A 72089-nucleotide genomic window follows, 5' to 3' on the forward strand; every position below is an offset into this window, starting at 1 on the left:
AAATAAAGCTAAACATTTTATTTTTTTAAAAGGTCACTTTCCACCTACATCAAACAAAAAACACTTGGTGGTACTGTTATTTTTATAAAAACTAATAATTTGTATACGAACTTTCAGGTGACTACAAGTCTACAACATTTGCTTTTTATCCAGTAGCATTTGTGATCTCAAGTAAGAAAAATATCCACCTGTATTCATAAACTTCATCATAGTACTTATCGGAATAATATATCTGACTCGTAGACATTCTTGCTTTAAAATACGGTGCAGAAGCAACAATAGAACTGCTGCAGAATGGACACTATCCAAAATAAACTTCTCTAAAATATCTAGTATCTGTAAGTAAAACATATTTTATTAATCTGTCAAACCAACTTTCCGCACTACTTGAAATTTGAGATAGTAAAATTAATGATCGCTCAACACACCAATCATGAATGTGAATTTGTGGCATTCCAAAAAAATTCAACTGATGAAAACTGCATTTGGTAGGAAATAATGTGCGAAAATATAAATTGATAACAGACACATCACATTACCTCTACTCAATGCCATATTAATAAGATTTATTTCTGGAGGGTTTGCAAAAATGACTTTTGGGCCTGTACACTGTTTCATTCTGTAATAGAAGTTCCGTAAGTGGGAGGAATAATATAGGTATTGATGATTTATTTACAGAAAAGCAATCAGTATTAGTATAATGAAAACCATAAACTGGGGTACTGCGTTGTGGTAGTAAGAAGATTAATAGCAGATCTGCTTCATGAACAAAAGAGTAACTCATCCGAGTGAGAAAGTAAGTCCACTACAAAAAATGGGATAACATACTGTATATGGGTAGAAAGTTTTTCTTTGATGAAACAAGGAAAAAAATCGTTCAAACCAGGATTGCAAATTGAATAAAAGTGCATTATGCTTAAACTCTTAATAGGATGTAGCCTCTTTTCCCAATTTCGTGATTTTTACCACTTATTTTCAATGTAGCAAGCAGCGTCACCTGAGGTGCCAAAAATCCTTTCATACGTTTCTGAATGCAAGTCATCTCACTAATCTCAACGCAAACAGGTTGTTCTAGTGGTCTCAATAACCAATTTATACTGAAAGATAAAGAGTGTTTTATTATTGATCATTCCAACCAACATTAGCCCCTTACCTTTCCAAGAAATCTCAACCAAATTCCTGCAATAACAATTACGGTAGTTTAGCATAAAAACCGAAAACATGTACGTACATTATGACATCATTTTAGTATTGGAGCCCAATACTGTTAAATTGTTCTATGTTTTGACTCGATGGTTTTGACATTGCAACAATGGACTCTCATGCCCGGGGAAGTAAACGTAACTCCCTGAATAATGCCAAACAAAAAAGTGATGTGAAAATACAGCCAAAATTATTATGTTTTTTAAAATAAAATGAATGAAATTCTTGCCAGATGTGTTTGGTTAAAATAAAGCCTATTCAATTTTCAGCTAGGCATACATGTTCCATGCCAAATAGCAGCACAGAGTACCAGTAGCTAGCGTTCCACACAAGCATTTATAAAAAAAAAATAACACAAATCTTGTTAAACAAGGCTTGGGCCAGAAATGAACACACACAAAATATGTGTATGTATTACACTTTCAGGTTGTTGTACTTCAAAAATACGCTGGCCAATAAAAACTAATTCAATCTGATACAAAGACAACGGGTGTAGGTGTATGTGATATGGTGACGAGAAGCCATGAAAAGCCATGAAAAACTACATTGTTTTATGAATACTGGAATATATGGTACCAAAGTGATTGTTCGAATTCCCATTTATATCTCATGTAGACTTTGCAGAATCTGCCGTTAGTTGAATTTCTATTCCATATTCAATTCAATTCTCTTATTCATACAGTTCGGCACACTATACAGATTGAGTGACATTGTCTCGTTTCAGAGAAACCCATTTTACAGATGATTAGACGCCCCTCTTTTGGGGGACATCTGGATATGGTTGTCCTCAATATTGGTAAAAAAAGAAGTTGAGCGCAATCTAAAACTCTATATCATTGAATTTCGCGGGATAAAATAATCCGATTTACCATAGGAAAAAATTTTCTACAGTGGCATTCGAGAGTTTTGAACAAAAAACGGCAATTTTGGTCATGTGACGGCTGCGATTAATTTAGATTATTAGACAAGCATAGCGTGATATGACGAATCTGCCGTTGTGCCAGACGACCCTCGTTTGTGAGACACATTGAGTGTTTGTTTTATTGAACCAAATGACGGGACATTCTTGGAATTTGAATAGTGTGCCTCACTGCAGTACAGCACACTATCCCGATTCCGGATTTGTGGCCGTATTTGAAACACAAAAAAATACACGCACGTCTCTGAAATGAGGGCTGTCGAGTCGGCGAGAGGTGACGTCAGATGTCTGGGTATACGTCACAGAAAGTCACACACAGATCAGCACGGCTCTCGAATTTTGCTAATTCAATTTTCGTTTTCTCACCGATGTATACTGCCCCCAGACTGGATTCTAAGGCAGGCGCATGCCCGAGGGCGCTAGCGCTCTACAAAATGCATGCGAGCGAATTCAATTTTGCACGCTGAAATTTTGCAATTGCTCGCCAATGTAAATCGGTTTAAATGTTTTTTAAATCAATAATTCAGTAATATGAAGATGCCAAAAAATTATAACTCCACAATTGTCGACTAATACATGCTTGCAAGATTTGGCCTGATCGAAAAATGCGAAGTAAAAAAAACCATATCGTGTTAAATGATAGGAATCCTGTGAGAACAGTTATGGGCAAAAAGATCGCCTCCTCACCGACGTTGGCCAGTTATGGCCTGATTCAACGTATTTTTTGTACATTAATTTTACACGGATGTACTGAACAGTACCGGTATTTAAAGTCGCACAAACACTCTCAAAATTAGTGACAAACTGTGGAAATAATGTTTGGGAGTCAAAGGACAAATGTCCATTTTTGCTATGATTCAACATATTTTTTATCCAAACCGGTAATTTTACGCGGATGAATTAAGAGGTATCTAATGTCGAAGTCAGTTGCACGCGGGCGCAGTTGTTTTGCACGCCGTAGGCTATAATTGCATGCCAGTAATTCTTATTTGCACTCGGGAATTTCTGATTGCACGCCCGATATCTCGTTCGAAAAGGCCATGATATCCAGACTGGTACTGCCCTATGTGCTGTGTGATTACATATACGATGTATTTCTGAACCATTTTATTCAGTTCAATGTTGGTAGTGCCTATTAAAATAATGGCGCGTAAATGCAAAAGTCTGTAAATAATATAATTACTTTTAAATAAGATCAGGGGATTACAAAATTAGGCGTTTCCATTAATACGAGTCCAACTGATTTTTTTTATAAGTTTTCGTGAATCCATCGTTTGAATTGCCGTACAACGAAGTCAAAACGATGCACGATATCGAAGTTTTTTTTTTCAATAGTTAAATTAATATCGATAGTGAAACTTTGTATTCCGTCTATACCTTTATTAATTACAACAATTTAACATAGCATCTTCGGTTATTTAGAACTGAAACTTAGCTTCGAGATTTTTATTTAAATTTGAGCGTCAACAATCCATAGTAAAATAAAAGCCTCAATGCTTCATTGGATTAAATTATTTTGCCAAGTTGATTCTAGTTTTTCATCTGTGGCATATGATTGCCCCGATGTGGCATTGAATTAAATAAATCCCATATACCGTAAATTTCTGAGACAGAAAAAAGTTTGACTTTAAAATGATTCAAATCATTTTTCTCGTCATGCCCATGCCTCTATTTGTGGCATATGAATGTATCGATGCGACATTATATAAATTTGAATCTTGTTTTTGACCGATCTATACTAGTATAAATTACGCAAATTAAACATTTGCGACATATGAATACGTCGATGCGGCATGATATTAAATTATTTTGCTAATTTGATTCTTGTTTTTCGCCGATCCATTATTGAATCATTTGCGGCATATGAATTAAATTATTTTCGTATGAATTAACATTTGGGCAATGAATTAAATTATTCTCATATACCGTAAATTTTCAAGTTAAACATTTGCAGCATGTGAATGTATCGATGCGGCATTATATTAATTTGAATCTTGTTTTTGACCGATCTATACTAGTATATATTACGCAAATTGAACATTTTCGACATATGAATACGCCATCCTATCTACAATGAAAATGAGGGAAACACGCCAAGGTTTGCGTCGAGAGACGGCTGATGCGTGCCTGCGTGCGTCGATTGAAATTCAGTGACGTCAAAAGCGGCCGATCATTTTTTGCTCATTTCTCTCAAATGCTTCGATAAAATTTTTTTCCTTCAGTAGATCTGATTATTTTTCCCTGAGGAATCCAATGGTGATGGTCATGGCTTGCGCTTTTTTTCAGTTCAATGCACAACTTTGTTTTACTGTATTTTTACCGATATTGAGGAACATCAGCCACCAGATATCCCTCGAATAAGGGGCTTCAATTCTTATTTGAAATAGGATTCTCTGAAACAGGACAAAGTCTCTCGATCTGTATAGTGTGCCGTACTGTACTGTCATAGTCCTGATCCAATATATTTTGATTCTGTTATGCTGCGTAAATGCCCTTCTCATCTTTGAATACCGGCCAGACTGGATTCCATGGCAGATGCACGCCCGAGGGCGCTAGCGCTCCACAAAAATGCACGCGAGCGTATTCATTTTTGCATGCCGAAAATTTGCAATTGCTCATTAATGTAAATCGGTTTAAATAGTTTGTAAATCAATTATCTAGTAATATAAAGATGCCAAAAAATTATAACTTCACAATTGTCGACTAATACTAGATTGCAAGTTTGGCCTGATCGAAAAATGCGAAGCAAAAAACACCATATCGTGTTGAATGACAGGATTCCCGTGAGAAAGATCGCCTCCTCGCCGACGCTGGCCAGTTATGGCTTTGATTCAGCGTATTTTTCATACAATAATTTTACAAGGATGTACTGAACAGTACCGGTAACCAAAGTCGCACAACCACTCTCAAAATGAGCAACAAACTGTAGAAATAATGTTTAGGGGTCAAAGGTCAAACGTCCATTTTTGCTATGATTCAACATATTTTTTATCCAATTCCGGTAATTTTACGCGGATGTATTGAGAGGTATCTTAGATCGAAGTCAGTTTCACGCGGGCGCAATTGTTTTGCACGCCATGAGCTATAATTGCACGCCAGAAATTCTTATTTGCATGCGGGAATTTCTGATTGCCCGCCCGATTTCTCGTTCAAAAAGGCCATGAAATCCAGACTGGCATACCGGTAGTCTGTTTGGGTATCTGTAGGCTCCTTGTTGGTACCGGTACCGTAACCGGTATTTCTCTTGTTACATAATTCACTACTCAATTTTGCAACAACGCCTGGTCATGGTTGACAGTACTGCAGTACAGTACGGCACACTATACAAATCGGGTGACATTGTCCCGTTTCAGAGAAACCCATTTTACAGATGATCAGACTAGGGATGGGCAATGTAGAATAATTTACTATTCTAGAATATTCTAGAATAGTTAAATCGAATCCAGAATACCGAATCCTATTCTATTTTCATACTTATTCAAATAGTGGGAATTTCTACATTGCTGGATTTAGATGGTAAAAAATTGCAAATGTATTACTTACTATAAATGTATTATCTATTTGGAAATGTCCTGAACATTGGATTTCATTTGATACTAAACAGGCAGTTCCCAGGACAATAAAATTTAGGAATATTACAATATTTTTTGCCTTCAATTGTTCCAAATGTATGTAATCCCTAAATACTAATAAATACTGATATGCTAAATTAAGACACGCTTTACACACTTTAATAGTAAGCGGTTAAATACAAAATAGACATGAAACGGCGTTAAATCATTATTAATGTAAGTCTGCCGAGTATACTAAAACATACCCGCTGAGAATTAATTAGATGCTGAACCAGCATGTGGCCACTGCAAGCAACCTATGCGCCGTTGTAAAATATTAAATTTAACCACTATTAATTAAAATCAACCTTTTATTCTGTGAGAGCAAGACACGTAAAACCAAGTTCCCGTAAAGTTAAACGCGATTTCGTACTTAGTTATAACATCTGAAGACGAACTCCTTTTCTATGATTATCGTTACATATCATTATCTACCCAGACTTGGCCCTACTCAAATTCAATACGTCACTATCTTCGCCAGATGCAGCAACTTTTTTCAAAATTCATCGGCGACTAAAATACTACAGACTTTCGATCAAACGTGCGTCTATCTTGAACGATAGAAATGTTATTATTAATCATTATCTACCCAGACTTAGCCCTACTCAAATTTAATACGTCACTATCTTCGCCAAATGCGGCAACTTTTTTCAAAATTAACGACGACTAAAATACTACAGACACTCGATCAATCGTGCGTCTATCTTGAACGATAGAAATGTTATCATTAATCATTATCTACCCAGACTTAGCCCTACTCAAATTCAATACGTCACTATCTTCGCCTGATGCGGCAACTTTTTTCAAAATTTATCGGCGACTTAAATACTACAGACACTCGATCAAACGTGCGTCTATCTTGAACGATAGAAACGGACCGAAAAATATGTAATCTTTTGAGAGTGAAATTTAAATGTGACAGTTGTTCGCGTTTTGCGATATAACTTTGTATTTCGGAAAATGGTATAATAAAATTATTCGTAAATAATATTTGATCTAAATTAATGGCGAGTAATGTTATAACATTTAACGCCCGGCTTTTGGTTTACGTGCATCATTTTTTGGGGAAAACTCGTAGAGTCGTAGGTCACGAAAAATCATTTAATTTAAAATGAGGCAAGGCACGTCTGTAAACAATTAAAGATTGTTGCATTCAGATTATCGGAATATCACCAGTAAGTCGGCACAAATGACGCTAGCTAGATAGCAAAGGAGGAAAACACAAAAATGGTGCAATAACGCGTCCTCGCCGTGAGGTTATATTACCGACTTCTTGTCCTGAATATGCCGATTGAAATTACAGTGTTTGATGTTTACCGATCTACGGGTTCTTTGCGAGCAGACGCAAGTTTAATTAAACGAGAGAGATTTCCACGCGAGAAAAACGCTCGTCTATAATTGATAAATTAGAAACCCGAAATACAAAAATTGACGCTTGGCGCCGGAGAGGCGGAAACCGAATCCTGTTATCGGATCCCGTTGGATTCGAATACTTTGGGATTCGAATCCTCCGGATTCGGTATTCTATATTGCCCATCCCTAGATCAGACACCCCTCTTTCGGGAGACTTCTGAACATTGTTGTCCCTCAATATCGGTAATAATACAGTATAATGAAGTTGCGCAAAATACTACAAAAAGGTGCAATCTAGTAACGCCATCATTGAATTCCTTGGGAAAAAAAATCTGATTTACCGAAAGAAAAAAAATTTTACGGAGCATTCGAGAGTTTTTAGCAAAAAACGGCAATTAATTTAGATTATTATTGAGACAAGCATGGCGTGATATGAAGCCCTCGTTTGTGAGACACATGGAGTGTTTGTTTTATTGAGCCAAATGGAGGGAAATTTTTGGAATTTGGATAGTGTGCTGTACTGCAGTACGGTACCGGTACCGTACTTAATAGCTAGCCTACAACCAAATACTGAAATAGGCTACTCCAATCCATTTGCGGTGTGCAGAGATAGCCTAGTTAGGTGGGTACCGTATGTGCAAGAGGATTGCACGACTCCTCGCCGCCGTGGGTGGTTCACATACTTACTGACGTATGGTACCGTACCGGTAGTCCGTCACCGCAACCGCTGGTCGGTTACCGGTACCAGTACGGCTTCCAAGTCCATGCTTATGAAAACAAATAGACTAACTTAACTAGTACCGGTACCTCACCTGACATGGAATGGTGACTGGACAAGCTGACAAAAGGCCATGGTTCGCCCTACTGCTGTAATAGGATAGGATTTACATATTTATCCTGGAGGAGAGGAAAGTCGATAGAACGGCTTAATCATATGGCGAACCACGGCCCCTCGTCCGGTTACCAGTCCAGGTCGGGTACCAGTACTGTATAGTCATCAAAGCTCCATAGCGGCATCAGTTCCTATAATGTATTAATCGCCTCGCCAAGAAATTCGAATCTGGCACGTGATCGTTTTTGTTATTCGTACTCTCTGGCGCTTTCGGCGGGGGCCGATCTTCATTGTTTTGTGCAAAAAAAAACATCACCCACTCCCATCATTGATAGTTGATCGGCGCGGCGATAAATATGTAAATCCTATCCTATCCTTAACAATGAATCAAAATGACCATTGTCTTACCATTGTTATGCTGCAGATAGTGAACGCTTGACTGATCTTCTGTTCCGACGCATTTCTTGTAGGCGAATGCATGGGAATTAATGGGTGAAGAGACAACCATACTTTGTAAAAATCTAATGTTTTGAAGCACGATACGTGGGATGTTTGGTAGGATAGGATAGGATTTACATATTTATCCCGGGGGAGAGGAAAGCCGATAAGACGGCTTATCCATATGGCGAACCACGGCCTCTCGTCCGGTTACCATTCCAAGTCGGGTATGGGATTAGTTTTTACTGTATTGTTTGTTTTTCGGAAGCATGGACTTGGTGGTGGAGGAAGCCGTAACCGACCAGCGGTTACGTGAACCACCCAACGACGGCGAGGAGTCCAGCAATCCTCTCGCACATAACCATCCCTGCATGGGATTCGAACCTGCGAACCCACGCAGAGTAATTAGAGGTGCGGTGGCGAGCGTATTCCTAACGCTTAGCCCGTTGAGCCACACCGCCGCGCCTGTGCGGTAGTAATAGAACGTTTGTAACTTCAGCTCAATGATTTTGCCAATGAGGATCTTGATAAATATAGGTGATCGTAAAAATCGATTGATTCTTAGAGGATGGATTCCCCTATAATTTCCGTGTATGGAGGCTTGCGAAATACTTATCTTAAGCATGATTAACCTAACTTTTGCATATTATCCCGGCACAAAATGTCATAAAAATGGGTCGATTAGTCTCATGTTACAATACACACTTTCAGTGGCACAGCCAAGATTTTCAAAGCGGTCTGGAGATCAGGATTCGGAAATTTACATGAATGGGTCCTAAAACATTCGCCGAATTACGCCACTCGTAAAAATAGTCGGATCTTTTCAGATTTTCAACATACAGAAGACCGAAAACTTACATACCGCGTGTAGAGTTATTTGAGATTGATTTAATGCAGTGCTTGAATAAGGGATGTTCAATTCGAATATCGCGACCTTCGAATATCGAAGGCAGCCGTGTACGCACGGCAATAAATTACAGCCACCTGAAAAGATTTCAATTAGCGCTGACTTGAATTGCTTATAATACGTCGAGGATGTTTTTGATTGAAAATGTTTTACGAATAATATATATTCGAAATTATTATCGTATATTTAAATTTAGTCGAGATAGTTTGTGCGGCCTCAACAATAATTCTAAAAGCAAATTATGTCGGGTTAACTCATTTGAATCATTGAATGGTTTAGTCACTAAACTTTAGTGTGAGCAAAATGAAATAATAAAAAAACTCCGAACGCCGCCCTCTCACTCTCCACGGTCTACGTTCGTAGTTTTTATTAGTTATTTCTCTATTCTTTCTATGTGTACATTTTCTATTTATTATGTGGTAATTTAATTCTAACATGTAATTGTTACGGGTTTACCCAGTATCATAATTTATACAAAAGTTATGTCCGAGTTTTGTGTAGACTTAGAACGAATTAGGGCATTTATGTGTAAACTGCGCCCTTACTTTCAGAATTTTCTACCTACAAAGGTGATTCCTAAACGAATTAATTCATCAATGCTTCCATAACTTTCGCTCCTGCCAGCAACGATTCACTGATCAGTGGGACAGGGCTGCCATATTCACTTTTCACCGCTAAATTTAACATTTTGTTTTTTCAAAATACGTTTGGCATCAGAATTTTCGTTTCGTGTTTGGACTTTTTCCGGCCTTTTTTTTATGTCTGTGGACGTTTCCACGACCCTTCACCCCAGAAAATTCTTCCTATTGAGCAGCGTTTCCCAAACTTTTCCGGCCACGGAAGACCTACACTTTTTATCTTGCCTCGCGGAACACCAAAAAGTGAAAAGATAAAATTGATAGAGAAAAACGCTGTCATGTAGCGGTTCCCAATGGGTTCGCCGTGACGAGTTAACAAATGCGCCGCGAAAACTAACAGATTTGTGTTAAACCGTAAATATATACTACTACGTTTTAATAAACATATCTGAAAAATGATAAAATATTTTACATATTTCATTTATTATAAATGTTTTATTGTTTCTTAATTTAAATGCTGTGTATATGAATCAATAATCACCAAATTCATTTTTTTTACCTTTCTATGTCGTTTACTATGTCCATCACGTAGTGTTTGCCTCCAATGTAGATAGAAGTACTTGCTGCAATTTCGGGAGCTGCAGACCTGCAGTTTATTTATCTGCTGAATCGAATTTAGCGAACATTAGTAATATTTTCAGCATTTCATAGTAAAACCAGGCAAAAATGGAGGAAGAGGAGTTGACTTTTTGCCTTTATTCTTTAGACCTACTTGTAGCAAAACCAAAATGATTGCTGTAAACTTGATAATGAACTTAACAGCCAAAAAGCTACGCCGACGGTTATCGAAATTTCCACTACTTTACCTTAGTTATAAGTATAAGTTTTTTCCGACTCCATAATCAGCAGCGGACGATAAAATAATAGATAAAGACAAAAAATAACTGATTATAGAATCGGTAGAGCAAACAAAACCTCAAGTAAGGTTTGAAGCGTACAGAATTTAGATAGAAAGGTATTGATAACAAAAAAGTAGTACGTGTTCGCTCACCCAATAGTATAAAAACGAATTAAAGCACGCACACACACACTCATACAATCATTGAGACATGAACAGGGTGGAAGTGAAAAAAGCGAGACTTAAAATCAATTAAATTACTCAGTAAAAAAAAATAATATAAAAAACAAATAAAAACAATGAATAAATTCTTTTGCCACACCAAATAAATAATTTTATGAGGATAGCTAAATTGGATACCGAATTAGTCAACAAGAGTTATATACTGTGGATAGAAAAATATTCCTCAAAAGATATCGTCAAGCTGATTATAATTGGAGTCACCTAATGCCAAATTGCAATCAGTTAGTCCGCTTTAGGCCGACGATGACGCGATAATGAATGGTCAGTGTCAGTTAGGCGACAACTTCACGATCCCTAGATCGCAATGACGACCAATTTAGACGAATTTTTGATTCCTCCCCCACGGAACACGCTCGGAACGCAGTTTGGGCCACGCTGCATAGAGGACTTGCACGGGTCACGTGACTTTGTTTACTGGACGGCAAAAAAAACGTCCAGCTCGCTCCTGTCAGTTGCAAGTCAGAAACCTGTTTTTGTTCGGCGCATCGTGCACTTGATTACTGTACTCTGCATGCTTTCGTATGTTTGAATCACGTAGGCGATTATCACACGCGAAACGATTGCTGGACTCGTCTTCGCAGTAAGATACGGTCGTTTGCGTATCCCAGTGGTCGGCAAAATACGGCGGCCGAAGTAAAATAATCAGAAAATTTTCCTATACTCTACCATTTTAAAATTTTCGGTGCGTATTTTAAGAGTGATTTTGCGAGTTGTTGCCTGTAAAACGGGGTATTTGTTTTAAACTATCATTCTAAAATCTAATTCATACTATTCAACAATCTGTTTTTTAAAAGTACCAGTAAAGAATTTTAGCCTAGTCTATCAAAGATATTTCTACACCAAATTTTTGCCTACTGAAACTTCTGGGGAGACAAAGTGATCATTGACTTAATTTATTTATATTTAAATTTTCGAAAAACAACTAAAAACTAACGAATATAATTCAAAAACGCCAAAATGAGGTAATTTTCACGACCACGCCTGAAAATCTGTCTGAGTGAGAAATGGGGGCATTGTTACGTTTATTTTTGCATCTTGCTGAATGGCCAATGTCACGAAGTAAACAAGGAAGTCTATGCCCGGGGAAACATCCAACCGGCGGTTTTGGCGATGAATTAGTTTTATTTACAATCTACGCTCGAGGAGTAAATTACATTTCTTTATGTAACAGAATTTATCGTGAGGCACGTTCAGACAAAACAGCTACTCGTTTAACGAGCCTACAATTCAATTATAATTAGACAATAAGAAACACGCAGAAAAGTTGATGCTGAGTGCAGGTGTTCAATAGCGCAGTAAATATTAGAATATATTGCAATGCGATAAAGAATTAAATTCATATTCTATTCGAGGGATTCATCACTGCTTAATTTTTGTAAGAGTGTACCTTCTTAAAGAATATCTTTATCAAAATTTGACAAACCATGCGATAACATTCATTTCGATGTTTGGAAGTATATATGTGTGCGAACAATTATTTTCGAAAATGAACATTACAAAGAACAAGCTAGAACTAGGATTAGTGATGCCCATTTAGAAAATCTTCCAATCTTGGCGTCGTAAAGCTATCAAGCGTGATGCAGCAACAAGACAGTGTCACATTAAATGTCATTGTAATAATTTTTTAATAAGAAGACTGAGTTGAGTTCACGAATTGTCGCGGTTTTTGCCCGCTGTTCCGTTTTTAACTTTCAAAAAATATATGCGACCCGCAAAAAATTAGCAATCCTAAATGTAAAATGGGGTGAATTTAGGGAGTTAAATGCTATAAGGCAAGAGTACACGGCGGTTTTTGAGGAGGTAGAACCCTAGATTCTTTCATTTCCGACCGCTAATATGATGAGGGGTTTTCAGCTGTGCTACTATTGCTATCAAAACAACGAAATCGCATTCCCATCAGTAAACAGGGTAATTTTAGATATTATAAAAATCTCGCTGAAGAACACCAAGCTCATCCATCTCATTAAAAATACTATAAACTATGATTTGTCTCGTTATTCGGTCTGTAATATATTCGTTTCAGACATTTTTTTCGCAGTGTCGGGGGGCGATGAACTTGTATAAACTACTGTAGGGGGGCGATGGTACAAAAAGTTTGGAAACCACTGGCTATAGACAACGAAATAGATCTTCAATTATATTCCACTGATCCGGAAGATCCGGAACGTCGCGCAATGTGGATATCATCTATTGGCAGGACTGCTTGGTGTCCAAGTCGCTCGTGTTCCACTGTTTGTGGACAGCACTTCGTTGATGGTGAGTGATACTGTGCCGTTCTCAATTTCTTTAAATATTCATGAGCTCCATCATTTCAATGGAAAGCAGATGACAAACTACTGTTATTGGTAGGCCCAGTCGTGGGCCTACTTGCGTGTCCCCTTGCAGACTTCACTTGTGTAAGGAATTAATCATCGATTGCCAAAAGGTATTGTTTCCTTAGTTGGCAGGTAATCTATTAGTAAGTGTGAAAAGTTGAATAGATAACTAAAGTTTAACGCCAGTGGTCATGCAAAAAATAACCAGAATTCGAATGAATTCGCCATCTAGGAATACGCTCACAACCGCATCTCTGATCACCCTGGTAGTTTCACAGGTTCCAATCCCATGCGGGGATAGTTATGTGCGAGAGGATTGCAGCTCTCCTCCCACTGAGGGTGGTTCAAACGACCGCTGGTCGGTTACGACATCCCCCATCATCAAGTCCATGCTTCTGAAAACAAATAACTGGCTAACTAATCCCGACATATAATGGTAATCGTACGAGAGACTGTGGTGCAAGTCCAAGGCGCGGTTCACAAGCGCTTTCAATCTTGCTACCATTTTCCACTACCTATTTTTGCGAAATGAGCTTTTTAACATTTTAGTATTCGTGTGTACGATACCACGTAATCTGTACCGCTTTGCTTGGGCACGGAACTTGCGCCGGTAATTCGATCGCTTGGATTACGCGAGTATTCACCCTCGGCTTTTGCTGTTATTTTGCAGAAAGCGCGCCGACACCAGTCCGTAAATGTAGAAACGTCAACCCAAATAAGATATTTAAAATAAAGTTACCAGATTTTAAAGATGTTATTAGCCTCCTTATGCATGACCCGAATAGAAAATCATTATCGGAAATTAAGAGTTACAAAGACGTTTTCGATACATGGTGAAAACGGCAATTTTAGGTCGTCAGAAAATTCGAGTTATATTAATGGTACTCCTGTAATATGCAAACCAGGACGTTGGACACCAGAACGTAGTATGTGTACCAGGTTAGGCCATAATTTTGTTCCAATTTTCCTTATTTTAGTTATATTACGAGTTCGGGGGCTAGCCAGGTGTCTCCTATAGTATTTGGACCTAAGGTTATGGCCTGACCCTAACTTGGTACACATACTACGTTCGTGTCTCCGCCATCTCGGTTCACATACCAATTGAGTACCATATAAATAGATTTGAAAATGGCGAGTCTGAGTTTTGAAAAGCCGGTATAAAAACTTATAACCAGATAAGAAATGACAGGCCATACTTCCTTTTAAAGAAAACATTCTTGGCGAATGCTTTCGCAGTAGTTCGTCTTCGCCGATCCAAGAATTTCACCTCTCACGGCAGAGTACGGACGCCCCCGTCTGTCCCTCTTAATGGACTTTCTAATAGCTCGGCGTGTATTTTTAGTGATCCATTTCACCCTTGACCAAATATTGTTTCAAAAATGTGAACATTATACTCGAATATGGATGGAGTCATCATCGGAATTGATTATATTCGTTGCATTTTGAAGCTTTTCTTGCAGTAATAATTAGGGCGTGGCATCATCAAAATCGTCAAGTGAAGTGTTGAATTTGCAAATTCCGTAAATAAAATTGTGAATTTATCGGTAACGATATTAGCTATGATAATAGTCGGGGTATTGATTTGTTGGAAAATAAATGCTAAACTTGAGGTGATTAATTATAATCAGCGTCTTCCCTTCAACTAGGCACAAAAGCACTTGGGCAAAAAATTATGTACACTTTTTTTGGTATCAGGTCGCGTATGTAAAATATCGTTCAAGAGTCCTGCCTAACGACCACGTAGAAATGCCTTTACTTCAGATTTTAAATCAATATTCATAATTCACGCAATCACAGCTTTGCAGATTTATCTAATCACAGTATCAAATTGATTTATTTCTAAAATAACACTGAGTTTAAGAAAGTCAATTGTCGTCTTAATAAATGTGTGCATCCCGTTGACGATAATGATAATATTATTTGCTTAAAACTGGGACGTTTAATTTGCAAACGGCGATAAGTTAGATCAGAGTCGGCGCAAAAGATAAATATCAGAATACAATTAATTTGGCTTTGAAGTCACTCCTTAATGTCATTAAAATCTGTCGCCGATGTGAACCCATCGTTATACCAATAATATGAAACTTCGATCTCTGCCGACCGACAGAAATTAATAGTTGCGCAAAAGAACAAAGAGCGGGAATATGAAAAAGTTCAGGAGGACAAAATATCAGCAATTATGACGAAATTAACCAGTAAAAATCGCTTTGTTGCCGATTTTCAATGTTTCTATTAATTTCCAAATCGACCTCCGACGTTCTGGACCCTGTTGCGTATAAAAAAATATTCGTTATTGGACTATTCGGTATTTGTTAAGAATATTCGAATTATTTGATTCAAAAAAATATTCGATTTTGCCCATCCTTTTATTTGCCACCACAAGAGAATAAAAAACACGAGAAATTGAGAGCCGTTGAGAAAGAGCTGCGTGTTTGTCTCTCTTGAATTCCAGACAGAATAAAATATTAAAACTCATCGAAACAGGCCCAGTTATCACATTAAAATACCATTTCTGTACCTAGCTCATCATAGTGTGCATAAGCAAACTCGCGAAATGATTTATTTGTACCTTACTTTAGCTCTTGTAGCTCTGAATCGGAATGTGTAACGTCTTTTCTAGCTGAAGTTGACAAGCTATATTATTAATTTCGTTAATTTATTTTATTCCGAAATGATCGATGTCAGTTAATTGCATTATATAGTTTATTTCCAAAAATCTCATTTGGTGTTCCGTCACAATTTTAGAATAAAAAAAGTGTTCTGCGGTACAAAAAAGGTTGAAAATCACTGCTATAGTATATACCAAGAATGGCGAATCACTGACCCGCGGGTAACAAAGTGACCCACCGCGTTATATTCGTGACCCGCCAAGGCACGAATAAAATAAAAATGCTAACATATCAGTTATAAAAATTGATAAAACCGGCCTCAAATTAATCTAACAATAACTAAACTTGGGCAGTCAGAGCTGCGATCGCTCATATTCGAATTGCTAATTTCTGGTCCGGTATGATAATTTTCAAAATCCCTAATGTTGGACGCATGTCTACACCGTTGTGTACCGTTATTCAGCTATTGGCTTTGACATTAGTTATACTTGATTTGAGAGTGTCCTGGAAAGTGGACGTTTGTTAACTGGTTTGCATGTTCAAAACATTTTTATTAAAATACCTGACCACGTCCCGCTTACAGGTACTGATAGCTAATTTCTGCCTAGTCTATCGCAGCCTTTTCGGGTCTAATTTCTGAATATTGCAACTAAACTAAAGCTATTCGGAGGACATACTGGCAACTAAATTATTTGATTTACACAACTGATGTTCAGATAAATAACACGTAAAACCGACAAAACTAGACAATGTCTACAACAGGGGTGGGCAACTTCTCTAGTCGGCGGGCCAGATGTGGGAAAATGAAGTACTCAGCGGGCCGGATGATTACAAAACTTCTTCGGTATCCAATCTTTATTAGATGCTCATGGTGATGCTCTGGAATATTATACTGTCTATCTTGATACATTCTGGTTTAAACAAAGAAATATTCATAACTTTTTATTTGGATTAATCAAGAAAAGCATGCAAAGCGGAAAAAGCACGCATGCTGATTTCCAGGTTTCTGAATCTTGCGAGATTTGACGGAGCGCTTTCGCGATGAATCGGAACCGAAAAAGCAAAAAGTGATTACTCAGCGCCAAGACGTCGCCGGGCCATCCCGCACTTATCAAACACCAATATGACGGCGGAAGAGAAATTGCGTAATAAACCAACGTAACTTCGTCTTTTTAGCATCGGTAAAGCGATTGAGACGGTAGAAAAACAACGAAATGAAATTTTCCGCGGACCGGCAAAAAAGCCTCGCGGACCGGCACCGGTCCACGGACCGACGGTTGGGAAGCACTGATCTAAAGCATATAGAACTTTTATTGTGTAAATGAGTTCTCAATAAAACATGCCCTCCCCCAATAGTTTTCTGAGATTACATCGAATTTTTAAAAGTATTATTTGACAGACCAACTTTTCTAATGGTCATCTTCAGTGTGAAACTTAATCACTTCAGAAAATAGGGGGAGAGTTGACCTCGATGACCTCATGGTCGTATTGCTCCCTCCTGTCAATACCGAAGCAATTTTATTTATTTTTTTTTTCGTATTGATGACTGTTTGTTTTTGGTTGACAAAATATTAAATCTGTTTATGTGGATATGGATTATGTTTATGGAATGTTTACAACGCTTTCTGCTTTGATCTTATATTGTTTATTTAACAAGTGTGCTAACGCAATTGTTTGTTCACTAAGGCAATTGTTTATTTTACCAGCTTGCACTGACAGCGTGGTGAGAGTAGATCGGCAATTCTCAGGAATGATGCGTCGAACCACATTACAGGGTGGGATTGGATACAGTCAGCGGGCCGGTCAAAATCTCGTCGCGGGCCGGATCCGGCCCACGTGCCGTATGTTGCCCACCCCTGGTCTACAACCATGCTCAAATATCTGCGAGAAAAGTGCTGAGCTACGGAACAAATGGGCATCGTTACGTCATCGTTGACTTATTGACTTATTGCCGGCCATTGTTACAGAAATAAACAGGAAAATCGATGCTCGGGGAAATATTCATTCTAGTCTATTGTTAAAATCATATGAATTACAATACTTAGTGTGCAACAATAGCCTATTGTTTATCTACTTAACATTTGGATTTCCCCGAGCATCGATTTCTTTATTTATTTATTTCCTTAACCGTAACCAATCAGAAATTGGTGAACAAATAGGATACGTAACAATTGCTGTCTCTGCAGATATTTGAGGATTGTAAACATTCTCTCGTTTTCATAGTTTTGCGTGTTATATGTCAGTTTTTAGTCGTGTTTCCAAAAATGAGTTGTTTAACACATCAAAACATTCTCAAAATAAGCATGAAAATTACTTTAATAGTAAAGTATAGGGAGAAGTGTTTAAGGTAAATCGTGTGTTTAGGTAGAAACATGTAGGTATATAACATACAAGCGGCACCCTGAGTGTATAAGCCCATATTGAATTATAAATTATTGCTGTCCGCTCAAAATTTCTTTTTATTTGATATTTTGATTTTTATAAACTTTTATATCGATGTATAGTAGCGGATATACATTCTGGTTCATTCAATAATTACTTCTTACTTTAAACTCTTCATTATGCCGAAGTGAAACCACCATATGATAGCAACCGAAAATACAACTTTCAACGGGAAAAGACATTTGTGTGGCTCACTAAATCAACTGATATAGCACTAAATCAGCATATTACAAACTATGCAAATCAACTGTTGTACCAAGGGTTTCAAATCATGGATCTTTTGTACTTCGTAAAATTGTTGGCTTTTTGTGCCTTGAACTGGCTGTTTTGACCAGTGGGATTTGGCAACCATGCTGCAAGGGGGCGCTCGCCCTAGCGCAGTGGTTCTCAGCCTTTTTTCTGTCGTGGCCCATTTTAGTTGACCAATAATTTTATGGCCCGTTAACTTTTCATTGCCAGGATAAAGCTACATGAAAAGTGAATAATTTTTTCCGCAATATAGACACTTTCACTTTAATAATTAGAATGAAAATCACTACTCTGCAGCAAACAACAGCAGCATCATTTATTGCTACTGCAATCAAAATTTAAATACAGTGACACAAATTAAACTAAATTTATCAATAACTCGCATTTTTATAGGTTCATGGTCTAGCAGTGAGCCATGGCCCATGGCCCACTGGTTGAGAACCGGTGCCCTAGCGCGAGTTTCAGAGTTTGTCAGTTCGCGCGGTTGCTATTCGCACCTGCTGACCTGCTTTAAAGATCTTGCTGTGTGTAAACGTTACTTCAACAGTCTTTTAAATATTATAAATTGAATACAGACCAAGCTATGTAATTTCACTGCTAAACATTAAAACTGCTTTGTTGCATTGTGTACTTCCAGCTGGAGAACCGTAACTCGGGCCAGGGTTATTCAGGGTTACCTGAACAGGGAAGTCATGTCTTTTTACAAAAGCTACTTCAAAAAAGATGGTATATAGAGTCTTATAGAGTAGACCATTGGTTCTCAAACTGGGGTTCGCGGTCGCTTAGGGGTTCGCGAAGCAATTCTAGGGGGACCACGAGACAACTTTAACTTCGGCACAGAAGCATTTTGATTTGAAGTAAAATTTTGTTGTCATAATTTTACAGTCAATACAGTGTTTCTCCAACACACGACACGCTCTACCGAAGACGTTATTGCGTAATAAACGTTACTGAACGTGGTAAGTACTGTAAACCAGAGGATATGGAGTATGGACCTTTCCCCGACCTTTGACCTTCATTGTTACTTATCGATCTTAAGATCAGTAAGTAAGTTGATAGGTATTTGTATGTCTGTGTGTTAGATGCACGCGATATCTCTCGAAAGCGAGGTTGAATCTGCTCCAAATTTGTACATTCATCATAGCTCGGATCAGAAGCCTATTTTGGATGGATTATGTCTTATAATTAGTGAGTTATTAATTAATTAGTGATGGGGCACACGGTGTTACTATGGAGTAAGACCACTGTTTTGGGGGATCCCTCAACCTTCGATCGATAAGTGATTTTGGTCGCTCAGACAAACTTTTCAGGCTTGTGTAGGCGATAGAGTGGTACGTTGCTCGTTTTAACGGTCTTCAAATGGTATTTCACAAGTGATGGCGGTATTTTCGTGCTTCTAAAGTTTTAACATATTGTCAAGTGATCTATTATTAATGTTATTCTGCCTTCACATTGCCGTTACCGTAACTAACTTAGTTCCAAAAGCCTATTTAAGATACAAAGATGGAATTATTCAGAAATGACTTTTCTATGCCTTGATTCTCCAAGAACTTTTTTTCCACCAGCTGGAGAAGAATACAAAACCATTCATTAAAAGGTGATATTTAAACTTAACTTATATGGTTGAAGAATGTCAGAGAGTGGTGAAACGACTGGAAGACGTGCGTGACTACCGGTATTCCATGGTTCATAGACTAATAGATAGCGTCCAAGTTAGGACTGAATTGGTGGGTTTAGCATAGAAACAAATGAAGTACAAGGGTAGTTTAAAAAATATTTTAAATAAATTCTGGGAAAGATTTACAAACTACAGCAATCTGTAACTATGAACAGGTGAATATTTTCCTCAGATACGTTCATGATGGTTCAGTCGTCAATCTAGGTTCAACGTTAGAGTTCTAGGCCAGGTGCTATAGATCAGTTCAGGAGTCTTTGCCACCAAATCATCTTCAAATAGTGGTGTCGCTGGATAGTCACCAAGTCTCTGATGCAATTTGTACATGTAAAGCAGGATGAGGGCATTTAAAATTGCAAAACCAATAATGTTATAGGGATAAACATGGTTTACAAATTGTTACATATTTATCAGAACTACTGGTAATCCAACAAATTTGTCATATGTAGTTGTTGCTAAGCCTAAACTTACATCGAGTTCCAATCATACCGGTTCAACCAAAAACAGTCAGGTATCTGATAGGTTTTACAAAATAGTTTATTCATTCAGTGTAGAACGCCGTCAGGGGCGCAGCCAGGGGAGAGGTTACATGGGTCGTCCCCCCCTTGGAATCGTTTTTTTTTTTTTTCAATAGTGTTACGTTTACTTACAATAATTTTATTCTTTGCGTTATCACTTTCGCGCAGCGTCCGACTTAGTCTGGCAGAATCGGGCCTTAACATTGTTTTGGGACATAATTTTTTTTATTGTTTAGATATAATGTATATGACATATATAATGATACCCAGGTGGGTGTGGATTATATAATGTTGAGCAATTTTTTTTTAAGTGGATTTAAAGTATTCGGTCCAAGATGACGCACATCCTGAACTCTAACCTGGTAAACATACAATGTTCAGGTTGTGCGCCATCTTGGTACGAATACTTCAGGAGCGCCTTTTTGTTAAAAACAATTAGTTAATAACTACATGGTTTAGTTTTGCATACATAGTAACATTGAATCTCCTTACAATGTCAGAAATTCAATTTTAGTAGAATAAATGGTAGTTTATTTTTATTTCACTAATACAAGCCAAGATCCATCGACAGCATCTAGTAGCCACTTTATATTGCGCTCTTCAAACTACATTTGCGTTGCCGCGGGCATTTCGTTTTCCTAATTTGAGCTTAGGGACTTGGGAAATATTTTATTAGTTGAATTGGATTGGAATATTTGACCTCGTCTTTCACTCCGAACAAGGCCATGTAAAACCATCCACTGGTATCTAAAGATGTGTAACGTGTTTTCTTTTGGAAGAACCGCAACATTTCAGTGCTGCATTGACTTTGGCAAAAATAATATATCCTTGTGGAGATAGAAGGTATGCGTATGCGAAACCGGGATGTGCACCTGTCATGCCAACATAGTTGAGTCAAACGTTTTGAATACTAGTACATCACACACATATTCCTGCGTGCTCCGGTTGTACGTAGTAATGCGCACATTTTTGCGCACATGCATCAAATTCCACTTGATTATTGAGCTATAGGTTTTTGACGAGCTATTGTGTATGATTTCATTCCATAGAATTTGTATGCTGTTCCAAAAAACTAGTTTCAGCTTTTTCATTCATTCAAACCGTGTGTTGAAAGTAAGTTTCGTAATATTGCGTGTTGGTTTCCAACATCCTGAAATCGGTGATGCCAGTAAATCTTTAATACAAAAAGATCAGTAACATCTGCAATAAAAACAGCAGTACCCACTCAAATGACATCTGGGGATGGATACTCTTAGTATCTGCTCCATCGCGTGCCTCTTACCATCGCGTGCCTCTTACAGTCTTACCAGTTTACATGAGTACCAATTGGTATCTAAGCTCAGCCAGAGACAAAAAGTTTCGGACTGCAGTTGGCGTGACGAAATGTTTTAAATATATATTCTACAATAAGATTATTTGATTGCATACTACTGAAAGTTCCGCCTTATATGTCTTTTCCCATCGCTTGCCTCTTACAGTCTTACCAGTTTACATGAGTACCAATTGGTATCTAAGCTCAGCCAGAGACAAAAAGTTTCGGACTGCAGTTGGCGTGACGAAATGTTTTAAATATATATTCTACAATAAGATTATTTGATTGCATACTACTGAAAGTTCCGCCTTATATGTCTTTTCCCATTGCACTATTCCGTTACTGATATTCGATAATATGACGCTCATCTGACATAGTTCTTAAAGTGTGTAAATGGGTATAATCTTTTCCACGCTGTTCAGATGGGAATGCGCGAATATATATAAGAATTGCTAATATTGATTTGCAATCCGATGAAATCCCATCTTAGCATTTCTGCCTCTCGCAATTGCTGCGTATACTTATCGGGGAAGTTCTGTGGCGTGGTTATCAAATGGAAAAAAAAAAACATGGGGGTATTTTTTCTACTTCTCTACTACTATCAAACCTTGACATTTTGTGAAAACTTTTTTTCATGCAATCTTTTTTTAAAACATCCCCAACAACCACAATTAATTCTGTTATTAAACTTCCGAAACAAACACATAAAATCATCAACAGATGCATATCACCAAGTAGATATTGCTGAATTGAATTTTATTTTACCATTTTTCATGTAATTCTTTTTGGTAAACCTGTTATCTATCGTAAATACAGCACATTTGACAACGTTGTAGTGTGACTTTTTTGGCCTCACATTTTTGATATTTGTAGTTAGAGCTCTTGGGGCTCTGTCAAACAAATATTGGTTGTAAATTGCAAAACATGATCATGTTGTTGGAATAACTTGGCATTTTACCACCCGTATATCATTCATTGTTGAGAATTTAAAAATCCGTTTTTGTGAAATTTTTGTTGTAGCTGAATTCCAGGGACAGCATGACAACAGGCAAGAGAAGCACGGTCGCCTCTTTTAGTTTATGACAGGGTTTCTCCTCCTTGGAGGCCGCTGATCGGTTATCTGGGAGCACGAACAAACAGATGGAAATGCGAATATATAATAACAATGTATTTTTATAGAAAAGAAGAAGCAAAAGTGTTGAGAGTCTTTGGTAGTTTGAAAAGCATTGGCATGGAACATAAGAATGAACTACATTCTTCCCAGGGATATACTATAAGATGTAGCATTTTTCTCATTCTTGTTCTCGTGACATCATTATCTTCCACTGCGTCGTCGTGATCATCCCGCTGCCAAACAATTCTCGCTAACAAATAATTGACTGTTCTCCACCGGGTGTATATCCACTTGAACCACTGGCGACTGCATTAGCAGGCTTGTATTGTTAATTGCAACAAAAACGGGTATTTTGAAATAGTACTCTTTATTTTACGCGTATGTTTCGACAGTATTTCCATATACTGTATATGGGTCGCGACCCAAAGCTGGGCTCAACAAATACCTAAAAGTTATTGATTTTACTTCCTAGTAAATTTGGTGCTTGCGTAGTTTGTGCACCAAGATTGCGCACAACCTGAACATAGTATTGTAACAGGTTATGGTTCAGGTTGTGCGTCATTATGATGCACATGTTTGACGAAAAACACTAATACAAATATCTCAATAAATACCTAAAAGTTATGGATTTTATTTACTAGTAAATTTGGTGCTTGCGTAGTTTGTGCACCAAGATTGCGCTCAACCTGAACATAGTATTGTAACAGGTTATGGTTCAGGTTGTGCGTCATTATGATGCACAGGTTTGATGAAAAACACTAATACAAATATCAAGCCGTAAAAAAATTGCTCAATGCTGCAAACTCCACACCCATGTAGAAATGATGGACAATGACCCTAAGATGAATAATCACAAATAAAAAAAAACTTTATGTCTGAAATCAAACTTGGGCCAAAAAGGTCCCCTTATCTGCCGGACTAACTTTATTAATCATGTTTACGATTCGTTATCGCTGTTACGCGGCAGTGGAGCTAGCTTCAAGAAGCTCACGGAAGTCACAATCCTTAACATTTTTAATTAAATACAATTACTACCTGCCAAGTACTACCTTTCACTTGACACAAATAGCAACGGACGTATCACACTATTGCCGTCAAAACTATTCCACATGCGCCCTCTCGCCTCGCCACATTCAACGATTTCACAAGCGCGCTCTCGCCTCGCCACATTCAACGCATCCATACTTTTAATTACATCTTTATCGTTGGTTATCGCTAATTACGAATTTTAGTTATGTAGTGCATCTTTAAACAAGCGATGGCACCAGGTTCATAAGCAAATAACAGACAAAATGAATTATTGGAAATGTATGGTTCATTAACAAAGGATTGCCAAATGTGGCAGCATCGAAAAAAAAATGTCATAAAATAATATTCAATCTGCGAAAACAAACCATTGCAAAATAATGTTCAATCTTCGAGATTTTTGGGTAGCAAACTCGTCCAAGACTCGTTTGGACTCGTCTATCTGCGAAAAGCAGTTACATGCGTTGTCTTTCAGTTCTTTTTAATAAACTGGTAACACTATGTTAATAAATTACCGCTGAAAGTGAAGAAGCGCTATGCGCAGAATGCAGCTATCACGGGCGCGGGATTTCAAATTCGCGACAATTTCACTTTCAGTAATATAGGTCTACCCTCGACGCATTGCAATGAAAATTAGAATTTATTAACAGTTAATTGCAACAAGCAGGAGTTTTGTTCTCAATCAGTACGATACATGAGCTTGTTTTTAAATGATTGTAATCGTTTTATGAAGTCATAAATACGGGAACATCAAATATATATATATTTATTTTGGAAAGGGATTGATATTTCGTGACGCACTCAAAAATAGTTTATGAACCATTGGCATTTGGCAAATATCATTAATTTATGCTATTTCTTAATGTTTCATGATTGCTAATATTTCATTATATTCTTATTTTACATTTTTTGCGTTATTTCAATTAAAATCATGTGTGGCATTTTATTTAACTGTTGACAATGGGCTAATATTCGGCGATTACTAAAAGGTTGAAATGGAACATGCCAAAACAAAATAAACGAATAGACAGACAAAGTCAAAGAGGGCAGGGTCTGGCGATAAAGAGCCACATGTGTCGGTGTTTCACTATCATCGGCATCACTTTGAAACTCTAAAACGCAAAGACACCCCGCGGAGTGAAGACTTTCGCATAGGGAAATATTTGAATTACGATTGCTGAATAAGCGAAAAAAACAAATGCTTATTTTCTTGCTTGAAACAACGATAAACCAATTTAACCCTGTTGCCAAAAATAATAGCATGCATTATTAACAAACTGGTAATAATATGTTGATGAATCGCCGCTAAAAGTAGAGAAGCGTAATGTGCAAATATCACAGGAATTTAAATTCGCGACGAATTCTCTTTCAGTAATATAGTTAACGGCGCATTGAAATGAAAAGTTGATTATTCTTGACCAAAGAGAATGGTCGGCGATTGCTGAAAGTAGGGGTTCCATTACATTTGAACCCACGTACATTTGAACCCATGGCAATTGCACCTGTATGCTATTGCACCTATGGAATTTTTTTTGTTTTTCGGATAGTTGAACCCACACTAACCCTAACCCATGGGTTTTAGCACCCGCATATAGATTGAACCCGTGGATATACACATGGGTTCAAATGTACGTGGGTTCAAATGTACGGTCACCGAAAGTAGGACATGCAAAGAAAGGCTAATGAGACACAGCGCCGCACATGTTGTTTTGCCATCATCGGAACATCTTTTTGAAGACCTATAAACGGGTTTTTATTTCACCTCATTGTCAGATGTGACTTTGTTGTCCACAAAAAAAATGATATTGCAATCACCAGGGTCACACCGGACATGGCATGCATGCAAAGCATCCTTCATAAAGTAACATCATTATATCACCAATAAATTGAAAAATATTCTGCATGAAGTCCCAAGTCTTCAATATTAATTTTCCTTCTTTATTTATCATTTTTACAGTTAGCAAATATGACATCAATGCTAGAAGAAAAGAGTCTGAGGGTAGATCTGGTTGGATCCCTGACAATCCTTCCTCACTTTCGTCAGATTCGCTCTGTATTAAATGAAGTATCCGGCGACAGATCCTGGAGGATCTTTGACGAGCATGCCTCACTTTCATCACAATCACTTGTTTCTGTGTTAAGCGGCTGTGGAGGGATCTGGCTGGATGTCTTCGCGCAAATGCCTATGCGAACAAATAAGTTTTTGACAAGTGTATAATCAAAAAATTAAATCATGGTATAAATAATACTTACCTCACAATTTGATGGTGCTTTTTTGTTGGGCGGCAAGAATCTGGTATATAACATCGGAGTATCCATCAGTTGGTCTGGCATCGCCTCAATGAAAATTCTGAAATGCATAATGGATTGCATTGCTTGTAAAAAAATTTTATTTCAAATAAGAATTAACATATAGAATATATCATAGGTATCGGAAACAATATATATGTTGGCCTACCTTGGTACACACGTAGGTATTTTTGGTGATTTTTCCCAGATTGAATTGACTGTGAGGCCTGCTGCATGCCTTTATCCACCTCATTGCTTTATGAGGATCGATATGTGGTTTCGGAAAAGACACCAATCCTACTCCATTTGTCCAGCAGGGGTACGGGTACCGATTGTCAGACTGGCAACGTTTAACCATGCAAAATCAACCACTAATAGATTCTGTTTAATGAAAATGCAACATCGTATCGATGGCAAATTCTTCCGTACTGATATACGGTAGGCTACCGATACCTTTGATTTCATCAGCATGACTGTCTACTATTTTTTTGGTTCGAAATAGCAGTTGGTTAACATGTACCTGAAAGGTGCCGGCCTAGGACGAAGCCTTTCAGTATAAATATATATATATATATTACGTGAACGTGATTCGCAACAAGTAACATACAGTATTACAGCTTTCTAATTCTCACAGCACTGTGAAGAAAACAAAAAGTGAAAAAAGGACAAAGATCTGCTTAAACCGCCAGCAACTCATGTGCGAACGCGTAAAAAGTTGTCTGAGCGAACCTTAAGCGGTGAATGTTTGTTTACATCTGCTCGCTTGTGATTGGTTAGGAATACGGATGTTTTGATGCCCGGAAAAGTTTGTTTATGAAAGGCGTGTGCATCTGATTGTTACTTTTCTCGGGGTTATTTAAAGATGCCCCCCTGCCATAAAAATGGATCTAGATGTAACGATTCATATGTGAAATTTCGTTATGCTGTGATAAGTTCTGGAGGAAAAGAAAAACCCCAGTGACACTGTCCTATCCTGGTGTCGCAAAGATGGCACTAAAATGCTCATTCCATTTGCAACAACTTACAGATGTGAGGCAGCTTTTTCTACGTTACTCGCTTAAATAAAATGTTGAAACAGAATGGACGTGAGACACGATATGAGAGCTGCGTCATCCAAATCATAACTCAAGTTAGAAGAACTAGTGAAAGCCAAGCAGGCGCACCCGTCTCATTGAACTGTTTCAATGTCATAAGATGAATGCTTGATATATGTTGCTATTTGCTTTCATTTCTTTAGTGGACCACGTGTCATCAGAAAAATTGAAGAGGTAACGTTATGCATAATTTTTTTAAAAGTTCGAGAAACACTGGTATAGAAGAATTATAGATGCGTCGATAATGCAATTGCTCATGAAAACCCCAATGCGCCATCGGTCTGATACTCGGGTGGGTTCCCGCTGGTTCGAATAGAGAGATAATTGAAGACCTATGAATAATAAACTGCAACAAAAGAAAGAAAATGGTGAGATCATGCTGCAGGAGGTCCGAGAGGAGCTATATGAAACAAGAGAAGGAGCAAAGACAGTCAGCAGCTCACGGAAATTAAATCACTTCTCGGTGGAAATTTAGGTTTGAAAGAAAATATAAAAAAGCTCAAGGAGGGGAGGGAATGTGATAAAGCTAATAATTTGGAAAAAAAATTGAAAGAATCCTGGAGAACAAACGGATGTTTAGTTGGAACACGGTAACAAAAAGTTGTTTCAACTTTCAAGTACTTTTAAATACCAATCATGTCTTTTTTGCGAAGATGGTTACAAGATTAAATTTAGTAAAAAAGAATAGGCTGTTTGCGAATCTGTTATCTGCAGACATGCTCTACATATGGACTCTGCTGGCTGGATGCTCAGGGTTTTGGCCTCAACAATGAGCAGAATTTTTGTAGCCTGGATAGCGTTTGGAGATGCAGTTTTCAACATAGTAGACTTACAGTCTTCACTTGGATATTTAAAAACGGTATGCCTCAATTTTACAAAGAATTGGATTCAGCAATTGAACAATGGCCATGGATGAAACATAATTCAAAACTAAGAAGTTTTTCAATTCATATCTGAACGCAATATTTTTTTCTGATTACAAGCTAAGTCAGACTGCTGGAGCGCTTGTTTGCTTAGCTCCTCGCGACGGCATAACAATTGTTCCAGATTTGTATCCAAGAACACGAAATGACAATAACTCAAATACGACGCCCACTCGGAATAGACCTTATTCATTAAAAACCCATCCTACGCGCAAAAAGAAAAGTGATGTAAACAAAACAATTTTAACATTAGCTCTTATGGGGAATGTGATCACCAGAGCAAAAATTTGCATTTTTTGTAATTTTCTAGATATCTTTCAATGTAGACGTGAGCAGCTTTGAGAATAGAATATTTTTTACATCTTTTTTGATATTTTTATCATGTTAAACATGGTCAAGATTTTTGATAATCGTTCATTAAAATTTTAATGAGCGCGGTATTTCCGATGACGTCATTCTCGCTAGACCATGAGATTCTGCCAACGCGCCGTGCTCTGTGGCATATGCGCTGCAAATGCGGCGCTAATTTTGCTTTGGGTACGGTACCGGTACTGGAAGCGTTTAACATGGACACGTTCTTTTTGCGCGTAGGATGGGTTTTTAATGAATAAGGGGTATTGCTTACTTCATGGCGGAATATTAGATGGCAAAGATTCGTATTGAGTGATTGTGATCATTTATCGGGTTGCATTGATAAAACAATCCAGATGCAGCACTTCTTGGGGGTACACCGTGCGTCAACTTCAACCACAGCGCTTCTTATGATCATATTACTGTAGGACTCGAGTAAATAAACATTTTCACCGCATTGTTGTGGTCCTATGTAACCATCTGAAATATATTGAGAAGAACATACATCACAAACTGGGTACAGTGCAAGTTTGTGGGTTAACTAATAATATTTGTGGTTGTTTCTCATGAAAATGAGAAGTGATGTCTAACGACTTCTAAATTGTTTTAAAACGGTGCCATTTTTAAGAATGAAAGTGTGTGAAGCACTTGCAGTGGTGACAAGATGATATGATTTAGCATTATCAAATAAGACATTTTTCAAGCAGCTGATTCTAAATTTTCCATTAGATATATAATCACCTTTCGACTTTTACAGCTTCGAAATCCTTTTTTGCAACATCTTTCTCCCAGGAATGACCCAGTTGGAAATATGTTTACCGAGGACGCCCATTTCCCAGTATGCTATTTCACCATAGCCCAATCTTTGACTGTAAATGAATTGTAGGTATGATATTACTAATTCAAATATTATAAACCATGCAATGAACAGCATGGCATGCTACATAAATATTTAAAAAGATTAATTGAATTTCACCTTGCTACCAATGTACATATTGAAGTAAAGAGATATATGCATATCTCTTATTTGCGAACTTTCATAATACAATTTATATGTATGTAACTTGTGTTGTTAACTCAGCAGCAATAAAACAGGACATGATAGTTTTTGGTAACTGGTCTGTCTTGTTTGTCTAGCTACCCATAGCGCGCAAACAAAGACAGAAAAAAAGTGAAACTATTTGTGAATACAAAGATTCGTGGACGACCGACTATCTCTTTATCGAAAGTGTTTTATTGAAGTTCGTTGTTATTACAGGTTTTACATAAGTTCGTTCACATAACCCGATGGTTTTTAACCATTGCGCGGGAACCCCTGTGTTTAGTCATAACCAATAATTCGAACGCGGCTTGGGTCACGACGAGAAGATTTTGAAACTTTGACGCTTATCCTTATTTGAGTTATACACCCCTGTTATATGACATAAGTGTAGATCATTTACCTTGATGGGGCAACTTCAGTCTCGTGTTTCTACATGTCTTTTCAGTAGTCGATATATATTTGTTCTTACAACAATGTCCCGCACAATTGTCAACCCATGTAGTAGATCTAAATATAATACCTGATAAATGAATATATTAGCAAATTTTTTTTTGGTATATGTCTTCAGCTTTTCACAATAAGTAAATAAACTCCATCAAGCTAACAAATAGAATGATATGGAATATCGCCAGACAATGTGATCGACCTGAGGTAAAATGCTTAATCAATCAAATCTTTATTGCTTACCGTTATCTTATTTGACTACAGTAATTAAATATGTAATTACGCTGATCAATTTGAACGCAGAGGTGCGAATCGCATTTCTCAACCAGTCACATGGATACGCGATGACGAAAGGTTTGTCTAATTCTCAGAAAGCTGGGCTAATTGATGCTGTCGTTGTTTTCTTTTGACACAACATCAAGGTAATAAATCTGCTATTATTTGTATTTTTTTATACGTGGCAACTTGAGGGGTTAAGTTAGTTAAAATAGTTAGATAAACATACAAAGGTAAACAAACTAATCTGCTGGGGGGATCTGCTACCCGAATAGATGAAGACGCCTTCTAAATTTTGCTGCATTTTTCTTTCATGCAATTAAACTGACATTCAATACATTTTACAAGCGTCCCGATGAGTACTAGAAATCTGCTGCAATTACGATGTACGATTAGTATATATATAGGTTCCTTCTACCTACGTGCACTTGAGACCATCAATGTGTCTAAACGTAGTCTTATTGTTCTCGGTATATCACGTTAATTACCCCATATCATTCTATAACAATTCCATATCATTCTATTTGTTAGAACAAAGGAGTTTATTTAGCTATTGTAAAAAGCTGAAGGCATATACGAAATAAAAAATTGCTAATATATTCATTTATCAGGTATTTACATTTAGATCTACTACATGGTTTGACAATTATGTGGGACATTATTGTAATAACAAATATCGACTAATGAAAATACATGTAGAAACTCGAGACTGAAGTTGCCTCGTTGAAAGTTAGCATAGCGGCTTACAAACGCGCATTTTGGTTTAAAATTTGGAAAGAGGATGGAAGTAAACTAAGCTGCTGAGGTATTTAGTCGTACTGGAATTAAAGCACCGAAAACGTTTTTTCGGGTAACGCCATGAACTCTCTCTGCGAAAAAACTGACAGGCATAAAAACACTGAAGAAGAGTATCTCTCTCAGATTTGTCCACAAATCGCAGCAGTAGTAACGGAGCACCAGGCACAACAGCCCCATTGACATTCACCAATATTATTCTATACCTGTTACTAAATACAGGGTATTTTGTATTTAAATGAATAAAATTTCCTTTATCTGATCTTCTTATTTTTATTAATTTATAGCAAAATGGTTTTATGAGCAGAAAATGTTCATACTATGTGACTAGTGTGCCGCGAATATTTTAAAGAGCTTAATAGGGTGCCTCGATATAAAACTCGATTTGAAACAATTGTTTTAAAACAACTCGTTTTGAATAAATCCCTTCTTGTCCACAATAATTTACTGTTGAGAGTATGACATTTGTGGATTCTAATCTGTATTGGATCTAAATTTATGAAGTTTCAATGTATTGTGATGTCTGTGCGTCGATCTCGTCGGATAATTGTTGCCGCGTTAGGCTGAATGATTTATGACTAATTATAAATATGTCTATATTTCTCAAAAAGCAACTTCAAAGTTGCCCAATGAGACTATCACGATGCCAATTCTGCGTCTGTCATCCACGTTTAGTAGTCATTCTCTTTTGCATACTTCGGCAATATTTCCTATATATATATATCAGCAGTTATAGATACTAAAAAACTGACATTTCTAATTTAAACACACATTTCTAATTTTCCAGACTTATTTTTTGACACACATTTTCAAATTTTGTATACAATTATTTCCTCAATATAGCAATTTACGCTGAAATATCTCAAGTTGGTATGACAAACCTCGACAGTGTTGAGTCGATACCTAATACATAGTGTGATAATAAAAAGCAGATAAATGTCAATATAATTTTGGAAAACTCAAGTGCGAAAGATGGTAATCCCGTCTAATAACAGCTAAAGAAAACTTAATGACTTGAGCCATCAACGCTTTGTCTTGCGTCATTTTAGCCTTCAGACCTTCATAGTTGCAAGGTTCTATAGGCAGTTTTCGCTTTTCGACGCGCAAAACCTATACCGCCAGAAAACAACTACCCTGAAACATTCGTATCGGTGTCTATAAGTTTGCACCACAATTATCATATTTCCAATATTGTATGAAAAACTCTTTGCAATTACGAGCGGTTTCAATTTGTCAAGGAAGAGACTTGGTCGGATTACAATATGCAGTTGTTCTCTTGTTTTGATTTATGTTGTTATAACCAGTAGCGACAATAATTTGAATATAATCCGAATAACTTTAGCTATGTTTAACTATAACACAACAAGGAAGTGTTAGGAAAATGTGAAATAAAACTCGGAGATTGTAATAAAATTCAGTAATCCTCATTCTGTCACGTGAGAATAATCGATGAAAGTCACATTTTCAACATTACCCTTTCAATCCGATATTCCTTATATGCAATTGCAGCATGGGGAGCTCATGGAGAGGAAATCCATTGTACCTCATTAAAAGTGGCTCATTTCCTGGCAATATGGACTCATTTAATTGAAAACTAAATACTGTATTCCTTATTCCGTACTGTATTCCGTACCACAAAAATGACTTTTTTTCGGATTCGCAGTCACAAGAGATTTCAATGAAAGAGCCACAAATCTGTTATGCCTGGTAGGGCTATGTGGGAAAGAGTTCCACAATATTGCCATGGTTCCAACGATACTGAAACATCATTTCGAAAAAAAAATTATCATCAATATTTGATGCGGTTGCGCGAAAGATACCGTGATCAAATAAATATCATAAAATTATCAACAACGATATCTGATAAAATTTAAATAACCAGCTACCATGTCGCTGAAATAATAGAGAAGAAAAAATATTCGCATACTGTTGCAGAGGAGTTAATCCTACCAGAGGAGTTAAACCTGATGTTATGATTACTCACTGCGCTAGTCGAAAAGACGTTTCCTGTAAAATTAGCTTCCGTGATTAATACCTTGTTAAGTATGGTTAGTCCAGATCTGTAAAAAGCCGCATATTCGCATTTTTATGCAAAGAAATGGGTGCAGAATACACAATTTTGTTGGTCATATGGTTGTTTTGAGGAAAGTATTTTATTTTTGTTTTTTGAGGAAAGTATCGCCTTTAGGAATTACGAAATGAAATGAAAGTGTTTTTGACTGATGAAAAGTTTGTTTGAAAAGTTTCCAAGTCATTACTTTGCTGGAGCAAGCAAGAATAAGTTATACAAATTGCACACAACCGCGGGTAAAAGTCAGTTAATTGCATATTATAGTACATTTCCAAAAATCTCAATTGGTGTTCCGCCCCAATTTTAGATGAGAAATCCCACGGTCCGAAAAAGGATAAAAATCACTGTGTTAGCGCATACCGGTATACCAGATTTCGCAGCGACTATATCTTGAGGCAGATTTCTTGCAGTTATGTCTCGTCATTGTGTCTAAAAAAATTAAAAAAAAGTGTGGATGAAGTATTGCATGATAAATAAACATAACAAGGCTAACTTTCAACCCCAGGCTGGACAAGTTCTGCAATCTATATTTGGATGAACCAATGAGCCAAACAAATAACAAGTTGTCGTTTCGACAATATATCAAAAACAAGCTAACCAAATGATATCTGAAAACTACAATATATCAAAAACAAGCCGACTAAATACTATCTTCAAATGTTTAAGGTGCATGGCAGTAAGAACGGATATATTTTGTGACAGTGAGTATGATATTGAATTCTGACTGTCAGCAGATCCTGTTATTTCTAGAAATTCCGCTTGAATATTAAATGAGTATTCAACTATATATGTGTAAATAGTTTGTAGTGTAACTTATGACCATATCAATGCGCAACATTTTTGAACATTCATTTAAGGGCATATTTTTGATTTGTTCTCTCTGTGTGTATACCGGTACTGTTTTAACAATGTTGGCCACGTCAATGTATCAATTAGGCTACAGACCAGCTCACGTGTGATTAGTGTTTTTCCTGATAATTGCTTTTATGAGTGTCCGCACACCGAATTTGCCGCCATGGTTTTGCGTTTGTTTGTATATTAAACCACTTATCACCTTTTCCGCAATGCCCAATCTAGCAATCAGTGTAGTTTTTCGTGATATGATAATCTATGATAATCTCTGAGGGTCAGTCATTTGGGGAAGCAAAAATAATATCTTCTAATCAAATCTGAGCAAATCTAATCTTGTAATGAAGCATAATTATTATTTTTATCATTTAATATTATTAGATCATAATAATAATAGTAACATTTGCCATAATAATAATAATGTAACACACCTGTATATTTAACGTTGTTGCCTTTCGTCTTGTTTCCATAATCAATCTTGAGCTCATGAAACAAGAACATCTGAAAACAATAGAAATCTGGCAGAATGAATATTATTAAATCAACAGCTGCAGTTAAGTACGACGGTAACATTAATTTACTCTAGTAAAGTTGAGACAAACCTCAAGTTTAACTATGATTGGGTTATTTGGAGTGACACAGGCAAAACTACTCAAAATATGATATTCAGACCTCATGATCTTAGTGATAACTTAATTTGAAAATAACTTAAAGTTCATTAACTTCGGCGTTTGGGAAACATATTTCAATCTATTATCACGGAGCTTAGCAACGATGAGTCTGATAATTTTTTCTTAGCCCTAATTCTGCTTCATAATGAAACATGAAATATATATATATATATATATATATATATATATATCTAATACGGTAGTTAAGTAGACATACCGTGCTAAAAAAGCGACAGTTATGTAGACGGAAAAATTGGGTAGACATTTTCCTGTCCGCTTAATTATTCCACGTTCCATAATTAAAACGTTTTGCGATATTTTGCTGAAATCTCTTTTTCTCTGATAAAACAGTATCAAAAATAATATGTTCTTTCAATATTTTTTAAATAATTGCACATTTTCGCCAACTTTAATGGGACAGTAGTTCTGCTGGTTTATAATCAACGGGTTTAATTTTCGTACATAAAGTGGACATTTTATTTATGCAAAAATCTTTTAATTTTTCGGTATATGTTTTTACGATTTTTGGAGAGTAGGTTTGATAATTTTGATACAATAAATAGGCAGAACATGAAGATCGTCCGTTCTGTTTTTTGCAATATAAGCTAAATAAACTGAAAAGGACCTCAATTCACAACTCCGTACTAAAGAGGCTTTGTGTCGCAATAGTAAAGCTGTCGGGTTCGCCGAGAACTTTACCACGTTTGCCGTTTTGTTCGCAAGTAACCTGGGCGCCGTGAGGGGATTGGGATCTTCATGAGCGTGATTGACGAAAATTAAGATAAAATAGAACAGTTGTGTTTGGAGAAGCGATCCAAGTCTTTTGTGTCAGGTGTTATCAGTTACCCAGTGAGTTGAAGTCGAGTCATAATAAGCAAGGATTTCAACGTCACCGAGGAATGCTGCTGGAAATCATCACTCATCGGATAAGGTGCTTAGTCATAACGATTTTTAATATTAGGGTTACTATATTTTTGGTGTTGAGATTTTTTACGTAATTCAGATTATCAAAATATAGACTACTGATACTGTTATGCTTTTACTGGTCGTAGTTCTGATCTGACCATCAAAATATTGCTACGACTGGGTTTGCGTTTGTAAGAGTGTGTAATTCAGAAGGATTTCTAAATCCAGATGAAAATACAAACGAAGATTGTGGAAATTCAATGAATTCAATTTTTTGTCAAAACAGAAGGATATACGAGAAGCGAGTAGTTGACGTTTGTATAGCTTGGTGTAAATAAAAATATCTAATACACCGCTTCATATTAGATTAGAATATTTCATCTTCGGAAAACAGTTTTGAAGAATTGCATTGTTAGCAAATTTGTTTTGTGATTTGGCACATGTCCCTGTGTTATTTTACCATCTTCATCTAGTTATTTACTGGGCTGTATTTTTTGTTCACATGTAGGTGACTCTCCAACGAGATGGCCTACGTTTCAGAACTTGGCAGACGGAAATGCGGGTATTGATTCGAATAAAGCTGTGCCAGGAGGTGACTAAATGAGTTTGCTATGCTAGTTTTTTTTATTAAATACAGTATCGTAAATTGATACCAATGAATGGTAATAAACCAAATCATAATATCATTTGTAGCCCATCACAAATAGCGCAGCTATCTACGAATAATTGTAGTGCAACGTTTAGAAACTCTGGTTTATTTGAGTAATAATGCAATTATCCATTTCAAACATTTCGTTTGTTCGATTAATCAAGAGTAGCGTAATTCTGAATTGGACTAAAACACTGTGATGATGTTTTGTGACTTATGCATGTATTTTTGACCAAAGTTTCAGATAAGTCAACAGACTATACCGCACCATCTTCAGAATCACTTTCAAGCATAAGCAATTTAAGTGATTTCAAAGAAAACCATATATATGGAAAAGAAAAAGGCTGTAAATCAATTAAAAAAAAAGCTTCTAAACAAACGCGAACCAGAAAAGAAACGACGAAAAGAAAAATAATTGCACGGATTGGTATATCTTGCGAGAAGTTTATTGTAAAGCTTTAAGACATCTCTGTATAATTCATAAAGATGAACCGGCAGTGAGCATAATCTTGTCTCTCCTCAACAACTTAACCTAGTGAGCATATCCACATTCGTATACATACTTGGCATACATTTTTACTATTTAATTATGAATTCAAAATAACAATCATGTTTTTTTTCCGAGTTGGTGCAAAAATTTTAAATAAATTGTGCAAAGATTCTAAATTGATATTGAGGTTCAATAATTTCATTTTGATCGCTTGTATAGTTGACTGCATAATCAATCACTGCTATAATTAGGCGCCCTGATAGGTAGACATTTGAGTTATTTGGTGTAATGTTTCTCATTTTAGTTGACATGGCAAAATTTCGTTTCGCATTTATAGGCCCCACTGAAAACGTCACTTTATTGAACATTTGAGATATGTTGTGTATAATGTGTCTCGATATTTTATTCAGAATTTCGTGTTTTACATATATACCTTCTGAAATGGTCGAATGGTTGAAATTTTTTTTGAATGCTTCTCAATATTATTGCCATTCCAAAATATCATTTTGCATTTACATGACACACTAACGTAGCTGAGTAGATGACGATTTGCGATTAATTTTCTGTTTTGTTTTTCAATACGGTTTCAAAATTTTGTTTTATAATATTTGTCACTCTCAAATTATCGGATAGGTGAACATTAGAGATAAATTTTGAGCAATTTTCCACAACATCGAAATATGATTAGTATTCGAAATTTGGTATTTCAGTTAAATTTCACACACTTAAGTGTGTGAGATCTATTTTGTGTAAGATTTCTCAATACGATTCCAGAATTTTGTTTCAATAGTTGTATGCCACACTTAGGTGGTCGGATATGCGAACATTTGAGATATATATTTTGTGTAATGTTTCTCAATATTATTTCAGAATTTTCATTTCAATTTTTGTATACCCCACTTAGGTGGTCGGATAGGTGGACATTTGAGATATACTTTGTGTAATGTTTCTCAATAGGATTTCCGAGTTTCCATTGCGATTGTTTTATGCCACACTTAGGTGGGTGGTCGGATAGGTGGGCATTTGAGATATACTTTGTGTAATGTTTCTCAATGTGATTTCAGAGTTTTCATTTTGATTGTTTTATGCCACACTTAGGTGGTCGGATAGGTGGACATTTGAGATATACTTTGTGTAATGTTTCTCAATATGATTTCAGAATTTTCATTTCAATTCTTGTATGCCACACTTAGGTGGCCGGGTAGGTGGACATTTGAGATATACTTTGTGTAATGTTTCTCAATATGACTTCAGAATTTTCATTTCAATTCTTGTATGCCACACTTAGGTGGCCGGATAGGTGGACATTTGAGATATACTTTGTGTAATGTTTCTCAATATGATTTCAGAAGTTTCATTTCAATTCTTGTATGCCACACTTAGGTGGCCGGATAGGTGGACATTCGAGATATACTTCGTGTAATGTTCTCAATATGATTTCAGAATTTTCATTTTAATGTTTAATGCCACACTTAGGTGGCCGGATAGGTGGACATTTGAGATATATTTTGCATGATGTTTCTCAATACGATTTAAGAATTTTCATTTCAATTCTTGTATGCCACACTTAGGTGGCCGGATAGGTGGACATTTGAGATATACTTTGTGTAATGCTCCTCAATATGATTTCAGAATTTTCATTCCAATTCTTGTACGCCACACTTAGGTTGCCGGATAGGTGGACATTTGAGACATACTTTGTGTAATATTTCTCAATATGATTTCAGAATTTTTATTTCAATTCTTGTACGCCAGACTTAGGTGGCCGGATAGGTGGACATTTGAGACATACTTTGTGTAATATTTCTCAATATGATTTAAGAATTTTTATTTCAATTCTTGTACGCCACACTTAGGTGGCCGGATAGGTGGACATTTGAGATATATTTTGTGTGATGTTTCTCAATATGATTTAAGATTTTTTTTTCAATTGTTGTATGCCACCCTTAGGTGGTCGGATAAGATGACATTTGAGATATATTTTGTGTAATGTTTATCAATATGATTTCAGAATTTTTATTTCAATACTTGTATGCCACACTTAGGTGGCCGGATAGGTGGACATTTGAGATATAATTTGTGTGATGTTTCTCAATATTATTTAAGAATTTTTTTTCAATTGTTGTATGCCACCCTTAGGTGGTCGGATAAGTTGACATTTGAGATATATTTTGTGTAGTGCTTATCAATATGATTTCAAAATTTTTATTTCAATTCTTTTATGCCACACTTAGGTGGCCGGATAGGTGGACATTTGGGATATATTTTGTGTGATGTTCCTCAATATGATTTAAGAATTTTTTTTTCAATTGTTGTATGCCACCCTTAGGTGGTCGGATAAGTTGACATTTGAGATATATTTTATGTAATGTTTATCAATATTATTGGAATGCCATAATTTTGACTTGGTATTGATATCTTGACACTCGCAACATAGCATTTGTTTAATCTATATGTTGCACCATAGGGTTGGAATAGGCGAATATTTGTGATATGCTCTGTGTATTTCTCAGTTTCAAATATATAACACGTTTGGATCAATTTGTTTCGATTTGTCTACCTTCACGTTGCATTTTGAGTATTTTTTGATATAGAAGAATATTTCCAACACCAAACACAGTGCATCTCCCTTGCACGAAAGACGGAACATTGAAAAAGAAATGCTATTTTTTGTGATAAATATTGCTAAATGGTTCGAATCCATCGGAAATTGAAGCGAGGTCATACGCTTTAAAATGCGTATTAAAATAAAAGCAACATCATTTATGTAGACATCCAGAGCGACATATAAGAGGGGTCCGGCTTAGTGCCGAAATAGGCTAAAACATTTGGTGGTCTGAATTAAGTGGACGAATTAAGCGGACAAAAATTCTATATCTTTTATCGAGAGGATTGTGTTGACTCTTTTTCTCCGTAGTTGTCAACGGCTCTCGCGCTCTCCAAGCACGTATTTAAAAACAATGATACGGACACGGGAACGACGTCCGCTTAAGTACTGCAATTATGGCAGGTCCGTTTAATTACCGTAATAGAGTTATATATATATATATATATATGTATTTATTTATTGGTCGGTGGTGTTTATTAACCCCTTAAATTAAATTCATGAAGTTTATTGAAAATAAGATTTTTACCGAGATTTTTCTTCTCCAAAGTGTTTTGGCGGGATATCTAGAAGGCACAGACCAACCATTATATGCTACTTTAGCGAAATATTGACAAGTTAAGCGTTACTACATAAACTATTATCTGAATGGGGCACCAAACGCGGTGCGCCCTGGCCCAATGTGTCACGCCATAAGATAAAAGCGTCATTGTTTTTAAATATTCTTGTTTTATGAGCTCAAGATTGATGATGGGAACAAAAGACGGCATAGTTTAATATACGGGTGAGTGAAAAATGTTACTAATATTATTATGATCCAATAATATTAAATAATAATTATGTTTTGCCATTCCTATTTAAATTTTGCTTTATATGTGCAAGACTATTGACTACTGGGAGTGGGACTACAAAAAAGATTTTTATATTAAGAACAGTAAGAATAGGTTTATTTCAACACTCATTCGCAATTCCTGCACGATGCTCTTTGTTTAAGTCACGTGAGATATTTAGGAAAAAACTTTTCTTCTAGTTGCCAAGTGGAACATTGTTGCATATGTACAATGTTGTTCTACTTTGATCTAAACGATATATGACCGACCCACAGAGACTACCATAAGCATCTGAATTTTGTATCTTATTGTCAGAATTAACAACCGCCAATGTTATTAAGTTTACTCTGTCTTTTTATTTTCCGAGTAAAGAATAAACAAGATTATAATTATTAGCCTGTTATCAGTCATAAAGACGCGTTTTGTTTAATTTACAATATAAATCTATCAAAATAATGTAATATTTATTATATTTTTTCAATGACTGAGCTCATTTTTTTACATTTACTAATTTTCAGAATCAACTGAATGAAATTGAAACTGATTATATTTTTCCAGAGACAGAACAAATTCCGAATCAAAATATTTAACAAATAAATATTTAACAAGACACCTATATGTAAGTTATATGTTCATCTCAAACAGTGGTTATTCTGAAATATCTTTATAAACGACACAGACTTCTATAATACTTTCACTGTTAATATATAAATACAACAATAAAAGAAATTACGCATTATATAAAAAGTAATGATAATTAAGTTTGGTCCCATAGTGCCATGATCGTTTTTTCATTTTACATGGTATCCCTCGAACGTACATAAAATATAATTGACGTGTTTTTGATCGCCTTCGGGTCGTTCATTATGCATTTTCAGTAATATTAGTCAAAATTTACTATTTTTTGACTATGAAAACACAAAGTTCAGATAGTGTGGAATAAACGAAAATCATCGTGCATGAACCTAAAACATTAAAGGGCCTTGTAATCCCAAAAACGTATATTATATAAATCATGGGTAGTCCGCTAATTCAAGAAACCAGACGATATTTCATAAGTTGGTCTTAGAAAAGCTGAAAATCACCACCAAAATACACTGACTTTACTTTTTCATAACCTACTTGTTGGGCGCGATAACGCGCAAACGAAAACTGTCTTTGTGTGACGTAAATATTCATCTTTTACAGAAGCCAGGCACCAGACACACGATCAAACAGTTGTTCAGCCACAACCCTAAGGTGTCAAGGGTAGAGTACTCTAGCATGACCACATTTGGGTAGGAAAGAGAGAGTAGCATACTCTACCCTTAGCATGATAAGAGTTGTATAATATTCACATTTTAACAATACCTTCTTAAGCTTTATCGTGTGTTCTCGTATACGCCATGTTGCGTGTATTCGGAATCGAGGAAAAAGCGCGATGAAACTATTGTCATTGATTGATATTAGTGTCTGCATGCGCCAATGATTGCAAATTCAGTTTAATTTTCTGAGCTATTTTGCTTTGAAGAAAATGATTCAAAGTGGTGTAAACCCTTAGGAGATACTGTCAATGATAACTTAAATACGATGATACCAAATCATTAATTTATTTTCTTTCTTTACAGGCCATACCTAATTGACAGCGGTGAAGATAGATGATGTTTCTGTGCCAATACCAGTTCAGAGAAAGGCGTTGTGAGCCCAGTTTGGTCCCTTTTGCACATTCGACCTTATCAGCAGTAACTTTTCTTTTATGCTTCATACAAACTTTGGTTTTGAAAAGTCAATATTTTATTATTTCGTAAACCATACCAAATTTAGGGTATTTATCTTGTGTAATTAACGACCACTATTCAAAGATATGTACCTAATGTAAACAAAGTTCTTTGTATATAGTGTTATTAGTTTAATATGGTTGCCTGTGGGAATATTGTTTATTCGACGTCTGTGGATTGCGTAACTGAGACTATTAGTAAGTCCAAATGGAAATTTATATAATGTTTAGAACATTATGTTTTGAATGTGCATGTATCATGTGAAACTGTCCTGCATTTATGGTATTTCTCGTTTATTCATTTCTTGTGGCTTTTTCTTTTTTTTGATCTTTGATAATTTTTCTTGTGTCGGTGTCAGTAGTCAGCTGGATATGCAGCGGAATGCCGTTCGGCAGATATGTAAATCATTATCAGATTGAAAGTAAAGGGCTGTCTAGTCTAGACTGTGACTTTAGGATGCCTGATATCTTGAAGCTATCATAAACTGCGTGGTTGAAGACTTTATGATCATTCGTCTCGGTCACCTGTTATCAGAACATCCTATGAAGGAAATTAATTGTGTGTTTTGCTTTTACAGATGCTGGATATGTGATTTTATATATATCTTGCGTTTTCGCTCTTATCGTAGAACATATGTGTCAGGCGATGCAGAGGCCGTTGTTATAAAAATTTTTTTAGTCTTACTAATCGGCAACACCGCCACTGTACTAAAAGTCCATAATCGTTTCTTCGTAATATTTTTTCTTTTACATTCTGTGAAAATTTGTATATTGGCCATGGTCGGTGTTGGTTGGGCTCATTGGTTCTTCCAGTTATAGCTTGCAGCCCAGAATTTGATGATGGTGTAGAAATTGCCGGTCGTGGAGTTGTCGTCAACTTGAATACGCATGAAATGAAATTGGCCAACAGCTTGTAAAAACACAACAAGATTGATTTACATGTGGATAGTCTGGTATAGATGGTATCTCCATACTGTCGATACATATGAAAGCGGTCAAACGAAATCGAAAATAAAAAAAAAGATGACACGTGCCCATTTAGAAATGATTACATTACATCAACTCAAGCTGGAATTGCGCAAGAATTGCAAAGTGACGAAAAAAACATTTCGATTGAAGCAAATGAGGAAAAAATATTACAAAATGTATATAGATTAAATAACGCAAATTTACCACAATTTATGGATAACACAATGGAGAATTTTTCGCTGCAACAAGATAAAAACGAGAATATTGGTCAGAGACCGAAGACTTATCGATCGAAAGTTAGGGGATCCCCCAAAACAGCGCTCTTACTCCATAGTGACACCTTGTGTCCCATCACTAATTAATTAATAACTCGCTAATTATACGACATAATTCGCCCAAAATCAATAGGCTACTGGTACGAGATATGATGAATGCACATGCAAAATCTGCAACAGATCCAATCTCACTTTCGTGAGATATCGCGTGCATCTAACAGACAGACAGATAAACAGACAAATACCCATCAACATACTTACCGATAAAAATCGATAAGTAATGATCTATTTAACGACGCATATTTGAACATTGCAGTAGGAAAACAACTTTCAAGGGAGAAGACAAACAGTGTATTCGATGTGTCTACAACCGAGCAAGAAAATCATGAAGTTGAAAACAGCACATAAATGTACTCAACGGACGACGATAACTTTTTGGGGGAAACTAAACAAATAGAAAGACCAACTGAAAAATATTTGTTATATTTCATCGATATTAACGGATTTGACCGTACAAAAATTAGATAAATCCCCAGAGGATTCTCGGTTGAAAAAATCCATTTTTTAGTAACCATTGGTTGGAATGTCTTCATTTGGATTTGATTCACCAACAAATTATACGGGATAAATTATTTTTGAATGATAGAATTATAAATGCAGCAATTTAATGAAAATAAAATATCGTCATTTATCAGGACCGAATGATGTAATAATATTGACAGTGAAAGGATTCCCAATAAAATCCTGTAATACCTTTGTTGAAATAATAAACATCAGAAAAATCACTGGATAACTATTTCGGACCAGTTTTCTGAAAAAAATCATGCATCAATGTATGACAGTCTTTTATCGAGTAATTATTCTGGAATCGTGCAAACAGCAGTTTGTTAGCTCAGTGAGGCCAATAGTGACAGCATCACAATTGCAAGTATAGCAATGGAGGGCTCGGAATGGCATTTAACTTAAAATGATATTGACGTTTTTTGGAGTCACATTAAACCTGAAATACATTCTACCCGAGTACCCAAAACATCCCTTCGGTTTGCTTGCAAAGTATTTTGCCATTGCCTGGTGATGGATATGAAACTTTGCAGTGCATAGTGTGTGAGAAAATGTTTCATAAAAAATGCGAAACTGACGGATTCCAGAACCAGAACTGGAAATGTCGGAATTGCCGTACTTATTCAGTTGAAGATTCAAAGCAAAACGGAGGAATTGAAAACTTGGCAAGATGCCATATCATCCCACCATGACACACCGATGGTGGTGTCAATCTACAATAGCACCCGTGACCTATTTCCACATACAACCTCGCCCACTGCTGAGAACAAATTTGGGTGTGGTTCCAATGAAACATATTGCAAATTAAGCGACAACACATCCAAAATTCCGACGGGCGTTACGTATAAAATTGGCCTGGACAAATTCATAATTTTAATCTTGAAGCCGAATAAGCTTGATATTTCAGTAATCTTTCACACTATTATGCATGAAATGGCCCATGTCACGGTGCCGGTAAAAATAGCCAGCCGAGCACATGCGAAAGAATTCAAAAAATGTGGGAGATTCATTCTATGACATATTAAATTGAATCGAAAAATGTTACCCGAGCAGTGACAGTGTTTTTCAATAATCGACAAGTCAGTTCTTAATAAGTCAGTATGATGGGATATTCATTATTTTCACATGTAATGAAAATACCTTTATCGAAATCAAGTTGCCAGTACAAGCTAACAATTAAATTGTGTAATTATACCATCTTGCCGTCATCTTATTTCGTAGACTATAATGTTGTGCCATTTTAATGCTTTAGAATTTTGTCTTATTTCTTTACAACAGGAGTTTTGGAATGGTGCGACACGACGCACTGATGAGTCATTTTTATTTTGCGTCGTACAAATATTTAATTGGAAAGTCATACTCTACTGAATGTAGGTATGCATATTTGAATAAACTATTACATAACTGTAGTAAACAATTTCTGATAAAATCAAACCACAATGTTACTTTCTGTATTTACTTAAGATTTGTTCAATTTAGTAAATCCGAGAATTTTGTGAATTTTTTGGAATAACGAATATCCAGCTTGTACTAATAACGATACACACGGTTTATCCAAGAGCTATATCATAACATTGCTAAGTCCTCACGTCTCATAAAGCTAACCAAACTTGATTTTCAGTGTTTCTATCATTTTGTTTTCAAATATTTTTTCACTAGTGCGTCGCATGCGCGGAGAGTTTTTACAAAGGCGTCTTATCACAAAAAAAAGAAACACTGCTTCACGACATCTAAATTTATATGCCTTTTATTTGCCAGGATTGTTGTATATATAACCTATTTCACCGTCCGCTGTCAATGAGCATCTTTTTTAGTATCAAAATGGGTGTCTTGACAATCTGAATAACGACGTTATGAGACCAGGTGGCTTGCAGCGACATCTTCAAATGAAGCACGCTATCCAGCAACACAAGATATTTACGTATTTCAATTCAAGAAATCTTGTTTGAATAAAATTAAGATTTCGGGTGAGGAACTTTCTCCAATTTTCATCTTCTGAAGTTGTTGAAGCGTCTAGAAATCGTTCGTATGTTTGCCACACAAAAGTAAAATTAGCTTCTTACATGGGACTTGAAATTGATTGTTTGTTGAACTAGAGTGGTCACATTGAACTGCTATCAATAATATTAGCACGTGCCGTTGGAACGCTAAGTAAGCCATGAGGAATGGTCTCACAAAAAACTATAACACATATTTATCACAGACTTTTTTATTCACATATAACTTACGGGATAATTATATGGGGCTGTGCGTCAAAACAGCATTTAAAGAAGCTCAGTGTACTGCAAAACAAAGCCATTCGCATAATTTCAAATAGCGGTTACGAAGCACATATTAAACCGTATTATTATAAATTTAGACTTCTCAAGCTAAATGACTTATATCGATATGGAGTTGCAAAATTCATATACCATACGAAAATAAACTGTTCCCCAAATGTTTTTTTGATTTTTTTCAAAGCATAAATTCAATCCTTAACCAAGGCACAAGATACAGCACAACCTATTTGTTCCGAGGTCAGATTCTACAAAAATCTATAATGTTTCCAGGGAGATTATTTGGAATGAAATTCGTCGGGAAATAAAAAAATTGCTGTTATGCAGGCTTCTCCCGCAAACTTTTTGAAAAATATATCGATAGCTGCAAGTAACACATACTTGCATCGTCAGACGCTGTTGGCAGGAAGGCAATAAACTACTTTGTTATCTATTAAGCATTGTATTCTATCGAATTGAGTTTTTTTTTGTTTGTTTATTTTGTTTTACCTTCTGTTTTAATTTATTTTCAGTGTGGTTTTTCTAGCACAATTTCGTTGATTAGATGTTGATTTTATTAATTTTTGCAAAAGGCAGTGACTAACTCGATGATCTAACGGCCGCTTCGTTACAGCCTCGTCAAAATGGTTTAATTAATTTTAAAATGTTGTATGAACTATTTTACATTGCTGACGGAATCAAAAAAATACTACTACACAAAACCACATAATAATGATGGAACATTAATAAAACCGTGCATGCTATAAGCAGCCAGTCTTGTGTTGGGGAAAATGAAAAGCAAGCTCTGCTGGCTGGATGCTCAGGGTTTTGGCCTCAACAATGAGCAGAATTTTTGTAGCCTGGATAGCATTTGGAGATGCAGTTTTCAACATAGTAGACTTACAGTCTTCACTTGGATATTTAAAAACGGTATGCCTCAATTTTACAAAGAATTGGATTCAGCAATTGAACAATGGCCATGGATGAAACATAATTCAAAACTAAGAAGTTTTTCAATTCATATCTGAACGCAATATTTTTTTCTGATTACAAGCTAAGTCAGACTGCTGGAGCGCTTGTTTGCTTAGCTCCTCGCGACGGCATAACAATTGTTCCAGATTTGTATCCAGGAACACGAAATGACAATAACTCAAATACGACGCCCACTCGGAATAGACCTTATTCATTAAAAACCCATCCTACGCGCAAAAAGAAAAGTGATGTAAACAAAACAATTTTAACATTAGCTCTTATGGGGAATGTGATCACCAGAGCAGAAATTTGCATTTTTTGTAATTTTCTAGATAGATAGATCTTTCAATGTAGACGTGAGCAGCTTTGAGAATAGAATATTTTTTACATCTTTTTTGATATTTTTATCATGTTAAACATGGTCAAGATTTTTGATAATCGTTCATTAAAATTTTAATGAGCGCGGTGTTTCCGATGACGTCATTCTCGCTAGACCATGAGATTCTGCCAACGCGCCCTGCTCTGTGGCATATGCGCTGCAAATGCGGCGCTAATTTTGCTTTGGGTACGGTACCGGTACTGGAAGCGTTTAACATGGACACGTTCTTTTTGCGCGTAGGATGGGTTTTTAATGAATAAGGGGTATTGCTTACTTCATGGCGGAATATTAGATGGCAAAGATTCGTATTGAGTGATTGTGATCATTTATCGGGTTGCATTGATAAAACAATCCAGATGCAGCACTTCTTGGGGGTACACCGTGCGTCAACTTCAACCACAGCGCTTCTTATGATCATATTACTGTAGGACTCGAGTAAATAAACATTTTCACCGCATTGTTGTGGTCCTATGTAACCATCTGAAATATATTGAGAAGAACATACATCACAAACTGGGTACAGTGCAAGTTTGTGGGTTAACTAATAATATTTGTGGTTGTTTCTCATGAAACTGAGAAGTGATGTCTAACAACTTCTAAATTGTTTTAAAACGGTGCTATTTTTAAGAATGAAAGTGTGTGAAGCACTTGCGGTGGTGACAAGATGATATGATTTAGCATTATCAAATAAGACATTTTTCAAGCAGCTGATTCTAAATTTTCCATTAGATATATAATCACCTTTCGACTTTTACAGCTTCGAAATCCTTTTTTGCAACATCTTTCTCCCAGGAATGACCCAGTTGGAAATATGTTTACCGAGGACGCCCATTTCCCAGTATGCTATTTCACCATAGCCCAATCTTTGACTGTAAATGAATTGTAGGTATGATATTACTAATTCAAATATTATAAACCATGCAATGAACAGCATGGCATGCTACATAAATATTTAAAAAGATTAATTGAATTTCACCTTGCTACCAATGTACATATTGAAGTAAAGAGATATATGCATATCTCTTATTTGTGAACTTTCATAATACAATTTATATGTATGTAACTTGTGTTGTTAACTCAGCAGCAATAAAACAGGACATGATAGTTTTTGGTAACTGGTCTGTCTTGTTTGTCTAGCTACCCATAGCGCGCAAACAAAGACAGAAAAAAAAGTGAAACTATTTGTGAATACAAAGATTCGTGGACGACCGACTATCTCTTTATCGAAAGTGTTTTATTGAAGTTCGTTGTTATTACAGGTTTTACATAAGTTCGTTCACATAACCCGATGGTTTTTAACCATTGCGCGGGAACCCCTGTGTTTAGTCATAACCAATAATTCGAACGCGGCTTGGGTCACGACGAGAAGATTTTGAAACTTTGACGCTTATCCTTATTTGAGTTATACACCCCTGTTATATGACATAAGCGTAGATCATTTACCTTGATGGGGCAACTTCAGTCTCGTGTTTCTACATGTCTTTTCAGTAGTCGATATATATTTGTTCTTACAACAATGTCCCGCACAATTGTCAACCCATGTAGTAGATCTAAATATAATACCTGATAAATGAATATATTAGCAAATTTTTTTTTCGTATATGTCTTCAGCTTTTCACAATAAGTAAATAAACTCCATCAAGCTAACAAATAGAATGATATGGAATATCGCCAGACAATGTGATCGACCTGAGGTAAAATGCTTAATCAATCAAATCTTTATTGCTTACCGTTATCTTATTTGACTACAGTAATTAAATATGTAATTACGCTGATCAATTTGAACGCAGAGGTGCGAATCGCATTTCTCAACCAGTCACATGGATACGCGATGACGAAAGGTTTGTCTAATTCTCAGAAAGCTGGGCTAATTGATGCTGTCGTTGTTTTCTTTTGACACAACATCAAGGTAATTAAATGTTTTTTTTTTCTTGAAAATAAATGAATATAAATATATATATATCAATCCGCCACTGGTATAAATCTGCTATTATTTGTATTTTTTTTATACGTGGCAACTTGAGGGGTTAAGGTAGTTAAAATAGTTAGATAAACATACAAAGGTAAACAAACTAATCTTCTGGGGGGATCTGCTACCCGAATAGATGAAGACGCCTTCTAAATTTTGCTGCATTTTTCTTTCATGCAATTAAACTGACATTCAATACATTTTACAAGCGTCCCGATGAGTACTAGAAATCTGCTGCAATTACGATGTACGATTAGTATATATATAGGTTCCTTCTACCTACGTGCACTTGAGACCATCAATGTGTCTAAACGTAGTCTTATTGTTCTCGGTATATCACGTTAATAACCCCATATCATTCTATAACAATTCCATATCATTCTATTTGTTAGAACAAAGGAGTTTATTTAGCTATTGTAAAAAGCTGAAGGCATATACGAAATAAAAAATTGCTAATATATTCATTTATCAGGTATTTACATTTAGATCTACTACATGGTTTGACAATTATGTGGGACATTATTGTAATAACAAATATCGACTAATGAAAATACATGTAGAAACTCGAGACTGAAGTTGCCTCGTTGAAAGTTAGCATAGCGGCTTACAAACGCGCATTTTGGTTTAAAATTTGGAAAGAGGATGGAAGTAAACTAAGCTGCTGAGGTATTTAGTCGTACTGGAATTAAAGCACCGAAAACGTTTTTTCGGGTAACGCCATGAACTCTCTCTGCGAAAAAACTGACAGGCATAAAAACACTGAAGAAGAGTATCTCTCTCAGATTTGTCCACAAATCGCAGCAGTAGTAACGGAGCACCAGGCACAACAGCCCCATTGACATTCACCAATATTATTCTATACCTGTTACTAAATACAGGGTATTTTGTATTTAAATGAATAAAATTTCCTTTATCTGATCTTCTTATTTTTATTAATTTATAGCAAAATGGTTTTATGAGCAGAAAATGTTCATACTATGTGATTAGTGTGCCGCGAATATTTTAAAGAGCTTAATAGGGTGCCTCGATATAAAACTCGATTTGAAACAATTGTTTTAAAACAACTCGTTTTGAATAAATCCCTTCTTGTCCACAATAATTTACTGTTGAGAGTATGACATTTGTGGATTTATGAAGTTTCATTGTATTGTGATGTCTGTGCGGCGATCTCGTCGGATAATTGTTGCCGCGTTAGGCTGAATGATTTATGACTAATTATAAATATGTCTATATATCTCAAAAAGCAACTTCAAAGTTGCCCAATGAGACTATCACGATGCCAATTCTGCGTCTGTCATCCACGTTTAGTAGTCATTCTCTTTTGCATACTTCGGCAATATTTCCTATATATATATATCAGCAGTTATAGATACTAAAAAACTGACATTTCTAATTTAAACACACATTTCTAATTTTCCAGACTTATTTTTTGACACACATTTTCAAATTTTGTATACAATTATTTCCTCAATATAGCAATTTACGCTGAAATATCTCAAGTTGGTATGACAAACCTCGACAGTGTTGAGTCGATACCTAATACATAGTGTGATAATAAAAAGCAGATAAATGTCAATATAATTTTGGAAAACTCAAGTGCGAAAGATGGTAATCCCGTCTAATAACAGCTAAAGAAAACTTAATGACTTGAGCCATCAACGCTTTGTCTTGCGTCATTTTAGCCTTCAGACCTTCATAGTTGCAAGGTTCTATAGGCAGTTTTCGCTTTTCGACGCGCAAAACCTATACCGCCAGAAAACAACTACCCTGAAACATTCGTATCGGTGTCTATAAGTTTGCACCACAATTATCATATTTCCAAGATTGTATGAAAAACTCTTTGCAATTACGAGCGGTTTCAATTTGTCAAGGAAGAGACTTGGTCGGATTACAATATGCAGTTGTTCTCTTGTTTTGATTTATGTTGTTATAACCAGTAGCGACAATAATTTGAATATAATCCGAATAACTTTAGCTATGTTTAACTATAACACAACAAGGAAGTGTTAAGAAAATGTGAAATAAAACTCGGAGATTGTAATAAAATTCAGTAATCCTCATTCTGTCACGTGAGAATAATCGATGAAAGTCACATTTTCAACATTACCCTTTCAATCCGATATTCCTTATATGCAATTGCAGCATGGGGAGCTCATGGAGAGGAAATCCATTGTACCTCATTAAAAGTGGCTCATTTCCTGGCAATATGGACTCATTTACTTGAAAACTAAATACTGTATTCCTTATTCCGTACTGTATTCCGTACCACAAAAATGACTTTTTTTTCGGATTCGCAGTCACAAGAGATTTCAATGAAAGAGCCACAAATCTGTTATGCCTGGTAGCGCTATGTGGGAAAGAGTTCCACAATATTGCCATGGTTCCAACGATACTGAAACATCATTTCGAAAAAAAAATTATCATCAATATTTGATGCGGTTGCGCGAAAGATACCGTGATCAAATAAATATCATAAAATTATCAACAACGATATCTGATAAAATTCAAATAACCAGCTACCATGTCGCTGAAATAATAGAGAAGAAAAAATATTCGCATACTGTTGCAGAGGAGTTAATCCTACCAGAGGAGTTAAACCTGATGTTATGATTACTCACTGCGCTAGTCGAAAAGACGTTTCCTGTAAAATTAGCTTCCGTGATTAATACCTTGTTAAGTATGGTTAGTCCAGATCTGTAAAAAGCCGCATATTCGCATTTTTATGCAAAGAAATGGGTGCAGAATACACAATTTTGTTGGTCATATGGTTGTTTTGAGGAAAGTATTTTATTTTTGTTTTTTGAGGAAAGTATCGCCTTTAGGAATTACGAAATGAAATGAAAGTGTTTTTGACTGATGAAAAGTTTGTTTGAAAAGTTTCTAAGTCATTACTTTGCTGGAGCAAGCAAGAATAAGTTATACAAATTGCACACAACCGCGGGTAAAAGTCAGTTAATTGCATATTATAGTACATTTCCAAAAATCTCAATTGGTGTTCCGCCCCAATTTTAGATGAGAAATCCCACGGTCCGAAAAAGGATAAAAATCACTGTGTTAGCGCATACCGGTATACCAGATTTCGCAGCGACTATATCTTGAGGCAGATTTCTTGCAGTTATGTCTCGTCATTGTGTCTAAAAAAATAAAAATAAAAGTGTGGATGAAGTATTGCATGATAAATAAACATAACAAGGCTAACTTTCAACCCCAGGCTGGACAAGTTCTGCAATCTATATTTGGATGAACCAATGAGCCAAACAAATAACAAGTTGTCGTTTCGACAATATATCAAAAACAAGCTAACCAAATGATATCTGAAAACTACAATATATCAAAAACAAGCCGACTAAATACTATCTTCAAATGTTTAAGGTGCATGGCAGTAAGAACGGATATATTTTGTGACAGTGAGTATGATATTGAATTCTGACTGTCAGCAGATCCTGTTATTTCTAGAAATTCCGCTTGAATATTAAATGAGTATTCAACTATATATGTGTAAATAGTTTGTAGTGTAACTTATGACCATATCAATGCGCAACATTTTTAAACATTCATTTAAGGGCATATTTTTGATTTGTTCTCTCTGTGTGTATACCGGTACTGTTTTAACAATGTTGGCCACGTCAATGTATCAATTAGGCTACAGACCAGCTCACGTGTGATTAGTGTTTTTCCTGATAATTGCTTTTATGAGTGTCCGCACACCGAATTTGCCGCCATGGTTTTGCGTTTGTTTGTATATCAAACCACTTATCACCTTTTCCGCAATGCCCAATCTAGCAATCAGTGTAGATTTTGGTGATATGATAATCTATGATAATCTCTGAGGGTCAGTCATTTGGGGAAGCAAAAATAATATCTTCTAATCAAATCTGAGCAAATCTAATCTTGTAATGAAGCATAATTATTATTTTTATTATTTAATATTATTAGATCATAATAATAATAGTAACATTTGCCATAATAATAATAATAATGTAACACACCTGTATATTTAACGTTGTTGCCTTTCGTCTTGTTTCCATAATCAATCTTGAGCTCATGAAACAAGAACATCTGAAAACAATAGAAATCTGGCAGAATGAATATTATTAAATCAACAGCTGCAGTTAAGTACGACGGTAACATTAATTTACTCTAGTAAAGTTGAGACAAACCTCAAGTTTAACTATGATTGGGTTATTTGGAGTGACACAGGCAAAACTACTCAAAATATGATATTCAGACCTCATGATCTTAGTGATAACTTAATTTGAAAATAACTTAAAGTTCATTAACTTCGGCGTTTGGGAAACATATTTCAATCTATTATCACGGAGCTTAGCAACGATGAGTCTGATAATTTTTTCTTAGCCCTAATTCTGCTTCATAATGAAACATGAAATATATATATATATATATATATATATATATGTATTTATTTATTGGTCGGTGGTGTTTATTAACCCCTTAAATTAAATTCATGAAGTTTATTTAAAATAAGATTTTTACCGAGATTTTTCTTCTCCAAAGTGTTTTGGCGGGATATCTAGAAGGCACAAACCAACCATTATATGCTACTTTAGCGAAATATTGACAAGTTAAGCGTTACTACATAAACTATTATCTGAATGGGGCACCAAACGCGGTGCGCCCTGGCCCAATGTGTCACGCCATAAGATATAAGCGTCATTGTTTTTAAATATTCTTGTTTTATGAGCTCAAGATTGATGATGGGAACAAAAGACGGCATAGTTTAATATACGGGTGAGTGAAAAATGTTACTAATATTATTATGATCCAATAATATTAAATAATAATTATGTTTTGCCATTCCTATTTAAATTTTGCTTTATATGTGCAAGACTATTGACTACTGGGAGTGGGACTACAAAAAAGATTTTTATATTAAGAACAGTAAGAATAGGTTTATTTCAACACTCATTCGCAATTCCTGCACGATGCTCTTTGTTTAAGTCACGTGAGATATTTAGGAAAAAACTTTTCTTCTAGTTGCCAAGTGGAACATTGTTGCATATGTACAATGTTGTTCTACTTTGATCTAAACGATATATGACCGACCCACAGAGACTACCATAAGCATCTGAATTTTGTATCTTATTGTCAGAATTAATAACCGCCAATGTTATTAAGTTTACTCTGTCTTTTTATTTTCCGAGTAAAGAATAAACAAGATTTTAATTATTAGCCTGTTATCAGTCATAAAGACGCGTTTTGTTTAATTTACAATATAAATCTATCAAAATAATGTAATATTTATTATATTTTTTCAATGACTGAGCTCATTTTTTTACATTTACTAATTTTCAGAATCAACTGAATGAAATTGAAACTGATTATATTTTTCCAGAGACAGAACAAATTCCGGATCAAAATATTTAACAAATAAATATTTAACAAGACACCTATATGTAAGTTATATGTTCATCTCAAACAGTGGTTATTCTGAAATATCTTTATAAACGACACAGACTTCTATAATACTTTCACTGTTAATATATAAATACAACAATAAAAGAAATTACGCATTATATAAAAAGTAATGATAATTAAGTTTGGTCCCATAGTGCCATGATCGTTTTTTTCATTTTACATGGTATCCCTCGAACGTACATAAAATATAATTGACGTGTTTTTGATCGCCTTCGGGTCGTTCATTATGCATTTTCAGTAATATTAGTCAAGATTTACTATTTTTTGACTATGAAAACACAAAGTTCAGATAGTGTGGAATAAACGAAAATCATCGTGCATGAACCTAAAACATTAAAGGGCCTTGTAATCCCAAAAACGTATATTATATAAATCATGGGTAGTCCGCTAATTCAAGAAACCAGACGATATTTCATAAGTTGGTCTTAGAAAAGCTGAAAATCACCACCAAAATACACTGACTTTACTTTTTCATAACCTACTTGTTGGGCGCGATAACGCGCAAACGAAAACTGTCTTTGTGTGACGTAAATATTCATCTTTTACAGAAGCCAGGCACCAGACACACGATCAAACAGTTGTTCAGCCACAACCCTAAGGTGTCAAGGGTAGAGTACTCTAGCATGACCACATTTGGGTAGGAAAGAGAGAGTAGCATACTCTACCCTTAGCATGATAAGAGTTGTATAATATTCACATTTTAACAATACCTTCTTAAGCTTTATCGTGTGTCATCGTATACGCCATGTTGCGTGTATTCGGAATCGAGGAAAAAGCGCGATGAAACTATTGTCATTGATTGATATTAGTGTCTGCATGCGCCAATGATTGCAAATTCAGTTTAATTTTCTGAGCTATTTTGCTTTGAAGAAAATGATTCAAAGTGGTGTAAACCCTTAGGAGATACTGTCAATGATAACTTAAATACGAAGATACCAAATCATTAATTTATTTTCTTTCTTTACAGGCCATACCTAATTGACAGCGGTGAAGATAGATGATGTTTCTGTGCCAATACCAGTTCAGAGAAAGGCGTTGTGAGCCCAGTTTGGTCCCTTTTGCACATTCGACCTTATCAGCAGTAACTTTTCTTTTATGCTTCATACAAACTTTGGTTTTGAAAAGTCAATATTTTATTATTTCGTAAACCATACCAAATTTAGGGTATTTATCTTGTGTAATTAACGACCACTATTCAAAGATATGTACCTAATGTAAACAAAGTTCTTTGTATATAGTGTTATTAGTTTAATATGGTTGCCTGTGGGAATATTGTTTATTCGACGTCTGTGGATTGCGTAACTGAGACTATTAGTAAGTCCAAATGGAAATTTATATAATGTTTAGAACATTATGTTTTGAATGTGCATGTATCATGTGAAACTGTCCTGCATTTATGGTATTTCTCGTTTATTCATTTCCTTGTGGCTTTTTCTTTTTTTTGATCTTTGATAATTTTTCTTGTGTCGGTGTCTGTAGTCAGCTGGATATGCAGCGGAATGCCGTTCGGCAGATATGTAAATCATTATCAGATTGAAAGTAAAGGGCTGTCTAGTCTAGACTGTGACTTTAGGATGCCTGATATCTTGAAGCTATCATAAACTGCGTGGTTGAAGACTTTATGATCATTCGTCTCGGTCACCTGTTATCAGAACATCCTATGAAGGAAATTAATTGTGTGTTTTGCTTTTACAGATGCTGGATATGTGATTTTATATATATCTTGCGTTTTCGCTCTTATCGTAGAACATATGTGTCAGGCGATGCAGAGGCCGTTGTTATAAAAAAATTTTTAGTCTTACAAATCGGCAACACCGCCACTGTACTAAAAGTCCATAATCGTTTCTTCGTAATATTTTTTCTTTTACATTCTGTGAAAATTTGTATATTGGCCATGGTCGGCGTTGATTGGGCTCATTGGTTCTTCCAGATATAGCTTGCAGCCCAGAATTTGATGATGGTGTAGAAATTGCCGGTCGTGGAGTTGTCGTCAACTTGAATACGCATGAAATGAAATTGGCCAACAGCTTGTAAAAACACAACAAGATTGATTTACATGTGGATAGTCTGGTATAGATGGTATCTCCATACTGTCGATACATATGAAAGCGGTCAAACGAAATCGAAAATAAAAAAAAAGATGACACGTGCCCATTTAGAAATGATTACATTACATCAACTCAAGCTGGAATTGCGCAAGAATTGCAAAGTGACGAAAAAAACATTTCGATTGAAGCAAATGAGGAAAAAATATTACAAAATGTATATAGATTAAATAACGCAAATTTACCACAATTTATGGATAACACAATGGAGAATTTTTCGCTGCAACAAAATAAAAACGAGAATATTGGTCAGAGACCGAAGACTTATCGATCGAAAGTTAGGGGATAACCCCGCTAACAGCGCTCTTACTCCATAGTGACACCTTGTGTCCCATCACTAATTAATTAATAACTCGCTAATTATACGACATAATTCGCCCAATATCAATAGGCTACTGGTACGAGATATGATGAATGCACATGCAAAATCTGCAACAGATCCAATCTCACTTTCGTGAGATATCGCGTGCATCTAACAGACAGACAGATAAACAGACAAATACCCATCAACATACTTACCGATTAAAATCGATAAGTAATGATCTATTTAACGACGCATATTTGAACATTGCAGTAGGAAAACAACTTTCAAGGGAGAAGACAAACAGTGTATTCGATGTGTCTACAACCGAGCAAGAAAATCATGAAGTTGAAAACAGCACATAAATGTACTCAACGGACGACGATAACTTTTTGGGGGAAACTAAACAAATAGAAAGACCAACTGAAAAATATTTGTTATATTTCATCGATATTAACGGATTTGACCGTACAAAAATTAGATAAATCCCCAGAGGATTCTCGGTTGAAAAAATCCATTTTTTAGTAACCATTGGTTGGAATGTCTTCATTTGGATTTGATTCACCAACAAATTATACGGGATAAATTATTTTTGAATGATAGAATTATAAATGCAGCAATTTAATGAAAATAAAATATCGTCATTTATCAGGACCGAATGATGTAATAATATTGACAGTGAAAGGATTCCCAATAAAATCCTGTAATACCTTTGTTGAAATAATAAACATCAGAAAAATCACTGGATAACTATTTCGGACCAGTTTTCTTAAAAAAATCATGCATCAATGTATGACAGTCTTTTATCGAGTAATTATTCTGGAATCGTGCAAACAGCAGTTTGTTAGCTCAGTGAGGCCAATAGTGACAGCATCACAATTGCAAGTATAGCAATGGAGGGCTCGGAATGGCATTTAATTTAAAATGATATTGACGTTTTTTGGAGTCACATTAAACCTGAAATACATTCTACCCGAGTACCCAAAACATCCCTTCGGTTTGCTTGCAAAGTATTTTGCCATTGCCTGGTGATGGATATGAAACTTTGCAGTGCATAGTGTGTGAGAAAATGTTTCATAAAAAATGCGAAACTGACGGATTCCAGAACCAGAACTGGAAATGTCGGAATTGCCGTACTTATTCAGTTGAAGATTCAAAACAAAACGGAGGAATTGAAAACTTGGCAAGATGCCATATCATCCCACCATGACACACCGATGGTGATGTCAATCTACAATAGCACCCGTGACCTATTTCCACATACAACCTCGCCCACTGCTGAGAACAAATTTGGGTGTGGTTCCAATGAAACATATTGCAAATTAAGCGACAACACATCCAAAATTCCGACGGGCGTTACGTATAAAATTGGCCTGGACAAATTCATAATTTTAATCTTGAAGCCGAATAAGCTTGATATTTCAGTAATCTTTCACACTATTATGCATGAAATGGCCCATGTCACGGTGCCGGTAAAAATAGCCAGCCGAGCACATGCGAAAGAATTCAAAAAATGTGGGAGATTCATTCTATGACATATTAAATTGAATCGAAAAATGTTACCCGAGCAGTGACAGTGTTTTTCAATAATCGACAAGTCAGTTCTTAATAAGTCAGTATGATGGGATATTCATTATTTTCACATGTAATGAAAATACCTTTATCGAAATCAAGTTGCCAGTACAAGCTAACAATTAAATTGTGTAATTATACCATCTTGCCGTCATCTTATTTCGTAGACTATAATGTTGTGCCATTTTAATGCTTTAGAATTTTGTCTTATTTCTTTACAACAGGAGTTTTGGAATGGTGCGACACGACGCACTGATGAGTCATTTTTATTTTGCGTCGTACAAATATTTAATTGGAAAGTCATACTCTACTGAATGTAGGTATGCATATTTGAATAAACTATTACATAACTGTAGTAAATAATTTCTGATAAAATCAAACCACAATGTTACTTTCTGTATTTACTTAAGATTTGTTCAATTTAGTAAATCCGAAAATTTTGTGAATTTTTTGGAATAACGAATATCCAGCTTGTACTAATAACGATACACACGGTTTATCCAAGAGCTATATCATAACATTGCTAAGTCCTCACGTCTCATAAAGCTAACCAAACTTGATTTTCAGTGTTTCTATCATTTTGTTTTCAAATATTTTTTCACTAGTGCGTCGCATGCGCGGAGAGTTTTTACAAAGGCGTCTTATCACAAAAAAAGAAACACTGCTTCACGACATCTAAATTTATATGCCTTTTATTTGCCAGGATTGTTGTATATATAACCTATTTCACCGTCCGCTGTCAATGAGCATCTTTTTTAGTATCAAAATGGGTGTCTTGACAATCTGAATAACGACGTTATGAGGCCAGGTGGCTTGCAGCGACATCTTCAAATGAAGCACGCTATCCAGCAACACAAGATATTTACGTATTTCAATTCAAGAAATCTTGTTTGAATAAAATTAAGATTTCGGGTGAGGAACTTTCTCCAATTCTCATCTTCTGAAGTTGTTGAAGCGTCTAGAAATCGTTCGTATGTTTGCCACACAAAAGTAAAATTAGCTTCTTACATGGGACTTGAAATTGATTGTTTGTTGAACTAGAGTGGTCACATTGAACTGCTATCAATAATATTAGCACGTGCCGTTGGAACGCTAAGTAAGCCATGAGGAATGGTCTCACAAAAAACTATAACACATATTTATCACAGACTTTTTTATTCACATATAACTTACGGGATAATTATATGGGGCTGTGCGTCAAAACAGCATTTAAAGAAGCTCAGTGTACTGCAAAACAAAGCCATTCGCATAATTTCAAATAGCGGTTACGAAGCACATTTAAACCGTATTATTATAAATTTAGACTTCTCAAGCTAAATGACTTATATCGATATGGAGTTGCAAAATTCATATACCATACGAAAATAAACTGTTCCCCAAATGTTTTTTTGATTTTTTTCAAAGCATAAATTCAATCCTTAACCAAGGCACAAGATACAGCACAACCTATTTGTTCCGAGGTCAGATTCTACAAAAATCTATAATGTTTCCAGGGAGATTATTTGGAATGAAATTCGTCGGGAAATAAAAAAAATTGCTGTTATGCAGGCTTCTCCCGCAAACTTTTTGAAAAATATATCGATAGCTGCAAGTAACACATACTTGCATCGTCAGACGCTGTTGGCAGGAAGGCAATAAACTACTTTGTTATCTATTAAGCATTGTATTCTATCGAATTGAGTTTTTTTTTTGTTTTTTTATTTTGTTTTACCTTCTGTTTTAATTTATTTTCAGTGTGGTTTTTCTAGCACAATTTCGTTGATTAGATGTTGATTTTATTAATTTTTGCAAAAGGCAGTGACTAACTCGATGATCTAACGGCCGCTTCGTTACAGCCTCGTCAAAATGGTTTAATTAATTTTAAAATGTTGTATGAACTATTTTACATTGCTGACGGAATCAAAAAAATACTACTACACAAAACCACATAATAATGATGGAACATTAATAAAACCGTGCATGCTATAAGCAGCCAGTCTTGTGTTGGGGAAAATGAAAAGCAAAAGCTTTTGAAGATTTTTCTCTTGGATTCAACAATGAAAGCGAGCATGAGATCGCAAACGATATTGAAGCACAAGTTCTGGAAAAGATACACACATCACACTTTTCGCAATTCAATCTGTTGAAACAATTGATGTTGCCTCGTATTTTGCCAAAAATTGCCTTTGTTGGAGGTTTTTAAAAAAAATTGCTACAAGAAAGTTTATCTACAAATACAATCCACGAAAGGGAGAAACGCTATGCTGGCTTTATTGGAGGTTTTTGAGAAATCGCCCATTCAAAACTGTAATTTTTTGACATTTCCACGAAGGGGCGTAAAATGTTTTGTTTCTGTTTTATACTCTCCGATACTTATTTTAAATGTATTAGACGTTCAATATCGGTGTATTAGAAACCAAAAAAGATAATTGCTCAATTATTCATTAAATTCAGTAGAAATACAAAACTAATTTTAACTATGATATGTATATATTTTTCATAAAATTATCGGAATATACTCTATGTTTGGGATTATATATGGCCAGTTCAAAACGTGCTGCTACTATTCTGCTACGGTGAAATCAATTCTATACGGTTTCTTCTTTTCACCCAATATGTCCTTATGCTGGCTTTTCGAGAAATCGCCCTTCCAAAACTGTAATTTTTTGAAATTTCCATAAGGCTCTACGAGAGGGCGTTAAATGTTTTTTGTTATTTTATATTCTCCGATACTTATTTTAAATGTATTAGACGTTCATAAGGGTAAGGGTTTAAGAAGATCGTAAAAAGGAAACTTTCACATATTAGAATTTAAATTCAATTTAATTTTTATTTATTTTTTGAAGATTCACGTATTCAAGTCGCGACCGATCCTAATAACCAGTATAATTAATCAAAGCTTTCTACATCTTTTCACGACCCACCAAGATTCTTTTGCGACCCACTAGTGGGTCGCGACTCATAATTTGGGAACCGCTGCTGTACAGTATTATGGTATAAATTCACGATGTATCCAAAGGCACAAGCTATCGTCGCTTTCTCGTGAGAATAGAATAAATACAGAACAAAACGGAAGGATCAAAATTAATGCTTAATCCTTAGCACTAGTGACTAAACCCTAGCATGGAAAAGGAGTCAACATGTACGATGTAGAAAAAGAGTCAACAGAATCCTCTCGATAACAAACATGAAATTTTTGCCTGCTTAATTCGTCCCCCTAATTTAGACCACTAAATCTTTTAGCCTATTTCACCACTAAGCCGGAACCCTCTTATATATTGCTCTGAATGTCTACATAAATGGTGTTACTTTTGAAAATAACTTTTCAGTGCATAACAAACACTCAATATTTTGCGGTAATTGTTCATGATGGCAATTATTTATTTAAAATCTATAAAGGTAAACAGATATTTTTGTTAATATCACTGATTTTTCATTATTTATTCTATCGTACACCGTAGACGCACAGTGTTTAGTGTTAAAAATGACCTCTAATATCAAACTTAATACAACGTGTTGGACAAATCCAAACAAATGGATCCGAACGTCGCATATATTTAAAACTGAATAATACACAGATGACAGAACATATCACGAACATCCGCCTATTCCACTGCATTAGTGCAACATATGGAAAAAACAGATGCTATTTTGTGAGTGTCAAGTAATTACTACAAAAGTGGAATTGGGGAATTTCAATAATACTGATCAACATTGCGCAAAATACATATTAAATGCTCCTATCTATCTGCTACTTATTAAGTGTGACATATAATTAAAAAAACGAAATTTTGAAATGCCAACCATTTTGAGAAACAATACACAAAATATATTTTAAACGCATCACCAATCCGACTGCTAAAGTGTGAAATATAATTATAAAAAAAACTTAAATTTTCAAACAACAATAATATTGAAAAATCTCACACATAATTTATTTCAAATGTACACCTATCAGACTGTTCAGGAGTGGTCAGCGCCGGATTAACCATTAAACAATATAAGCACGTGCTTAGGGCACCAAGCAAAGAGGGGCACCACAGAAATTTTATAGCAGAATTTTATCTAGTTTATCGGTGTTTATTGAAATATTACGAGTTCAAGACTCAAAGTTCCAAATGTTCGCTTTTTTTCGTCGTCAAGTTTAATATTAAATAACCTTCTTTATTAAAAATAAACACTGAAACTGATTTATTGTACCAAAGTAATCTCGAAGTACCAACTTAGACGGACTTGGTTATTATTTGACAATGGCACTGAGCTTGCTCACGCTGTAAGTTTTTAAAATACTTAAATATAACATTAAACGCGAGATGCGGAAAATACAACGGTAATTCTCGGGAATTAATTTTATAATAACTGAAGACTTTATATATGACCTTTAAAAGAACGCCACCCATGCAACATAATAATAGTCTGATTAGAACGATAAACTCCCGTTTTTTTTTATCAAATTTAAAGTATATCGGCTATATATAACAGCTAAAAAACCTAAAAATGTTCGTAAAAGTTGTTTTATTTACTGTTGGTTGTGATTTTTAATGGATAATACACTCATGTGGTTTATTGTTTTTATACTTTTAATTACACATGAGGGGGCACCAAAGGGGCATAATCCGCCCAACTATACAGTAGATCAACATGGAATTATGGAATTCCATTAATTTAGAATCTTGGCAATTTATATCAAAAATTTCCACCAACTCGGTATGGTATGGTATTTATAATTAAATAGTAAAAATGTATGCCAACCATGCATACGAATCAGGATGTGTCCACCAGATTAAGAGAATTGTTGAGAATGTAATGCAGAGAGTGAGACATTAGCTGATAAAAGTATTACATAAAAGAATTATGGTCGGTCTGCGACTTTCGTAGCTTTAACATTTGCATATTATACTGATGTGTTTCTCTTTTTCATATCGAACTTTTGGGGCATAGTCTGTTGACTCATCTGAAATTTTTATTAGAAATACATGTCACACATATGATGTCACAAAACATCATCATTCCCATCATCATTCAGGATTACGGTACCCTTGATTGAACAAAATGTTTGAAATGGGGAATTACATTATGAATCAAATAAATTCAGTGCTCATACAAAATTTTGTTCAAAAATAACCAAATAAATAAACCAAATTTGGTAGTTTATTTACAGTAAAAGTTATAGTAGAACTATAATATATTAAGGCTGTTTATAATCATTTTGTATTTTATGCACAAAAGTTTTATTGCTGTCAAGACAGTGTAAAACAGTGTCGGAGTTTCTAAAGTGGTGCACTTACAAGTATTCGCAGATAGCAGCACTATCCCTGATGGGCTACAAGTGTTACTATAATTTGGTTCCTTATCAAATATTGGTATTAATTTGATATGTTTAGAGAAAACAAAACCATGAAATAGTTTTACTACCAACCTGATTGATTTTGATATGAGGTATTGTTCTTTTCAGTGCCGCTGTTTTCCGTGAATGTTAAAAGACTAAACAATTGACTAAAACACCAAATATACAATATATACTCAATCGTAACTTTATGCGTTTGTCTTTTTTTCTATGTTTATAAGCGTTTTAGTGAATTACTTTTTCGAACGCTGAGCCAAATTTATAAAATATTTTCGATGTTTGCAGTTACCTCCATAACGTTTAGAGTAAATTTCAGAAAAATTAATAACAAAACTGAACAAAACCCTTCGCTGCGAAAAAGAAAACGAGGTGAAACCATTCGTGAATTTCAAGATTCGTGGACGACCGACTATCTCTTTATCGAAAGTATTTTATTGAAGTTCATTGCTATGTGTTTTACAGAAGTTCGTTCACATACCCCAATGGTTTTTACCAAGGGTTGCGCGGAAACCCTTGGGTTGAGTCATAACCAATAATTCGAACGCGCTTGGGTCACGAGAAGACTATTTTCTAAACTTTAACGCATATCTTTATTTGGGTTATACACCCCTGTTGTATGACATTATCGTAGAATATTCCATACTGAAACGAGGGATTTAAAAAGAACTTTTAGCTGTTGTTTTTGCTTGTGAAAAATTTCATCATTATATATATATATGGTTAAATAGTTTAATTGGGACCTCCTGAAGTATGCGCACCAAGATGGCGCACAACCTGAACTCAGGTTGTGTACCAAATCAGGGTTCAGATTGTGCGACATCTTGGTGCGCATACTTCAGGAGTACCTTTAATTGAATCTGATCATTATCCCCTAGAACAACGGTGCACAACCTGCGGCCGCCGTGAACAAATAATGCGGCCGTCCACATACAAAATCCTATAAAAAAAAAAGGTCAAAATATAGGATTTGGCAGTTATGCTTTGCAAACTTTTATATAATAAATTCATTAAAATATTTGACATTTTATTATCCTTATTATACATTAAACATTCACTTAATTAGACTCAATTATACAAAAAAAAAGAACAACAAAGTTACGAAATAAAATACCGGATGTCACGATAACTATGGAGTATTAGACATTTACTCAATAAAACTCAATCATACAAAGTAAGAACAACATGAATTTCGAAATAAACAGCGAGATGCCAGAATGATTATAGCGTATTAGATGACTCAATAGCGACATCTGTAAAAAGGATATGGCTCAATGACAACGAAGAATTGCGAATTAATGCTGACTAAGCATACATAGTCAATTAATCAATCAATTTTATTTTGGTCACCCTGAAAGAAACAAAACAACAACAAACGGACAAAAAAAATGCAGAGGACCTGGACGACGGGCACAACTTAATAAAAAAGTTAAAAACGTACAAGTACATCCCGTACAAGCCCGTCCATCAAAAACAGTCAAAAGAACACAATAAAAAAAGACACGATGTAATTTCAATTTTAAATCCATTTTAAAATGTGAGACACTGATCAAAAAAAGATCATGACAATACTTTATACAAACTAGAATTCAAAAGAGAACAAAAAAAAATTGTGGCTGCTGTTCTTATGTGGTGATGGCAGAGAAAATGGATTGTTCAATGAAATGTTATTACATAACAAACGTAAATCACGAGAAAATGAAATATGTATGTGAGAAAGTGGCATGCATAGACTTGCTACAACAGACAGAATCGTTACAGCAGACTTGTGCAATTTTAACCGTCTGCACTTCAGAAGGCAAGTGCAATTTTAAGTATTTTGTGGCGTCTAGAGCTGCCGCAAAACCATGGCGGGATTTCAAAACCATCGCCGCTATGACCAAACCCACGGCGACTGACTTTTTAGCTGTCACAAACCAATGGCGAAATCCACCAATTTTGCTGCCGTAACTACGGCATGTCGGCTCTAACAGTGTCACAGATAGATTTTTATTCTGTGTGTTGAAGGAATCAGAAGACTCAGATTCCGGATTTGTGGTTTATTATGATGCAGCTTCACAGGTAAAACACTTAAAACAGCACAAAACAGATAATACAGGAAAACACATCGGATACCCAACCCAGTCGAGCGAAGAAGAGAGAGAAACTGTCTGGCGAGGAGTCCAGCATAGGATTCGAACCTGCGAACCCACGAAGGGTAATTGGAGATGCGATGACGAGAGTGTTCCTAACGCTTAGCACAATGCGCCACATCGACGAATCTAGAATGTAGGCAAATATAAAAAGACAAACTAAAAGAAAACACACCGATAATAAAATCCGTGACAATAGCAGGGCTGCCCCTGATGGTGATAAATACTGGGTAAGTTGGAAAGCTTTTCTTATGAATACAGTTTTGATGTATTTGGGGTTTGGTTTAGGTTTAAGCAAAGTGACTATACCCGGGTTATAGCACAGAGAATGATAATAGAGAATTCACTGGCGGGTTCAAAAGTCGTTCCACATGAGTAAAGAGATACGGAAGTAGGAAATGCGATGTTTTTCTCAGCGCGATCTATTTCAGCGTTGGCCGTTTGGTGTTAAGATGTCGCGGGTTCGTATCTAGCCAATCCATCAGTTCAGGGTCATGATTCGGTAGTTTGCATTCAGAATTATTAAATATGTTTCTCTAATGTTTACTATCAATATTCTATTGGCCTCTGCGATTGAAAACCACTGTATTTTACTCTATTTTTATTGGACTGCTATCTTACCATTTATTCTCATACTAAATCAATGCTAAAATCGTTATCTATCTGAAATCAGCCACATAGCCTAATTAGTGAGAAAAAAAGGAGTGTTGATTAACTAAAAGTCAAAAGCATTACCACGTTTAGATTGTCAATTTGCACAATCTCTGTAATTAATTATTTTTCACATACCCAGCCTAGCTCTAGTTCACGGTCTTACTACTTACTAAATACAGCGCGAAACACCGCAAAGAGCGCGAAACAGCGCAAAACAGAGGGAAACAGCGCAAAACAGTGGGGAAAGAGCGCAAAACAGTGTGAAGCAGAAAATTTTTTTGCAATGAGTCCGGGGCACCTTGTTTTGAGTTGGAGTACCACGGCGGCAAATTAAAAACACAAACCAACGTAGGCCTATGTAGCCAGTAATGCTGTAATGGCAGGTCTGCCCCTGCTGGTGACACATTTTGGGTACCATAATTTAGAACATTTTCCATATGGATATGGTTGGCTTTAGGGTTAGGGTTAGGTAAAAAGGGACCTCCAGAAGTATGTGCACCAAGGTGGCGCACAACCTGAAAATAGTATGTGTGTGTGTGTAGCGGATTCAGGTTTTGCGACATATTGCTGCACATACTTCTGGAGCACCAAAAAGGTAGATAAAATTTTGCAGGACGACCTTTAATTCGGTACATAACCATGTAAATATACCGGAAATAGCGCCATAAAACCATGGCGAGAGGCGCCGTGGTTCTTTCGTGGCAGGAGGTGGTAATGAATGCGTCTCCTGTTTTGCGCTGTTTCCCTCTGTTTTGCGCTGGTTTCCTTCTGTTTCGCGCTCTTTGCAGTGTTTCGCGCTGTATTCAGTAAGTAGTAAAACCCCTAGTTCATTACAAGTTATCTTACTTACTGTTATTCATCTGTATTATGGCTACTAACGAGATACATGGAATTGTTGAGTTCCTTTTTGAGGATTTCGATAAAATCGAAGAATTTCCTCATTCGAAAGCATCAACACAAGTAAAAAATAGAAGAACTACTGAAGTTTCCGATGATCAAGTTATAAAATTGGTCAATAACGTAAGATCCGACTTACAGCTAACATTTGAAGGCTTGAATATTATAAAAGCCCTCATGCAAGTCTTTGCAGGAATGTGCTGAACAGCCACATCTTATAGACTTTGCAGGAATTGAAAATAAGTTAGAAGAGTCCCAAAACTATGCTACCCTATTGCAATGGACGCAAAAAGTCAAGATAGCAAGATATGTAACGAGTTTATTTATAAGAGTGCTTTCACATGCATATGCAAGAAAGTTGTTTTACAAATTATTCAAAAAGAGGGCCCCGGGTCTGGTGTCTGTTCTAGAGGTACTAGACCAGATTTGGCAAGAATCAGCAACAGTCATATTTTCAATTAATTTTTTTTTAGTAACTGCTAGAATAAAAAGCTTGAGGTACTTGATTGAGTCTATTGTTAAATTATTGTGTGGGCCGGGTTATCTCAGTGTTTCTCTTATGTACCAAACAATAAGCACCCAATTAAATTTGATTCGACTAAAATACAAAGTCTCAAATACATCAGTCTATTAAGGCAAAAAAATTGCATCATCCACTTCAATCTTCTGCCAGCCAAACTTGTTATTTGATTGCCATGCTATTATAAAACAGCACTAATAAGTTTCCGAGCAGGCTGTGAAGTCCAGTAAATTTAGACCATAATTCAAATTTGACAAAGAGTTCGAAACAGGCTACAACAAACCAAACTTTTACAAAAACTTTAGTGAGTCTTACTGAATTTAATTATCTATTGAAAATACTCTAGTCCAGAGCTTCCTAAACGTTTGAGATCGCGGCCCCTTTTCATAAATTAAAATTTTTCGCAGCCCTTGTTCACGTAATGCTAAACAGTTCGAAATATGCATTTTTAATATTTTATTGACACAGCTAATTCTCAATTTTTAGTAGGCCTACTCAATAACAAAAACAAGCACATATTTACTCAGGTTAATGGGTGCAAATACTTTTTGCTGCATAACAAGTTCAGCCGTGGCTCACTGTTTGTTTATTCAGGCCTAAATGATGAATTACGATGTCTGGCAACCGATATTATCTTATTGATCAAATTTAGCATAAGGCAGCGATTTGTGCGACGCTAAATTATCAGGGAAACTCACGGCGCACCTACACAAAAAATATGCTGCCTCAAAAAAAAAAATTTGTCGTCGTTATTGTGTACTTTATGCCTTTTGAGTTTTATAAACATGTAGGCCTAACGAATAAAGGCAAAGGTTAACTTTTATTTCTTATCCCTGCCTGGTTTTTTCTTAAAATGCTAAAAAATCACCCATGTTCGATAATCTCGGTTCAGCAAATGAATAAAGTGCAGCCTACGAAATTGCAGCTCTTCTGTTACGCAACAATAGACCCTACGTAACAGAAAGTGAACAACATAGAATGGTAAAATGAATTTGATTCATAAACACATAATTTGCAATAATGAGAAAATGAAATATGCAATGAGAAAATGAGTGCAAAATCCGAAAATGAGACTGAACCTGATTTTTAAAAGTACAACAGATAGAGTACTTTGTGTAAATTTGATGTTCTCTTTGCGGCCCCTTCGAGGGCCGCGGCCCCTAGTTTGGGAAGCCCTGCTCTAGTCAATTCAATGCTTAGTTTTTTAGAAAAATTTGAATGGGATATTACGGTAAAAATTTGACTCTGATTAATTCAACCAAATTTTGCGCACCGCTACGATATAAAAAATGTTGGACTCCCGACTCCAAAGCCTTGTGTGTATGGTCAAATGTTTCGAACAAAAGACCAATATTGATTTTACGGCAACAATCCACGATATTATAAGAGAGAAAAGCATAATCTGCAAATTCTAAATATCGTAAGTCATGATTGCAGCCGAAATTATGCTAATGTTCATTTTTTTGAGGGCAATAGATGTTCACATATGTCTGTCCAGGCATTCGCTTTTCCATAGGTTGTATTACCACCTTTGACCTTCTTGATGATCTTTCTTTGCGAAATTTGGGTTATTCCATAGGATACTTGAGCTATGTCTGGATTGCTCGATCTAGATCCAAGTTTTCTCTATGAATGAGATGCTGCGGATTAGATATATACATGGCTAGATAGATACCCATACAGTTCAGCCCCCAAAAAAATCTCACCAAATTTCCGAAGAAAGCTTCCAAAACATCCTGATTAAAGCAGTGCAAAGACACATATTCCAAACCATTTGCCAGAAGGTATTTGCACATCTCTATGAAATTGTGTGTGGTGAATTCCAGTCCCTCTAAGGTTGGGCGAGCCAGAAAAGTCTTTTCATCTTCACCATGCTCATTCTATAATTGTTTTCAAGAATAAATAATGCATGAAAATAACACTAGCCAACCCCAAAATGACATCTCTCATTTCCAATGTTATGGGTTATGGCATAGTAAATACATTATAATCTTCAAATGCTATGGTTGTAGATCTTTTTAGAGATTGTGATCATATTGAATAAAACCATACAAAAAATACAACTCACTTCCCACTCCAACAGTGAACCTATGAAGTCATTCTTCAACCAAGACAGTCTATCATCGTTGACGCATCGTATGGGGCAATTACAGGAACAGTTGACAATTTCATACCATCTGAATGGACGATACATGCATAACTGACACAAAAATAGGGAATTTTTTTTCTTCTAAAAAATGACCGACTTACTTTGCAAACATCAAAACAAATTTGGCAGTTCCATTCGTCCCATTCATGGTTTTATAACATTGGCCGACGTTCCAGCTCAGCAAATCAGTTGCAAGATTGACTTTCATCTGAAAATAAAGAAGATTTTCTCAAATCACTCTGTATTAAAAAAAAATAGTTATTGAAAATCCTGTTACCACAGTCAAGGGCATTGGCAGCGAATCAAAAATTTCAGTTGAAATAAGTCCATTTCAGGGATTTCATCAGCGTGTCGTGCGGCCAAACCAACACAATTAGACTATTAGCTTACCTTACTATATGATGTTAACTCTACATGTGATGGACTCAGTCTGGTACAGCCAAGGACCTGAACAGATTCCTGCATATAAAGATTTTTAATATGCCTCCACACAATGTCCTGGCCACCTCGGCGCATATGCTTCTTCCCACCAACTTTTGATGCATATAACGAGTTTCGAACAGTCTGAACAAATGAAAAAAAAGGCTGTTGAAAATTAACGCATCATGGTAAACATTATACAATGCCATTTGCCCATTTCTTTTATTACCTTGATCAAATGTGATGGATCAGAACATAGGTATTCCTGTTCCTGTCAGAGTCTCATATATTAGGAGCAAACAATACACCATCACAAGGCAATTCCGAGTTGCCACTTAAAAGTTGGAAAAAGCGACGATTGGTACTGTGACCATCTGCGATTACAGCAAGGATCTTTACGCTTCGGCTCTCACATTCAATTAAAAGTTCCCAAAACACCCGACAAAGCTTGGAGGCTGGGGAGTTACGGGTTGCATACCACGCCAAAGGAATCGACAGATCTCGCTTCACGGTTCTAACGTAGAATACTGAAGAAACATGTAGAACATTAATACTGCGTTACATGAAAAGTCTATCGTAGTCTAACCCCAGTAACAACTTACCTAAAATGTGTGAAGCATGCTGGTCATTATTGCCATTTCCTTGTCTACGAAACCAATCAATTTGGCGTTACGACAGACCAGATTTTCTCTAACTGTATCAGAGATTCATATATATGACAATAATGTAAGATTGTAAAAAAAAATTAAGTTGAGCTTACCCTTCATCTCATCGAGAGCAACAAATCCAATCAATGAACCCTTGTCTTTGATGACTCTCTCCATTTCTTTCAATGCCAGTTGGTTAATCCCAGATTGTGGTGGAATGACATTTTTGCAAAAATAATAAAAAAATGTATGTATAATAAGTAGACAGAT

At 35.8% G+C, this 72089-nt stretch overlaps 2 protein-coding genes and 5 long non-coding RNA genes across 13 annotated transcripts in view; 3 read left to right on the forward strand and 4 right to left on the reverse strand.

The window, feature by feature from the left end:
- The window catches only part of LOC144420971 (cyclin-dependent kinases regulatory subunit-like), a 2611-nt gene extending 1522 nt beyond the window's left edge, over positions 1-1089 (reverse strand). Inside the window, exons 1-2 of the mRNA XM_078110916.1 lie at positions 998-1089; positions 189-336 (exon numbers count right to left, since the gene is read on the reverse strand). Of these exons, the coding sequence (XP_077967042.1) occupies positions 189-247 (59 nt within the window). The 5' untranslated portion in view covers positions 248-336; positions 998-1089. The remainder of the gene's footprint in view (positions 1-188; positions 337-997) is intronic.
- Positions 1090-24590: 23501 nt separating this feature from the next.
- On the reverse strand, positions 24591-28650 carry LOC120341954 (uncharacterized). Of its 2 annotated transcripts, XM_078111025.1 has the most exons (3): positions 26701-28650; positions 26496-26592; positions 24591-26425 (listed from the first exon to the last, which is right to left on the reverse strand). In XM_078111025.1, exons 2-3 carry the CDS (start codon positions 26574-26576, stop codon positions 26063-26065), a joined length of 444 nt encoding a protein of 147 aa, XP_077967151.1. In that variant the 5' UTR covers positions 26577-26592; positions 26701-28650; the 3' UTR covers positions 24591-26062. The 2 variants fall into 2 exon arrangements, with proteins under 2 accessions (XP_077967151.1, XP_077967150.1); XM_078111024.1 differs by having other exon boundaries at positions 26496-28650.
- Positions 28651-28655: 5 nt separating this feature from the next.
- On the reverse strand, positions 28656-30449 carry LOC120343333 (uncharacterized). The gene is made up of 3 exons (XR_005569607.2): positions 30342-30449; positions 29641-29768; positions 28656-29379 (listed from the first exon to the last, which is right to left on the reverse strand). It is a non-coding gene; the product is annotated as an uncharacterized LOC120343333 (long non-coding RNA).
- Positions 30450-34025: 3576 nt separating this feature from the next.
- LOC144421097 (uncharacterized) lies at positions 34026-43837 on the forward strand. 3 transcript variants are annotated; one of them, XR_013474958.1, is made up of 4 exons: positions 40171-40481; positions 41046-41146; positions 41716-41804; positions 42135-43837. It is a non-coding gene; the product is annotated as an uncharacterized LOC144421097 (long non-coding RNA). The 3 variants fall into 3 exon arrangements; XR_013474959.1 differs by lacking the exons at positions 40171-40481; positions 41716-41804 and adding an exon at positions 34026-34228; XR_013474957.1 differs by lacking the exon at positions 41716-41804.
- On the forward strand, positions 34253-38027 carry LOC144421098 (uncharacterized). Its single transcript, XR_013474960.1, has 3 exons — positions 34253-35978; positions 36462-36545; positions 36841-38027. It is a non-coding gene; the product is annotated as an uncharacterized LOC144421098 (long non-coding RNA).
- Positions 43838-47164: 3327 nt separating the features above from the next.
- LOC144420761 (uncharacterized) lies at positions 47165-49281 on the reverse strand. The gene is made up of 3 exons (XR_013474726.1): positions 49138-49281; positions 48436-48563; positions 47165-48174 (listed from the first exon to the last, which is right to left on the reverse strand). It is a non-coding gene; the product is annotated as an uncharacterized LOC144420761 (long non-coding RNA).
- Positions 49282-51991: 2710 nt separating this feature from the next.
- On the forward strand, positions 51992-57417 carry LOC120343332 (uncharacterized). Of its 4 annotated transcripts, none has more exons than XR_005569606.2 (4): positions 53640-54412; positions 54977-55077; positions 55648-55736; positions 56067-57417. It is a non-coding gene; the product is annotated as an uncharacterized LOC120343332 (long non-coding RNA). The 4 variants fall into 4 exon arrangements; XR_013474813.1 differs by having other exon boundaries at positions 55017-55077; XR_013474814.1 differs by lacking the exons at positions 53640-54412; positions 55648-55736 and adding an exon at positions 51992-53070.
- Positions 57418-72089: the final 14672 nt, after the last annotated feature.

The sequence above is a fragment of the Styela clava genome, chromosome 3, assembly GCF_964204865.1.
Source record: "Styela clava chromosome 3, kaStyClav1.hap1.2, whole genome shotgun sequence".
Taxonomy (NCBI): Eukaryota; Metazoa; Chordata; class Ascidiacea; order Stolidobranchia; family Styelidae; genus Styela; species Styela clava.

Excerpts from the sequence above, each read along its gene's own strand:
- LOC120341954 (XM_078111024.1), bottom strand. The coding sequence starts at position 26,615 with ATGCAATCCATTATGCATTTCAGAATTTTCATTGAGGCGATGCCAGAC. Across the intron at positions 26,426-26,495 it reads AAGCACCATCAAATTGTGAG|GCATTTGCGCGAAGACATCC; the intron begins GTAAGTATTATT and ends TTGTTCGCATAG.